The sequence below is a fragment of the Cyprinodon tularosa genome, unplaced genomic scaffold (genome assembly GCF_016077235.1).
Source record: "Cyprinodon tularosa strain WSP-4 unplaced genomic scaffold, ASM1607723v1 ctg467, whole genome shotgun sequence".
Classification (NCBI taxonomy): domain Eukaryota; kingdom Metazoa; phylum Chordata; class Actinopteri; order Cyprinodontiformes; family Cyprinodontidae; genus Cyprinodon; species Cyprinodon tularosa.
Window position 1 is genome coordinate 557243 of NW_024039193.1, and position 72089 is coordinate 629331.

The 72089-nt window shown below is 40.5% G+C and overlaps 4 protein-coding genes and 1 pseudogene across 4 annotated transcripts; all 5 read left to right on the forward strand.

Annotated features, from left to right (window-relative positions):
* The first annotated feature begins 6237 nt into the window (after positions 1–6237).
* LOC119794091 (trace amine-associated receptor 13c-like) lies at positions 6238–7418 on the forward strand. Its single transcript, XM_038301443.1, has 2 exons — positions 6238–6431; positions 6577–7418. The coding sequence occupies exons 1-2, from the start codon at positions 6262–6264 to the stop codon at positions 7385–7387; spliced, it is 981 nt and encodes a 326-aa protein (XP_038157371.1). The 5' UTR covers positions 6238–6261; the 3' UTR covers positions 7388–7418.
* Positions 7419–22822: 15404 nt separating this feature from the next.
* LOC119794032 lies at positions 22823–25464 on the forward strand (annotated as a pseudogene).
* A 19502-nt stretch (positions 25465–44966) lies between these two features.
* Positions 44967–47797, forward strand: LOC119794090 (trace amine-associated receptor 13c-like). Its single transcript, XM_038301442.1, has 3 exons — positions 44967–45058; positions 46673–46751; positions 46873–47797. The coding sequence occupies exons 1-3, from the start codon at positions 44971–44973 to the stop codon at positions 47684–47686; spliced, it is 981 nt and encodes a 326-aa protein (XP_038157370.1). The 5' UTR covers positions 44967–44970; the 3' UTR covers positions 47687–47797.
* Positions 47798–55050: 7253 nt separating this feature from the next.
* LOC119794034 (trace amine-associated receptor 13c-like) lies at positions 55051–56292 on the forward strand. The gene is made up of 2 exons (XM_038301363.1): positions 55051–55223; positions 55473–56292. The coding sequence occupies exons 1-2, from the start codon at positions 55051–55053 to the stop codon at positions 56290–56292; spliced, it is 993 nt and encodes a 330-aa protein (XP_038157291.1).
* A 13815-nt stretch (positions 56293–70107) lies between these two features.
* Positions 70108–71238, forward strand: LOC119794029 (trace amine-associated receptor 13c-like). The gene is made up of 2 exons (XM_038301360.1): positions 70108–70280; positions 70428–71238. Exons 1-2 carry the CDS (start codon positions 70108–70110, stop codon positions 71236–71238), a joined length of 984 nt encoding a protein of 327 aa, XP_038157288.1.
* The last annotated feature ends 851 nt before the right edge of the window (positions 71239–72089 follow it).

Genomic DNA, 72089 nt, shown 5'->3' on the forward strand with positions numbered 1-72089 from the left:
AATAAATTGTTTAACTAATAAATATTTGAATAAATAAAAATCTTGAAATATAATTAAATGAGAAATATTTTTGAATATTTTCATTTCATGGGGATACCTTTTTACTTTAAGGTAAAGTCGAAGGTGGATCATCTAAATAAGTGGTCCTGGTAATTTTAAGTTCAATGCCCATCTAGGTAGGATGTCATATTAAAGTTGTGAATTTCTGATTTATATTTCTGATACTTTAAGATGTTTATTGGCCTCCCCAGTAGGGTGTGGTAAAATATCTAATTTAATCAGATATTATTTCGGCTGTTATATACTGTTTATGAACACACACCCTACTAGTTATGTGTTAGAACAATAAACGAAAGAATGATTTGAGCACTAATCGTGGTCAAACAGTTATTTCTGCACATACATGGAATAAATTCACTACAACTTCTGTTCAATATATAAAAGTTTATTAACAAAAATCTTTCAACTCCAAGTCAAACATATTGCAGTTTAAAACTCTTGACTAAGACTAGTGAAACTCAACTAAACTAAACTACTACGTACTAAGAGGAAGGGGAAAATGGTTCAAAACCATACTATAGTTTAAAGGAATAGTACACCCAAAACATGATTAGCCTTCATTTTCTACTCACCCCCATGCTGAACAACACTCTGGAGTACTTTTTTGATATCTCAAATGCATCTGGAGATCTGGGAGGCTTCTTGCTGTCTGCTGACATTCAAATAATGGAAGTCTATGGCGCCCGAGGCAGAAAGGTCCATAAAAGTCCACAAAAAACGTGTCAATATTCCTCCATACTGCTCGTCCAATGTATTCCCACCTATATTGTCACCTACTTTTGCCAAAGAAAAAAATTTCATTAATCCATTACTCTCTGCTTTGCATAGTGCTCTGGTCATCTCCATCATAGATAATAGTGCCTTGTGACAACCACCAGATGCAGCAATGGGACTTCATCAACAGCCGATACCGCACCCTCACTAGTGGTGGTAGTGTTCTCTGACAAACATGGATGTCTCCAGTAAAGCCCATTGAAATGAATTTACTATTAATTAAAAACATTTATGTATTAAAAATGAATAATTTTATACTTAAAGTACTTTCAGAAGTTTGTATTCTTTTCCTTCAAAGCCCACAATCTTATCCATCCCTAACCTCACAGTTGTGATTTTGTTTTCACAGCACCATGCTTTTCAGCTTCTTCATGTATGCCTTTTTGATTTCTCTCGTGTTAGGTTTCTTTTGTAATAATTCTTAACCTCCCTTACTGAAGCCTCTTTTTGCTTGCATAATGCTCCCTTCAGATCAGTGGTGATCCAGGGTTTGGATCACCACTGGGGTAGCATCTCACAACTAATTGTGTAGCCACAAAATAACCTTGCAGGGCTTCTTTTGCTTTCCGTCAGACCCTGGTTGTGATTCTATTTAATGAAGGCTGCCTTTTATGAAATGGGTTTTACACTGAACTGACTTGTGTTGGGTTTAAAAATATTGAGTTCATTCATATTGGACAAAAATGAATCTAAAACACAAAGGGATTTTCATTCAGCTTCCTGCAGGATGAGAAAGGCTGCTGCTCACATTCCAGTACCTTTCTGGCCCCCAACAGAACAGCAGAGTCTTTTATTAACAGAACACAAACAAATGGGTGTGTCTTAGGGCAGAAGACCCTGCCATGATTATCTAGCTGGATGCAGGTCATAAAACAGCATGACCCTGCTTTATGTCCTACTGGCTGGAGGCAGGTCATAAAGTGAAATGATCCTGAAATTGCCCTGTAATGTCTAACTGGCTGGAAGCAGGACTTCAATGTTTCATATGCACACACATCAACTTTATAATCATTGAATAATCCTAACAACTTGCATTAAAGAGAAAATACTGCCTTAAGAAAAAAAAACCTGAATGCCAAAATTTTATAGGTGGTAAGAAAAACTGTTAGCTCCTAACTAATTTTTTTTTGTAGATTTGTCACCCTTAAGTGTTCCTGTACATCAAACAAATTCAATTAATATTCAAAGACCACATGTGTTATCACAAAATACAAATTTGAATGAAGGTTTTTATTAACGGACAAACCAATTCCCACTCAGACTCTGTGCCTCCAACCTCCAAAGGTATTTGGGAGAAGCTCTCCTGGAGGTGGGAGTTGAGCAGGACTCTGACCCGAGGGCTCCACCAGACATTCCCAACAGACCCTCACTATTTGGACCTGCCAAGTCTGTATGACTTTTCCAGGGTATCCACCTTATCACAAGGTGGTGATCGGTGGACAGTTCTGCCCCTCTTTTCACCTGAGTGTCCAATTCATGCAGCTAAAGGTCAGAAGATATGACTATGCAGTTAATCTTTGACCTCCGGTGTAGAGTGGCTTGGTAACTAGCGCACCAACGGACATCCTTGCGCTTAAAAATTGTGTTTTTTTATGGATAATTAGTTTCACAAAAGTTATCAAGTTACATGACAGCTGAGGTTCAGAGTTAGTGATACAGGCTACTGATCACACCCCTCCAGATGTTACTGTAATTTCCCTGATGGGCTGCCTTATTGATGCTAAGGAAAGCTCTGTGTTTACACCTTGAAGTTTTTTCTCTCTACAGTTATTTTCCTGAGAAGAGAAACCTGTTGGGATCGTACTTGGGTTCCTGGATCTTTTATTCTCGACCCTGACCTGATTAGAGAATACCATGAGTCTCTGCCATCTACTTCATTTGGACCGCCAGGAGGCGGTCGTTGAGGGGGGGTACTGTTGGGATCTGGAGGTCTGTCCACTTTCTCCACCAGAGGGCGTACTAGATCTCCTGGAGCCGGAGCTGATTGCTACCACCTGTCGCTCATCTGCTCATCAGGAGGTCTGTATTTAAGGAGGCAGAGGACTTCTCTCCAGTGCCAGAGTGTTTGCCAATAACGGTTAGCAAGCCTGAGCCAACCAGCCTGTCTGAACCTCTGACTCACTGAAAGTCTGAACCTGACCTGATCTGTTTTCTCTTCTTTGCTTCCTTGATCGAGCCTGCCTGAAACCTGAAACCCTGAAGAGTTTCTCTGTGAGTAATCTGCCTGTCCGTTCTCTGAAGAACCCTGGAGAATTATTTCTGTCTAAAGATCTGCCTGCCCGCTCTCAGAAGAAACTGGAAGGGAAACTCAAATCTGTTATCTGCCAACACTCAAACCAAGCTCTGCCTCCGTCTAGCCCTCAGCCTGCCGACAGCCTCTGGACCCTCAAGGTTCCCCCCCCTCTGCCGCTCTGCTCAACTCCAGAACAGGTACAGCCCTGCACACTCTCAACCTGCAAATTACCTGGACCTCCACTAACTCCTCCGTCAACCCAGTCTCATGGGAAAATGTACCCCCACTACGTTGGTCCACACTGCAAAACGTAGTGGAGGTACATTAATGGCCATTTTTTTTGTGATACTGTTACATTTCTTCTGCCTATACGCTTTCTATTGTTTTACGTCCTAGTCACGTGACTTTCAAGATTCCAGCTGGGAGAAGAAAAAAATATATATAGATGGCCGATGTTCGCTCATTTTTTGTGGAAAGATTAATAACTTGAGTTTATTTTTGCATTAAAATGAGTTTTGATTACATTTCTAGTGAGAAATGTATAGTTTGTTGCCAGAATATTTACTCAGGGAATGTACATATTCACTTGCTTGTTAGTTTCTTGCAAAGATTTTTCAAGATAATGTGAAACTGTAAAGTTTTGGTATAATAGTGGGAAAATCTATAATTTCAATCAGTTTCTGCATTTAAATGGGTTTTGATTACATTTATAGCGAGAAGTGTAGGGTTTATTTACATAATATTTACTTAGTGAACATACATAATCACCTGCTTGCTAGTTTTTGCTACGGTTTTTCGGATCTCGTCAGGATTATGTGAAATTGCAACATTTTGGCTGCTACCCATTGCCTAGCATTTAGCTGCCGCCCCGATTCAACATAGAATTCTTTGTGATTTAACTCCATCTGACGGATCAAACCCTCGCCACTGCGTGCGTTGCGTCTGAGGTTGATTTTCAGATCAATGCATTACGTCGTGGCATACGGGAGAAACTAATGTTAAAAAAAGGATCATGGGTTAAGATCGGATGTGTTTTATTTAGAAATCTACCGGATCCTTTGTGCATTTAACTTCCTGTTTGGTGCGATCTCATTGATGGATTTTGACCAGATTTTGACCAAAGAGGAACTCAAAAAAAAATAAAAAATTTAAATACACAACCAGCATATCTGGAATCAATGACAGAGAGCGACTGGGACCAGAAGTTTATTAATTTCTCCCCATTGATTTCCATTCAAAATGTTTTCGCTCCCACCGGGCTCTAGGGAAGGGGCGTGCATACCAGCCACCTACTGTTCATGAGTGTGTAGAAACATTGTTTTACATCTATTAAATTCTATTTTTTTATTTTGTATTCTGAAGATAAATAAATAATAATAAACCTCAGACGCAACGCAAGCAGTGGCGAGGGTTTGATCTGTCAGATGGAGTTAAATCACAAAGAATTCAATGTTGAATCGGGGCGGCAGCTAAATGCTAGGCGATGGGTAGCAGCCAAAACGTTGCAATTTCACATAATCCTGACGAGATCCGAAAAACCGTAGCAAAAACTAGCAAGCGGGTGATTATGTATGTTCACTAAGTAAATATTATGTAAATAAACCCTACACTTCTCGCTATAAATGTAATCAAAACCCATTTAAATGCAGAAACTGATTGAAATTATAGATTTTCCCACTATTATACCAAAACGTTACAGTTTCACGTTATCTTGAAAAATCTTTGCAAGAAACGAACAAGCAAGTGAATATGTACATTCCCTGAGTAAATATTCTGGCAACAAACTATACATTTCTCACTAGAAATGTAATCAAAACTCATTTTAATGCAAAAACAAACTCAAGTTATTAATCTTTCCACAAAAAAATGAGCGAATGTCGGCCATCTATATTTTTTTTTTTCTTCTCCCAGCTGGAATCTTGAAAGTCACGTGACTAGGACGTAAAACAATAGAAAGCGTATAGGCAGAAGAAATGTAACAGTACCACAAAAAAATGGCCATTAATGTACCTCCACTACGTTTTGCAGTGTGGACCAACGTAGTGGGGGTACATTTTCCGATGAGACTGGGTTGCCTCTGTCCCCCTCTGCAGAGAACCCACTCGTGACCAGTCCTGGACCTGATAACTCTGTGTGCTTTTCAGAACCCATTCGTGACCAGACAAACTCCCCTCTGGATCTGTTCATTCATTGTGCTTAAACATTACAATAAATCTTTGAACTTTTCTCCTGCCTCTGAGTGTTCTGCATGTGGGTTAGCCACCTGAAGCCAAACATGACAAGATCACTCGGGACAAACTCTTTAAACACTTCAAAATGTACGTATATGTATTAAATAATCATCAGACATGACAACAGATTTTGACAGAAATTATCTTACTCAGTCCAGAGAAGTTGCTGCGAGTTACAGAAGACAGCGCTTACCAACCGAGCTCACATCTTGTTGAAGTGGCCCCGATTCACTGTTAAACAAGCATTTTATAAAACTCCAGTATGCCATATAATAACATCTTTATGTCATACAAGTTTGTAAATGAGGAGACATCCACATCTCCAGCCTTATCAAAATACTCCACTATGTTTTCAGATCAACGACTCTCTTCTCATTTCATTCCCAAATCTTTGCCACATACATAAGGAAGATGACTTTTTTATCCTGACAGAAGAATTGTCCTAATTAGATAAACTATTTGGGAAAACATTAGTTGTGACACACAAAAGGCTGGTATTATTAAAGTTTGACTCACACATCAGTAAGAAGAATCGTAACGCTGGCAACGACTTTTGAATCACTCTGTCTGACCATCATCTCATGGCCAGTTTGCCTTGGGATACCCAACCAGAGACATTTAACCTCCCGATAACATAGCCTCAGATCACTTACAGGTTAAAAGAAAAAAAAGAATGTGCAAAAGTTTTAAAATGACTTAGCACTTTAATAAATTGCCCTATATGGTGTTATATCGACTGGAGAAATTTTAAACATTATCAAAGATATTCAGGTAAATCTTCATTTCTTTGTTGTTGTTATTTTGTACAACCAAAAGAAGCATTAAGAAGTTAAAATCCCAAAAAACAAAATAACCCTATATAAGGTTACCATGGGGAGAGAAATAGTAGGTGGAGAGAAGGGAGAAGAGTCAACTGAAACAGCCAATAGAGCCTCATTAGTGTCTAGAAGCTGCTTCTGCTTCATGATAATGGAGGAAACCGAGCTCTGCTTTCCACAGTTATTTAACAACTCCTGCAGCAGACCCAAACGTACTTACTATGAAACTATGATAATCTACATTCTGCTATCTTCCATCTCTCTGCTCACATCATCTCTAAATCTGCTGGTCATCATCTCTATCTCACACTTCAGGTTTCAAAGAGTTTGCATATTTGAGAATAGTGATTACAACTGCTTTGTTTTGGGGTTTTGTTGTACAGCGAATCTGGTTTTTATATGAATGATATTGGATAACACACTCTTGAAATGATAAATGTTGTTTTGTTTTTCTCCACAGGCAGCTCCACTCTCCCACTAACCTGCTCCTTCTTTCTCTGGCTGTCTCAGATTTCCTTATTGGTCTCCTCATGTTCTTTCAAATTGTTCTTATAAATGGCTGCTGGTTCCTGGGTGACATTGCTTGTGTCATATATCAGTACTTAGCTTATATTATTACAACAGCTTCAGTGGCAACCATGGTGATGATATCTATTGACCGCTTTGTAGCCATATGTCACCCCCTTCATTACAACACTAAAATAACACAAAAAAAGGTGAAGATCTGTGTTTCCCTGTGTTGGACCTGGCCTACACTCTTTCAGAGCTTAAATCTGATGGAGAACTTCAAACAACCAGGCATGTATAACTCCTGCTTAGGTGAATGTGTCATTGTCATTAATTACATTGCTGGTATGGCTGATCTTATTTTGTCCTTTGTAGTCCCCATCACTATAATAGTAGTTTTGTATCTCAGAATATTTGTGGTGGCAGTTTCTCATATTCGAACTAAACACTCTCACACTGCAGGATTAACCCTCCATGGTTCTGTAAATGTTAAGAAATCTGAGATTAAAGTAGCCGGGTCCCTCGGGGTTGTAGTTGTTGTGTTCCTGATATGTGTGTTACCATATTTCTGTGTCACACTTACAGGTCAAGATACTTTACTTAATGCCTCATCCTCTGCATTTGTGATATGTTTGTTCTACTTTAACTCCTGTCTAAACCCTATTGTTTATGCATTCTTCTACTCCTGGTTTAGAAAATCTGTGAAGGTCATTCTAACACTTCGGATTTTGCAGCGCAACTCCTGTGATATTAACATGCTGTAAAAACCATGCACTAAACCATTGTCATAAAGAGAATTTGAAACATCTTTCTTATTGGTTATCATGTTAAAATAGCATATAATGGAAAGTAATATTTTGTAATCAGTTGGTATACATTAAAATAAACAATAGTTTGATTTATTTAACACCTATAAATGATTGATATCCGAGAACAGTCACAGAAGAACAAGTGCAGTCCCTTGCCAAGAAGGCTAGGACAGAGTATGATGTCTAAAAGGAAACACAGCATTTTTCCAAAGGTTTCTGTAATTTGTAGTGTTTCACACATTAATGATTATTTTTTTAATTTATGAAGCATAGTAACAAGAAATGTGCATTGTACAATTGTTAGATAGGCTATATAAAATAAGTTCAGGGACAAGTGTCAGGGTTAAGGCCTTTTAAAATAATGAGCTGAAAATTATATTTTTGACCATAGAAAAAGCTTTATTATGTAGGTAAAAGTGTTTCACCACATTAAATCTGTTATGTAACTGCAGCTGCTGTTAGTGAAGAATTTTTGTCTGCTAAGAACATAAAACATTTCCAACATTCTAAGACTAACGGCTTGAGATCTTTTTTCCCAGCTAACTGATAATAATACAGTTAAAAGTTTTAGCTTTTTAAAGTTCAGTACTTCCATTATTCCTTAAATATGTAATGTATGTCATAGCTTTATCTAATCTCAAGAGATCATGACGATGGATCCATGAGCAGGAAAAATTATAAAAAATCTTATTTTTTTTAATTTACATGTCATTTACTGATTTGCATCTATGTAGTCAGCAGCATGAACGTACTCAAAATGACTACTAAACACTTATTATTAAACTTATCTTAACCTTTATTATTATACTCACCAGGTAAAATCAAACTCAACAGAGACAAAGTATTTTGAGTAAAAATGATTTATTACAATGAGAAAAAAAAAGGTTTGTCAAAACTAGACCTGTTCCTAAGCAATTTCCAAATACTCTTTAAACTTTAAAAAAGTTGAGGAGACAGAGTTAGACAATGGATGAGCACAAAGTGGAAAAAAGATCACTGTTAGCTTTGGAAAACTGCTAATAAACCTAAAATGTTTGGCTCTTCTCCTGAACTCTTTCCAGTGAACATGAAACAAACATGAAATAAAAGAAGCTTAAAATTAAAAACTGAGTTAAAAAGTTAGTTTCTCAATGCAAAAAGTTGCTTTACAAAATAACTGTGTCACAAAATAACCAACTATAAATTGTTTACCATTTTAACCAATTGTTACCATGGCGGCGATACAAACCAGACATCAAACCCACATCTATGATCACAAATGCCTGCTGGAGCTGCGGTCACAAAATGTTTTAAATAGAGACATTAATGACCGTTTGCAGAGTGCTATGGACAAATGTAAATAAAACAACAACGGAACATAACGGCCGGAGGAAGAGATGCGCGAGACGGAAAAAGCGAGGCTACAGAGGGGGTCTAATTGCGAAGCTTAGGAAAAATCCCCACGACTGCCGCCTCCATCAATCCTGCTCTCCAATGTCCGCATGTTAGAAAAGAAAATGGATAATCTCCGACTCTTCAAAGAAGGAGATTTGTAACTGCTGCACCATCACTTTGACGGAGTCTTGGCTGCATCCAGCAATACTATTAGCCTGGAGGGACTAATGCTATACCGCACCTATAAAAACAAAGAACTAAGCAATAAGACTTGGGGTGGTGGGCTCTGTATTTGCATCAACAACAGCTGGTGCAAGAGCGCTAGATCCATCGCCAGCTTCTGCTCTCCATACATCGAGTTTCTGACTGTTTACTGCAGACCGTTCTATCTGCCCAGAGTGTTCAGTGTGGTTAGCATCTGTGATGGGGTTCTTTGTTCTCCAAGAATTCCAGGCTTAGTCGGGTTACCGGTGTTGGTGGTTTATTCTGCTCATAAACTCAAAACAGGGTGCAAAAGAAACTATATACATTTACAAGGTCCTCTGGGCCTCAGCCTCCCTCCAGTTATCGGCAATGTAACAAAGAAACAGAAAAACAAAATGGCCGCTTTTCTTTCCACAGCCCTCAATAAATATTATTTCTAATTTCCTCACATAAATCAGTGTTGTCCATATATTATTACCTCCGCACACAATCAGAATTAATATACAAAAACACAGCTACTGGTTTCTGTGAACTATAAGGGAATTTTTTTCAAACCAGTTATAGTGGTGAACTACAGGGGCACCCCTTTCCACTTGCTTTACAGACCAACTGAATGTGTCAAAAACATCTTTAATGAGCCACTCAACACAGATTCCACTTAAAATTGTGTTTACACACTACACAACCCTAGATATAATGACCTGATTTTATGCAATATTATTAGGACATAGATAATTAGATAGATAAGCCACACCCCTGACATAAAAATATATTATAAGTACCAATAAGAACTGCAGGGACACTTAATATAAGACTTCAAAGAATGTCCCGAAAACACATTAGAGTGCCCTAATGAGCAGAAAATAGCTTAATTCAAACCCTGCAATCATGGTAATGTTCATTTGTCATGAACGCAGACAGGAACTACAAAAATCTCTTTCTAAATATGAAACAACAAATAACAGTCAAATAAGATGTCATCAGCAGTATAGTGCAGTTCTAAAACTAATTGGGGTCATGTTTAGACCTATACAAATTATAATGTGTTATGGAATAAACAAACAACACAACATTATCTTTTGCAATTTTTATTTTGGACCAATTAAAATTGGTACCTCTTTTCAAAAGGTGAAGTGAATTAAAAAAAAGGTGAAGTGAATAAAAAAAAAGAAAAAAAAAAACAATGTTCTACCTTGAAGCAAACATTATCAAACAGTTAGCTTCTAATAAAAGTTTTGTATTTATCAACAACCTGAAAACCAAACTGAATTTCTTTGCAAATGATTAGGTTCTGTTAAGACTCTTATCTCAATATTAATCTTGGACTTATTTAGAAACTCAGGGCATATCAAAAACTACTGCAAAAAACAATGCTGAAGCCTAAAAACAGAACACTTTTTCCACAGCACATAATAAAATTAGCCATTTATACCACCCTAAGAGCTGAACTTCTGGGTTTTTTTAAATAAAAGAAAAACACACTTTAAAGTAAAATTTTGTGCATCTTAGCTTATGATTTATCTTACATTTTTAGCTTGTTCTTTTTTCTTTATTTTTGAGACCCCACGATTTCTAAGAAAGTCTCTTATGTTTTGCAGGGAACGATTTTTTAAAACAGGATGTTCTGCCTTTTGACACTGCTGAATTTCAATAAAACTTGCCAGCTTCCCAGTGTCAATTTGCTTCTGAAAGTGTTTCATCACTGCTGCAATTTCTCTAGCGGACCAGGGCCGCTTTTGGTTTCTCTGAGGATGGTCCTTTTCCTTTTATGAAAAAGGACACAAATTTACTTTAATATTAGAAAACATATGTTGAAGTCTGCTGTAAGTATGTGATAAATTTTTCAATTTGATTTCTCAACTTGCATTTAGTTACCACGTGAATCAAAATAAATATGTATCCACCTAAAATCCTTTCTCCAATATTTTTAAATCATTCAATTGATTACAGAGTTGTGATACACTTCATTTATTACACTTTGTGTGCATTTGACATACCAGAGTTCCAGCTTCAATAATTCTATCACACAAGCTTCACTGTGTGTATTATATTTCACGCTTTATAATCTTTTTGTTACAGATCAGTTTGAATCAGGTAATGTCAACTAATGCTCTGAGTGGGTAATTTTCTGTTCGGCATGAGTGAAATGTTTGAAAACGCTAGAGTGGCACACTCTAGCAGCTCAACATTCCGTCCATAGACTTCCATTATAAATTTGGAAATCTGTAAAAATTGTTTAAAAGTTTGAAGCTTCACTGAAGCAAAACTGTAAATGTTAGCTGAAAGCCGAGTTAAACAATAATAGCAGAAAGATATGGAAACATTTTAAAAGTTGAATGGTGTTTCTAGCTCAAAGTTTGCTGAAGTAGTTAAAGGGCAAAGTAGCTGAAGATTTAGTGGAATTTTTGAAGTTTTACATGTATTTCAATGGGCCAAAAAAAGTCATAAAAAGCTAAATATAAAAAAAAGTATAATAGTTGAAGTTACCAAAAGTCATAGCATGCTAGCCCAGAAGAAGCTGAACGTTTTGATACCAAATTTGTTGAAATCGGATGAAGTATGAAGGAGTTGAAAGAGTCCGAAAAACGTAGGAAAGTGGAATAATAATAATAATAATAATAAAGAGAAACAGAAAAACAATAAGTGGGAATGCATAAGCATTCCCACTTATTGTTCTTATTGGGGAAAGGGAATCTTCAAGAAATTAACAAAAAGTAAAATAATTGTTTTTTTAAACAGAAAAAATAAATGATTGAAGGTACCTTGTGATGTCACTTCTCCTGAACCATCTGTAGCTGGATAAATAAGCAGAACATACATGTGTCTAATTTTAAAAACAATTTTGCTTTAGCTATGATTAAATTCATACCATCAGAAGAATCATTAGGTTCTTGATTTTTAGAGCACTGAGGAACATTCGCAAGTGGGGATGGGTCCCAATCAACCTCACTTTGTTCGCTTTCAGAGTCAGTCAGTTCTAACTTATCTAAAAAGAAAATTAAAACTAGTTCAGTAACAAATAGAGACACTAATCTAAACAAGTATATGGAACTTTGAAAAAAAACCTTCAATTTCAATTTCCTCCAATGTTTTGCCTTTCAGGTTTGCCAAGGTCCCCGTTTCCATTGCTAGAAGCAATTTAGACATTTTTGCCAGCTGAGTTGTAGCCTTTGGTACCCCTTTAATAATCTCTATGAACACGTATATCATGTCCAAGAAAGTCCGCAACTTGGTCCAGTTCGTGATTTTTTAAGTTTAATACATGCTTGCAACATGCTTGCGAAGCTGTGTTGATCTTAAAAGTTCAGGGTTTTGGGCACCACTGTCATTTGCATAAACCCTAAGACAGTCTTGCCCTCTGTAAGGGGTTAGACAGTTGGGTCTAGCGAAAAGAAAGGGGTTGTTATCTGGCATTCCACACTCTGATCTTCTGCTAATGAGCTGTGTGATGGCTTCAACAATGTCTGGTGATTAAAGCACAGCAACTTTTCGTCCCCTTTTTCCTTTAATTTCAACCCGGCTGAAATGGGCACAAAGTCGTTGTTTAAACTCTGTAAGACCAACTGCAACATCTTTATGCAAGGTAGTGGTGTCCCTCTCTAGAAAAGCAGACAGTAACATTTAAGAAACCACTCCACCTCTTGAACAAAATTTTTTCGGCCAATGTAGTTCTGCACAGTTCCTTATGCGGCTGCGGTGATGGTTCACTTCTCCAAGTCCCAGATGCTGAATTTGCTATCTTTTCCAAATGGCGGTGAAGACGCTGAACATCCTCAGTGAAAGGGAGTGTAGAAGGATTGTTAAACCGCTTGTCACTTAAGGTGGTTAAAGCTGTGTGAGACACGAGTTCAGACCACTTAGACGTGATGAGCAATTTGAAGGCCTCACATGACTTTCTAAGCTCATTGTCCCCCGATACTAAAGCTGTGCAGCATATAAGGTCGCTGATCTTGTGCAACGAGTGTCCTAATTTCAAAGCAAGGCTAGGAGGTTCATATGAATGACTGTCTTCATCAAAGCCAGATACTCTCTTGACTGCTTGGATAAGTACATGGAAGTTTGACGGCCTGACAGCATCTTCAATATTGTAGATAGAAAACTCTTTGCGCAGGATTGGCAGAAGTCTTCCAACTTCACAAATTTTTTGCCAGATATACTCATGCTTGGAGGGATCTTGACCATGTTTATTAAAAAATGATTGTGCACACACACACAGTTAACCCCACTGAAATATTAAGTGTGCACCCTCAATACACCAGTAGGTAACCAGGAAGAGCTTGTGTGTGTTTAGTTAATGAACCGGGACTGTAGGGCTTAGTGCGAGTGTATCGGTCCTCACGCAAAGTTAGCGAGGTGGTATCAGTGACAAGCCAGATTCATCACATCATCCGCTACCTCCCCTAGGTTGACAATGTTGGCAACCGAGAGAGATAGTCAGCCACAATGTTTGTTTTTCCTGGACGATGGCGAACCTGAAATTTAAATGGTTGTAGTGACAGATACCAGCGTGTGAGTCTGCTATTGTGATCTTTCATTGAACTGATCCAGGTGAGGGCACAATGATCTGTCTCTAGATCAAATTCCCTCCCCAGCAGATAGTAACAGAGACTTTCTGGGGCCCATTTTACTGCCAATCGTTGGACAGCTGGAGCTCTTTTCAGGATCTCTAGGTGTCATTGCAACCTGGAGCTCCTGAGGAGCATTGTGACCAAGTCAGCCGACACCCCTGAAGGCCCAGGGGCAGACTCCATGTGCAGCTTCATCTCGCCAGATGACATTTCTGTATCATATTCAGTTTTCTAGGCCCCTGTTGCTGCTGCCACCGACACTGGGAAAGTGTTGGTTTGAGACCACCGTCTAGGCCGCCCTGGGCCCCGAACCGCTTTCTTTTCACGGCTTGTCATCCCACTTCTGACACCACTGCTGTTTATGTGCCTCCCAGTGCTAATACAAAAGAGGCAGTGAAGACTCTATGCAAGGCTATCTCTGAGCTCCAATCTGCACACAGAGGGTGTTTTCATAATTGCTGAGGATCTTAACCAGGCTAACTTGAAGACTGTTCTCCCTTACTTTCAACAACAACATGTGGACTTTGCAACTCGGGCTGAAAACACTTTAGACCTGGTTTTACTCTAATATCAACAATGCATTCAGAGCAGCCCCCCGCCCCCACCTCGGTTCATCAGATCAGCTATCTGTCAAACTTATCCCTGCATATAAGCCCCAGCTGATCAGGGCTAAACCACCAGTTTAAGAGTTCCAAGTGTGGTCTGAGGGCGCCATGGAGAAACTCCAAGACTGTTTTGAATGCTCTGACTGGTCTGGACTGATCTTCAAGGCTGCAGCAACATCTGACAACTTATTAAATATTGCTGAGTATGCCATGACTGTGTCAGCCTACATTAACAAATGCATTGAGGAAGTGAGCATTGAAAAGAACATCACCACCCGGGCCAACCAATGACCCTGGATGAATAGAGAGGTTTGGGAAATGCTAAAAGCATGGAAAAGGGCTTTCAAGTCTGGTGATAAAGAGGCACTGAGAACAGCATGTGCCAACTTAAACCATGCCATCAGATGAGCAAAGCAGAACCACAGCCAGAAGATCCAGGATCTTTTCCATGATGATAGTAAAGCCAGGAGGATGTGGAAAAGCATTCGGATGATCACGGACTACAACCCCCCCCTGGTAGATGCAGCAAACAATGACTTCCTAAATAAACTGAACAACTTCTTTGGAAGGTTTGAATCACTAAACAGCACTCCAACAGTGAAAGGTTTCCCACCAGGGGGAGGAGGCACTAAACCTGGATGTAGCTGAAGTGAGGGCCTGATAACATACCTGTTAACATACCTGATAGGAAAACTGGAACAGCTGGGTTTCAATACACCCCTCTGCAATTGGCTGCTAGACTTCCTCACCAAAAGGCCTCAGTCAGTCTGGGTCTGAGAGAACACCTGTGATGTCATCATCCTAAACACAGGCTCCCCTCAGGGCTTCGTCCTGAGCCCCCTGCTGTTCATCCTCATGACACCTGACTGCGTCCCCAGGTTAATCACCAATCAAATCGTGAAGTTTGCAGACGACACCATGGTAGTGGGCCTTATCACAGACGACAACGACCGGAACTACAGAGAGGAGGTGGAGCAGCTGGTGGACTGGTGCAAAGATAACAGCCTGATTGTGGAAAAGACGAAGGAGATCATGGTGGATTTCAGGAATAACCGGCCTAACCACGCTCCACTTGTCATCAACAGCTCAGCTGTAGAGGTGGTCAGCAGCACCAAATTCCTGGAGGTGCACATCCCAGACACTCTCAACTGGAATGTAAACACCACCATACTGATCAAAAGAGCACAAAAGCACATGTACTTCTTGTGGAGGATGAGGAGAGTCCACCTGCCCCCACCCATCCTCCCCACATTCTACAGAAGCACCATAGTGAGCGTTCTGATCAGCTGTCTCATTGTGTGGTGTGGAGGCTGCAGCGCCTCAGACTGGAAGGAGGTGAGAAGAGTGGTAAGAATAGCAGAGAAGATAGTCGGGACTCCTCTTCCCTCCATTAAAGACATGTCACCCCAGTGCTGCGTGTCCCGAGCCTGTAACAGCATCAATAACCCCTCACACCCCCAACATGGACTGTTCTCCCTGCTGCTCTCTTGAAAGAGACTTTGAAGCATTAGATGCAGCTCCAGCAGATTCCGGAACAGTTTCTTCCCCACTGTCATTAGACCACCTGTTATATAAAATGGGTTATAAAAAAAAACAAACCCTGAATGTTTGAACTGTAACTATACACTCATATGTTTACGTCACTTTTTATTCCATCAAACTGATTTTATCACTGCTGCTTAACTTATGAAGGCTGCACTTTTAAAAAATGAAATAGTCCAGAGAACTGTACTTAACAAAAATCTTTTTGTTCTTTAAGTCTCTATAATTGTTAAATATTTTAATAAATAAAAATCTTGAAATTTAATTAAAAAAAAAATATTTTTTAATATTTTAATTTCATGGAGATACAGTTTTACTTAAAGTTATAGTTGAGGATGTCCTTTTTTCTGGGTGGATCATCTAAATAAGTGGTTGTCATGGTCTTGGTTCTGTTATGTTTTACTTTGCTCCATGTTTTCTAGTTTTTTGGTTTAATTCATGTTTTGTTGTATTTTCTGGATATATGTGTTCTTAGGTTTTTATTTTTTGCCCTCTTGTGTTGTTGTTGTCTTGTGTTCCTTCGCTTCTTAGACTGCTCTCTTCCCACCGGCTCCCATTCTGATTGTTAGCCCTCTCTTTGTTCAGTCCTCCATAAATACTTTCCTTGTGCAGTTCTTCAGAGCTGGTTCCTCGTCATACCTCGTCTTACTCTGTCCTACCTCGTCCTACCCTGGCTCCTCGTGATTATTTTACCCTGATGTCTCCATGGTTCTGGTTTGTGTTACATTTTAAGTTGGATTTTGGAATGCTGCCTCTGTTAAACTGTTTTCTCTAATAAATGTCATGTAGGGAGGACAGATGGACCCAGTATTCAAGGAGAGACAGTCAGTAGGAAAGTTCAAACGTTTATTAAATAAAACAGACAAAGCAAAAGCGGAGCTGTGGCTCACGGACACTGCAGGTGAGGAGGCGGGGGTACCGCCCAATCTCAGACACTCTGGTTTAGCAGTCCAGACCAAGAATGTCCCAGTGCTGCAGTTCTAGAGGTCATGCTGGAAGCCGGTCCTGGTCAGGGATCCAGAACAGACAGAAACAGACAGGAACAGGCAGGATTCAGATCAGGCAGGAGCAGAAACAGGTGGCAGGATCCAGACTTCCAGGCTTCCAGGCATCCACAGGCTCCCAGGAGGGTTCAGAGTCTGACTAGGACCAGAAGCATGACCAGGTGGTCATGCACAGGAGAAGACAGGATCAGGTGCAGACAGGCAGGATCAGTTGAAGAGGGTAGCCGAGACAGGACGTAGAACCGGAACTTGAAGCAGGACTTTAAACTGGTCTCCTCCCTGGAGCCAGGCTTACTTTGATAAAAACTGAACCTCCCCACATATTGAGCCAAAAACCCAGAGGACTCCACGGGGGAGGAACAGTGGACGATCAGGAGACGAGACAAACACTAAAACCCTCTTTCCACTGGCAGCTAGGATCCAGGACATGAACCATCAAACTGAAATGACAGACTAACAAAAACACAAGCAATGATCTGGCACTGAATGCTCAGGCTGAACTGAATATAAACCAGAGGAAACAGGTGAGAGGAATAAATTATAATTGAGGCAGGGAGGAAAAATGGCAGGTGAGAGGAATTACTAATTAGGGAGGAGCAAACAGGCCAGATCATGACAATAAAACTGCAAAAAGTCACCTCAGCCTCTCTGACTCTGCATTTGGGTCCTCAAACCTCAACCTAACCCTGAAAGTGGTCCTCCTACTGTAATTATCAATCATTCTGTTGATATGTTTAAATAATGTCATCCTACGTGCTTGTCCCATAGCGGAAGAAATGCTAATCTTTTTTGGAAGGACTTGTATGAGTGATAAAAACAGCCACTTTTAAACAGAACGTGCACAAGAACAAATGGGCTTGTGCATGCTCTCGCACACATATAATATGCGTTCTCCCTCTCAGGAACAGGTACATAATTTCAAAGTTTGAACTCTCTTGATAAAATGACGGCAGAAATTTCATTGTAAGGTCTACTTTTTCACATTGTTAGCCAAATTTTTAGGTCAAACAGAACAATGGTTTCACCCGACCCTATAATTTAGATGTAGAAATGTAATCTAACAAAGGACTAAGACTAAGACTGAGTATTATTTCAGTCTAGCCCAGAGGTTGGGGATTAGCGGACGGCGGTCCTGATCTGGACCCACCCGCTGGCTAATCCGGACCCAACCTTTAAAACATTTATAAACCACATGTTGTCTGAGGGCAGTGTCCAACTTCACTTGTGCCACTTCTCCTGTTACCCTGAAATCCCACATCCTCCGTCTCCGCTCCAGACCGCCTGCGCAAAGCCTACAGCATCCGCTGGTCTTCCTGCATTGCTGCGTTCCAACTTCTCCTCGGAGCTCAAGGAGAGTATGCATGATATTATTTTTAAATTTGTCGGAGCAAAACATGCAGAAATTAACGGTTAATTTAATATGACATAAAAAAATCCCCATCAGCATCCAGCATATTTGCGGTTTCTGATGGAGATAAGAAATCTGCTTGCTGGTCTGTTGAAGTGCCAATTGTCATGATTTATCTAAGATCTGACCCACATGCAGAAGACCAAACAGAGAGACCAGGTAAAAGTTTAACAGGTTTTATTTTGAATAGGTTGAGAAGAGTTCAGTGCTGCTCTTAACACTGCCGAATCGGGACTGATAAGTAAAGGGAAAGATTCTGCGGTTAGTTCAGGCTCACTGGGAAATTTGTGTCTTTGACTTGAAGAAGGGAATTAAGGCAACAGGACTCACGTTTTCAGAAAAAGGTGTCTCTTGTTGAATCCAGTCAGTGTGGGCTGTTCCAGTAAAGACTTTCTCGTTGGAGGGTGGACAGGGTTTAACCAGGTTGAGGTGTTTCCTTGAGGAACGGAGGAGCTGACTGCCACTTAGATTTCCTGCTGTACTTGAACGGTTTCTTGTGGAGATAAATCCCCTGCTCAGAGAGAAGCCCAAACAATCCTTGGGGAAAAGTTGATCCAAATCACCAGTTTGAATCTTCAGCTCAGTTTGACGCTCAGAGAATCCTTCCAGGGGGGGGGGAGGTCCAAAACATCTAGTTTGCAGGATGACTTCCTGCCGAGAGGCAAAGACAAAAATAAGGCTAACAAGGTTAAGACTCAAGTGGCAAAAATTCAGTTTGACTCAGCGAAACTCAGCTTGGCTAGAGTACCCAAAACTGACAAACACTCTGGCCTCGAGGTAGTGGCAGTCAGCAGCTTAAGAGTCCTCAGGTAATGAGGCAACAAGCTGCAGGTGTGCAGGGAGGCCCAATGAGGACGGGCACCACCTGGTGGAAGAGAAAAGGAAACACAAAAACAACCCACAAAAACTGGATTCCTGACACCAATAGTTTGCATCCAATCTTTTAAATAATTGGTGTTAGTTTTTCAAATATATAAGAATTATGCTCTAATTTGTAGTTACTATATTTTAATTTGACAAACCGGATCTTCTCGCTTTTATGTTTCCAGTTCGGTGCGATTGCAATAGCGGATCTTGACCGGAGCGGAGCCTGCACATTTTGAGTATGTGTGGCTCAACCTGCTGCTCTGAATCCGGATTCTCCACCATGAACATAATCAAAAATAAATATCAATCCAGACTCATAAATAAGCACTGTGATATGTGCTTAAGAATGGCTTTGTCTCCATTCAAACCCCGGTTTAAAGCCTTGCAGGGCAGCCTAAAGCCAACTGCTCTCATTAAGCCATAAAAAAAAGAAAAAAAAGAAAAAAAACTTTCATTTCAGGTGTTTTATAAAATATGTGAATCAGGAAATTATCTTTAAACCAAACTGAAAGGTTGTTGTTCTCTACTTCAAAAAACACTTTAGATTTTAAAATGCAAAAATTTTCTATTTTTTTTTTTTAAGAATTCACTGTATAATATGAATGCATAAATACCTGATTTTATTTCAGTGTTAAATTCTTTTTAAAGTCACAGTTTAAAATTAAAAATGGCTCCAGACCTTTACTGGTTGATGATTTTATTTATTCGGACCCCGCAGATTTTTTATTAATTATCCCTGGTGTAGCCTTTTTTGACAATGCACTCACCTGAAAACTCAAAAATGCAGTTAAATGACTGGAGAGAGGACCTACAAATTAAAGTCTTGGAAGACCACTGGGAAGCTGTGCCAGGCAAAAACTGTGAGTACACTTGTAAAAAGGATACCTTTTAAATGGATAATGCAGATGTAGGTTACACCGGCAAAATGAAACAGATACAGTAGTAGTGATTCAAAATTTCCTCACTTTCCTTGATGGACCCTTGGCTGGTCTGCTACAATTCCTTTATAAACATCTAAAATATTCTTTCTGTCATGATATGTTGACTTTAATATCTAAAAATAAGCATTATCTCCTGGTCAAACCCATTAAGTCAGAGTAAAAAAATATGTACGCCCATAAGAAGGCTGGAAGTTGGAGGGGATTTTGCTGCCATTCGGCTGCATCAGCTGGCTTTAGACTAGGAAGGGCCATTTTGATTGGCTGCTGCTGTACAACGACAACATACCAGACATTTGCAAAAAATATATGTGGAGGATAAAGGAATGCTACTTCATTGTTTGTGACAATGTTAGAAGATTATATTTTTCTGGGAAGAGTTAGTAGCAACATAAAAAATTGCAAAACCAATTGCATCGAACCCCCTTTTTTTGTCTGTGTGTGCGAACCATCTCAGAGAGGCTTGCTTTCACATCAATGATACAAAAAAAGAAAGCTTGTCCACACACTTTAAAGTGAAGAGTAGATCAATACTAACTATGTGTTACAAAACTTTAAAGGCAAGAGCTGTGAATAACTTTGCTGTGTCGAACAGCTTAGCCTGATTGACTGTAAACACCTTAACACTGCAGCTAATGTAAGTGAATTATTTTTATAAGACAGCTGATCTTATCTGTGCTTCAGTCTTTTCTTCATGGGACATATGCAGTAATTCTGATAGTGTGCTCATGTTTAATTGATTTTGTTAGTGGCAGCCTGGTTCATCACAGCAGAGTGAAGCAGCTCATGCTAAATGTGAGGTGTTGGTGTACTTTTTGGATTGTTTATTGAACGGTTGTTTACAGTTCAGGGTTTCCAGCCATCCCTTGAAAAACTGGATTGTTCCATATTTAGGAACAGTGTTCTGTGCTCTGTATTGAGATAATAAGAGAGGGATTTCTGATGGGATAAATAAATGTATATTATTGTTTTTTAAGACATAAATAAATGGCTGTGAGTTATCTGGTCAACCTGCTCCTGTTGTGTGCTCTTCTCACTTAGGCTACAAACTGCTAGGAGCAGTCTGTAGCAGCCCATCAGTCAAAGCTACGGTCTTTATATTATGTATTATTCTGCACTCCTAAACAACAACTTTACAAACACTAACTGGTTGCCATAGTTGCGGGTTGTGGGGGTACAGCCTTCGGCCGGATGAGGGCATGAAAAGCCAAAACAGCAAAGATGTAGCTTAGAGAAATGAAGGGTTTTTGCTTGATCTAAGAGGAACTTTCCTGCTAAAACTGATAAAAACATTCTCTGGGAGCCTCATTGTTAATATTTTTTTTTATTTTCCAATGTAGCATAATATAGGTCCTTTGGGATTTAGATTAAGATACACTCACCGGCCACTATATTAGGTACCCCATGCTACTAACGGGTTGGACCCCCTTTTGCCTTCAGAACTGCCTCAATTCTTCGTGGCATGGATTCAACAAGGTGCTGGAAGCATTCCTCAGGGAGTTTGGTCCATATTGACATGATGGCGTCACACAGTTGCCGCAGATTTGTCGGCTGCAAATCCATGATGCGAATCTCCCGTTCCACCACATCCCAAAGATGCTCTATTGGATTGAGATCTGGTGACTGTGGAGGCCATTTGAGTACAGTGAACTCATTGTCATGTTCAAGACACCAGTCTGAGATGATTCCAGCTTTATGACATGGCGCATTATCGTGCTGAAAGTAGCCATCAGACGTTGGGTACATTGTGGTCATAAAGGGATGGACATGGTCAGCAACAATACTCAGGTAGGCTGTGGCGTTGCAACGATGCTCAATTGGTACCAAGGGGCCCAAAGAGTGCCAAGAAAATATTCCCCACACCATGACACCACCACCACCAGCCTGAACCGTTGATACAAGGCAGGATGGATCCATGCTTTCATGTTGTAGACGCCAAATTCTGACCCTACCATCCGAATGTCGCAGCAGAAATCGAGACTCATCAGACCAGGCAACGTTTTTCCAATCTTCTATTGTCCAATTTCGATGAGCTTGTGCAAATTGTAGCCTCAGTTTCCTGTTCTTAGCTGAAAGGAGTGGCACCTGGTGTGGTCTTCTGCTGCTGTAGCCCATCTGCCTCAAAGTTCGACGTACTGTGCGTTCAGAGATTCTCTTCTGCCCACCTTGGTTGTAACGGGTGGTTATTTGAGTCACTGTTGCCCTTCTATCAGCTCGAACCAGTCTGGCCATTCTCCTCTGACCTCTGGCATCAACAAGGCATTTCCGCCGACAGAACTGCCGCTCACTGGATGTTTTTTCTTTTTCGGACCATTCTCTGTAAACCCTAGAGATGGTTGTGCGTGAAAATCCCAGTAGATCAGCAGTTTCTGAAATACTCAGACCAGCCCTTCTGGCACAAACAATCATGCCACGTTCAAAGTCACTCAAATCACCTTTCTTCCCCATACTGATGCTCGGTTTGAACTGCAGGAGATTGTCTTGACCATGTCTACATGCCTAAATGCACTGAGTTGCCGCCATGTGATTGGCTGCTTAGAAATTAAGTGTTAACGAGCAGTTGGACAGGTGTACCTAATAAAGTGGCCGGTGAGTGTATATGTTAACGTTCAGATTTATGATTGTATACTTATTTAGATTTATGATTTATATTTCATTTCAACATTTATATTTATATTTTAGCCCCTAAATATTATAAAAAAAGCATTTGCAGTATAGTGAAGAAACAAAATTTTCATACTAAACATTATCACCTTACATAGAGTAAGTCCATGGGGACAGAAATATGAGGTGGAGAGAAAGGACAAGAGTCAGTAAAAAGGCTTCTGGAGCCTCATTGGAGTGCAGGAGTCACGACATCTCCATAAAAAAATGGAGGAAACTGAGCTCTGTTTTCCACAACTCTTCAACATCTCTTGCAGCAGTACAAAACGCCCTCACTATGAAACAACGATAATCTACTTTGTGCTATCCTCCATCTCTCTGCTCACCTTATCTCTAAATCTGCTGGTCATCATCTCCATCTCACACTTCAGGTTTCAAATGAGTTAGCAAATATTTACATAATACTTGTAACTGCTTTTAATTATTTTGAGGTTTTGTAGTATAGCACAACTGCTTTTATACGAATAATAAGAGATAGCAAACTCTAGAGATGATGCATCTGCTTTTGTTTTTTTTCACTGGCAGCTCCAGTCTCCCACCAACCTGCTCCTTCTTTCTCTGGCTGTGTCTGATTTCTTTATTGGCCTCCTCATGTTCTTTCAAATTCTTCTCACAAATGGATGCTGGTTCCTGGTAGGGGTGTAAATCACATCCATCATGGCGATTCGATTCAGTATCGATTTCCTGACCCAACGATTCGATTATTTTCGATACTGAAGAATACACCACGATTCGATTCGATTCGATTAATCGATTAATTGGTTAATTTTTAATTTTTTTTTTTTTTAACACCTTACAGGCTAAACAAAATTTCAAGTTTGAAATAAATCAATGAAAGCTGTAATATCATTATGCATTTTCTTTAGAAACAACAGCAAATAACAGAAGTAGAAAAGTTGCATCAAAAAATACTGCAAAAATACTGCACAATATCAGTGTAATAAGTTCAATGCAATACCTTGGCTCCAGAGAAACTGTCCAACATATTTTTTTTGAATGTAATAAATATACTCAGGAAAGAGAGATGTTGCGTAGAGAGTTAGACAGGAATAAAAATAAACTAGATATAAGGGAATTGTTTCAAAGGTCATCTGGGGATGTAGTTTTTGGTAGTAATTTTAATTTTCTAAGAAGAACGGGTATTTTAGGGAGAATATAATAGTTTGTCTGGTCCATACTCCATTCTGGAAGGTGGCGGTAATGCACCTATAAGTTGTTTGCCAACCGCCATTAAAAAAAAAGAAGAAGAAGTGACGACGTCACCGCCCCTTGAGAAACGCTCCGCTGCACCTCTCCCAGATTGTAGCTGACCGCAAACAGTGCAGCAGACAGGAGGCCGGCTTGTTTTGTTTTTATGACCGAAATTGCGGAAAACAACTCGTGAAGTTTGACCCGCTAGAAGAGCGAGGTGCGCGAGACAGCTGGGACCCTTTTTCCAGCTGGATCTCCGCTCTCTTTGGCCCTCATGTCCCTGCGTCGTCGGACTAAACTCGTCCCCACTTCCTCGCCGCCTCGGCCGTATCTAGACCCACAGTGTGTAGCTCAGACCACGCTTCAATACTGAGCATAATTTAAAAATGTCTGTGTGAAGCTTGCTGCAACACACTGCTGTAAGAGTATAACCAGGAAGCGCGGTAGGAGGGCAAAATAGGTTTAGCGGCACCGCAGCACGGGAGGGAGAATTATGCCCAGGAGCAAATGGATAGAAATAGACTGGAGAAAAAAAAAACATGAATTGATTATCTTGCGGACGTGTCGATGCATCGGATCGTCGGCTTTTGGATCGATGCATCGATACAAAACGATTATTATTTACACCCCTAGTTCCTGGGCGATATTGCCTGTGTCATCTATTCACATTTTTCTTACATTATTACTGCAGCCTCAATCGGTACCATGGTGATGATATCTGTTGACCGTTATGTAGCTATATGTTACCCCCTTCATTACAAAATGAAAGTAACACAGAAAAAAGTGAAGATATGCGTTTGCCTGTGTTGGACCTGGTCTGTAGTGTTTCAGAGCCTTAATCTGATGGAGAACTTCAAACAACCAGGCATGTATAACTCCTGCTTAGGTGAATGTGTCATTGTGATAAATTACATTGCAGGTATGGCTGATCTTATTTTGTCCTTTATAGTCCCCATCACTATAATAGTAATTTTGTACCTCAGAATATTTGTGGTGGCAGTTTCTCAGATTCAAGCTATACACTCTCACACTGCAGGATTAACCCTCCATGGTACATGGTACATTTTGTAAATGTTAAGAAATCTGAGATTAAAGTAGCCGGGTCCCTTGGGGTTATAGTCATTGTGTTCCTGATATGTGTACTACCATATTTCTGTGACACACTTGTAGGCCAAGATACTTTACTCAACGCCTCATTCTCTGCTTTTGTGTTATGTTTGTTCTACTTTAACTCTTGTCTAAACCCTATTGTTTATGCATTCTTCTACACCTGGTTTAGAAAATCAATTAAGTTTATTTTAACCCTTCGGATTTTACAGCGTGATTCCTGTGATATAAACATGCTATAAAAACCATTTACTAAACCATCGTCAAAAAGACAATTTAAACCATATTTCTTAATGGTTATCAAAACAGAAAAGCATGACATAAACAAATGCAAGTATGCAAATTTTTCTAAAACTAGATTTTCTTCATAAAGTTCCTCCTGTTTTTAGGATCTAATTTTAAAAGAAAGTGTAGATTGTCCCTGGCATTAGCACTTCTGTTCTCAATTATAGTATACAATATATCTCATATTATCTTTTGGGATTCACTCTGACATAAGAAAAGGGAAACAACTAAACTCTGAGCTGGCAGCAAGCCTTTTTTCAGCAGGGACACATAGATTTGGGTGAAATTAATCAGATTGATTATAGATTAATTTGATCTTCACACATCAAACAAAATATGTTGTACATGTGGCATAGATATGATCTTTGGATAAATTAAATAAATCTAAAATCATTGTTTGTATTTCTTGTTTTTATTTCAAGTCACACAAAGCATAGGCTAAGCATTTCATTTTACTTAACTGTAAAATGTATGTAATGGAAAGTAACATTTTGTAATCAGTTGGTATTACATTATGTTAGGTTTAAACACGAAACACCTTATTCAACCTGCACAAAAGAAAGACACAGAGAATTTAGTATAATTTACTTGCAAGGAGAGGGGGTCAGAAACTGCATTCAGTTACAAACTCCAACCCACTCTGAAGCAGTTTCCGCTCTCTCCAAGCTTTTATTAAGGAACTCCCTGACTACAAATGTGGTTCCGACTGCTAAAAGGGAGGAGGGGGTGAAACCAGTCGGAACCAGAAGTTCTGCATAACATCATACAATATCATAAGATAAGGAGAGCCTCCACTCCTTATCCGGTGCTAGTGTGTGCAGTTCCCAGTGTTCTCCTTGACCCCGACTAGTCTTCCTGCACACACTAATAACAAGCATTAGTAACACAGCAAATAAAACATTTCAACACTCTGTGTAATACAAGTAAACAGGAATATGCAAATGTGTAAATATGAATGTATAAGTATAATATGATTAAAGTAGAATAACTTGTACAATTAATCCAACACATTAAAATAAACAACAGTTAGATTTATTTAACACCTATAATTCATTGATATTCGAGAACAGTCACAGAAGAACAAGTGTAGTTCCTTTGCCAAGAAGGCCAGGACACAGTATGATGTCTAAAACTGAAAAACAGCATTTTTCCAAAGATTTATTGTCATGATGGGTTTACTGAGAGGCCCAAGATGCAGAACACAACGGACTCCGGGGAAAAGTTAACAAGTTTATTGTTACACAAGCACGTAGTAAATGTACAGTTTGCTGGTTCTGGCCTGGGGACTGGTTCACTGGAGTCTGTGAGGGAGACAGTTCAGTTAGCGTTGGCTTGGTTGGAATTGATCTTGAGAGATTCAGGTTTGTACCTTGAGATGCGGAGAAGAGACTTTGGGAGAGGAACTGTTGGGTCCGGAGATGGTTTGAATCAGCAGAGTCCGATAACTGTTTCAGCGTCTTACTTCTAGTGAGGGTGTTGACCTTGGTTTGAGTTCCCAGCTCTAAATCCAGAGCTGCTTGGAAATCCAGAAGAGAGTCTTCAGGTTTGGCTCAGAGGGCAGGCTCGGCAGGTTAAGCTCTTCCAGAGCTTCACAGGAGAAAAACAGGTAACCTGGAAGCAGAGACAAAAAGGTTAGAATCCAAACTGGACTCAGAGATAGCAAAGTTCTCAGGAGGTTCTAGGCTTAGGTGCCAACCAAACTGATTAAACACTGCGGCGTTGAAGCAAGGTCTGAAGACCGCTTAAGTACTGTGGTCCTCCTGATGAGATGATCAGTCACAGGTGTGCAGGCAGCTCAGCTCAGGAGGATCCACGGCGGACTCTGCTGGAGGAAGGTGGAACTTCTCCAGCTCCCAACATTTATGTAATTTGTTGTGTTTTACACATTAATTATTATTTTTTTCTTTGATGAATGATAATAAAGAAAAATCTGCATCGTACAATTGTTAGCTATATATAATAAGTTCAGGGAGAAGTGTTAGGATTAAGTCCTTTTAAAATAATGAGCTAAAGATTATATTGTTGACCATAGAAAAAGCTTCATTAGGTAGGTAAAAGTGTTTCACCACATTAAATCGGTTTTATAACTGCAGCTGCTGTTAGTGAAGAACTATTGTCTGCTAAGAACATAAAACATTTCCATCATTCTAAGACTAACAGCTTGATATGTTTTGTCCCAGCTGACTGATAATAATAGAATTACAAGTTTTAGTTTTTTAAAGTTTATTCCTTCCATTATTCCTTAAATATGTAATGGATGTCATACTGTAGTTTCATCTAATCTGAAGAGATCCTGACGATGGATCCATGATCAGGAAATTTGATTTAATTTACATTTTATTTACTGACTTGCATCTACGTAGTCAGAAATATTGCTTTACAGCAGCACGATTTACTCATAATTACACTTATTATTAAACTTATCTTACTCTTTATTATTATAATCACCAGGTAAAATCAAACTTAAAGGAGACAAAGTATTTTGGGTAAAAATTATTTATTAGAATAAGAAATAACAAAAAAATAGGACTTACAAAACAAATTAATACCTAGACCTGTTCCTAAGCAATTTCCAAATACTTTTTAAACAAAACAAATTTGAGGAGACAGAGTTAGACAATGGATGGGCACAAAGTGGAAAAATTATCACTGTTAGCTTTGGAAAACTGCTAATAGACCTAAAATGTTTGGCTCTCCTCCTGAACGCTGAACTCTTCCAGTGAACATGAAATAAATATGAAATAAATTTAGCTTAAAATGAAAAACTGAGTTAAAAAGTTAGTCACTGAATACAAAAAGTAGCTGTACAAAATAAATGTGTCACAAAATAATAGACAATAAATTGTTTAATTAATAAATATTTCAATAAATAAAAATCTTGAAGTATAATTAAATGAGAAATATTTTTGAATATTTTAATTTCATGGGGATATCTTTTTACTTCAAGGTATAGTCGAGGATGTCTTTTTTCCGGGTGGATCATCTAAATAAGTGGTCCTCCTACAGTAATTTGCTTAATTTTAAGTTCAATGCCCATCCAGGTTAGCCTCGTGAGACCATCCTGATCTTGTAAGCTTTCGAGGTTTCAATCGCAGATCAGTCTGGAGACTCTCCGTTAAAGAAAATTTGGAGCCGTTCACCAAACGAACGTCCAATCAGCGTTGGCTTTGAGGCGGGTTGAGGTGTGACACAAAGAGAAGCGGGACAGTGCAGTCTAAAGAACATGGCGGCTTCAGCCGAAGAAACTAGCGTTAGCGTGGCTATCGAGCAAGTTTTAACGGAATTACACAGTATTTTTTCACTGAAAGAAGAGCAAAACACTGCTCTAGAGGCTTTTCTTAGAGGAAAAGATGATTTTGCTCTTCTCCCGACTGGTTTCGGCAAGAGTAGCCTGGCTTGTGGTTGTGTTTTTGTCGTCGCTCTGTTAGTACGTCATATGCTTTGTTGTTCTGATTGGTTTATTTGGCCTGTCTATCACCAACATTGGCCAATCAGCTAACCAGTATTTTCGCCCCTTCCCAAAATTACTTCAACGGAAGGTTTCCAGATGGATATGCGGAGCAAATCCATCTGGCGGAGTCAGGTTACATCCAGTAAGGATGTCATATTAAAGTTGTGAATTTATGATTTATATTTCTGATACTTTAACATGTTTATTGGCCTCCCCAGTAGGGTAAAATATCTAATTTAATCAGATATTATTTTGGCTGTTATATATTGTTTATGAACACACCCCCTACTAGTTGTGTGTTAGAACAATAAATTAAAGAATGATTTGAGCACTAATCGTGGTCAAACAGTTATTTCTGCACATACATGGAATAAATTCACCACAGCTTCTGCTCAAAATATAAGAGTTTATTAACAAAAATCTTTCAGCTCCAAGTCAAACATATTGCAGTTTAACACTCTTAACTAAGACTAGTGAAACTCAAATAAACTAAATATTATGTACAAAGAGGGAGGGGAACATGGTTGAAAACCATATTATAGTTTAAGGTGGATTTTTGTGTTTGAAAACCAAAGTTTATCTGGAAGAATTTGGGATATTATCAAATTAGCTTTTCACTAATTTAGAGCAATTGGTATGTTTTCAAACCAAGTCACAATGCAAATATATAAGGTGAATAAAAAAATTATTTGGCCAAATAATGTTTTATTAAATGATTTGATTAATCAAGAACCATTAACCTTTAGTCAAATGATTCTTTACCCTCTTTGAAATAGCTAGCAGCGAATAGACATGAGGATTCCATTAAATTACTCTTGGTCATACTTGGTAATGGAAATGTAATGAGCATCTGAGGAACACATGAATACTAATGTTATATCAGTGTTTAACCCTTTAGTGAACTAAAGCTTTTCCAAGCTTCAGCAACAGCTCAACACATATTACTATAGCATAGCGTAGCATGGAGTCCATTCTGTTAGCGTTGTCTCTACTCATGAGTAAACACTTGTTGTTTGTTCTGTCCCTAATCATGCCAGACCTGCAAACCTTTTTGTCCATGTCCATTTGGAAAGGTTGAATTTCAACCCAGCTGGAGTTTAGCAGGTAGGCCACAGCAAGGCCGGCTCTCTCTCTGTCTCAGTGGCTCACAGCCGGGGATCCTCTTTGTCTCAAGCTCACACCCAGGACATGGTTCTCATCCAGTCTGTCTCTAGCAGCTCTGAAACTCAAGAGAAATGTGTTGCAAAAGGTCACTTTAGCAGCAGTTTGGTTCTGATAGGTTCTGACTTATCCTTGAGGATCCTGGAAGTCTGGGTCTTTTCCGCTCATAGATGGACCCCAGCTCCATGGGCAAGGAAGAGGAGATAAAGAGAAAGGATGATGTATGCTCTGTGATTTTGTCTGTCCTTACACAGGGGGGGGTGGGGTGGTTGGTCACACCTATGTGTGAAAGCCATGTGACTTGCCTGTGGAGGCCCTGGCTGAAAAGGGGGGGAGCACAGAGGTCCCCTAGCTGTTATTCACCAAAGCTGCGTATTCTCTTCTGGTCATCATGTCAAGATTAATTATGGACACTGTTTCCCAATGTCCAAAAACCATGATCATGGCATATGGCACAACATTGTCAATTATCCTGGTGATATGTTTACATAAGGCCATTCTTCGTGCTTGTCCCCATTTTCTCTTCACTTGGTGAGTCTAACATAGTGGATAAAATGCAAATCTTGTTCTGCAAAGAAAAATTATATGAGTGATAAAAACAGCAATTTTCAAACAGAGCTTGTACAAGAAATGGGCCCATCCATGCTCTCCCACACTTAGAATAAGCGTTCCCTCTCGGGAGCAGGTACAACATTTCAAAGATTGAACTCTCTTGATAAAATGACAGTATAAATTCCGTTGTGAGGTCTACTTTTTCAGCTGAATACTACTTTTTGAGACACTTTAATATTGGCATAAATACCAACTGGCATAACACTTTCTCCATTTATCATTGTTGGTGACTTATAATGGGATACCAATGCTGGTAATAGTTCACAGGAATCACTGAATCCTTGATGAAATTGGTGAAGCATAAGCATACGTGACTTAATGTGGGTTTATAATTTGAGTGAATACCATGTATATATATATTGTAAGAATTTAAATGAATTTGCTATTTTGAGACCAATTTCTTATTTTTTCCTCTTGGTTGCATTACTCTCAATGCTTAACTTATAACTAAACCTTGTCAGCATGACATCCATTTGAGAGTAACACAGAAGTAGGATACATATCATACCAATAAATAAAAATTGGGGTACAGGGGTACTCCATTAGACAGCAGACAGCATTGAGAAGGGTGTGTTTTATTGTCTGATATTATAATTGTTGATACAAATGTTGATTTCCCATTTGAGGAGTTTACTATCTATATCACTGAAGGCAAAGACTAGTTAACAGCTTAGTCGGCTAACTAAATATAGGTCATATGGAAAGTATTCACATAGCTGCACTTTTAGCAAATGGAATTTTTACTTTGTACAAATGTTATCAACTTAATCTCTCTCCTCAAAATTCCACACATAATACTCCCATGTGACAATGTGAAACAAAAAAATTCTTCAGTTGTTGCAAATTTACTGAAAATAGAGCAAAGAAATGACATCAAGGTTTAAGTTTAGGTGTTATTGAAAGGATCCCCATTAGCTACAGCTATGCTGCAGCTATTCTTCCTGGGGTCCTGAAAAAATATATACATTAAAAACAAAACTAAGAATACAACCAATATTTGAAAGAAAAAGAAAATACACAAACACATATAAAAATACATATACAATATATACACATATTAACGTACATATGTACCCTCATGCGGGTGTGATATATGACAAATATAAAACACATTCTACACTTACACCTGTAAACATACATACACATACATATTCACACACATATAAATATAAAAATTCAGTTATATTATTTTGATAAATGCTGTTTTACATATAATTTGAATTTATTGACATTATTAGCAAGCAGGATATGTTTTGGCAGATTATTCCATTCTTTCATACCTCTGAACACAACAGTATTTTTCATGGCATTAGTTCTTACTATGGGTAAAGTGAAATTACCTTTAGTTGCATGTCTAGTACTGTACTGATGATTTACTACACTGAAAGAAAGATGCTTGAACAAAACAGAAGGAAATTTGGAATTAGAAATATTTCTTATGAAAATTAACAATGAATACAACAATCTATCTTTGACCAACAACCAATTAAGATCTTTGTGCATTAATGTTATATTTCTCCTGTAGCTGCATCTGAGTGCTACACGAGCAGCTCTATTCTGTATAAGTTGTAATTTATTTATATATTCTCCAGTGGCATTTGACCAAACTGCTGGGCAATAGTCGAGGTATGTCAATATTAGTGCTTTCATTGCATAATTCCTAATGTTTGAAGTTAAGAAATTTGCATGTCTTCTCATAATGGATATACCTCTTCCCATTTTTGCAATAATATTACTAATATGTTTTTTCCATGATAACCTAGAGTCAACTATTACACCCAGCAGTCTGGTCTCATGCACCTGTTCAATAACTGCGTTGTTAATCTTAATATTAATTACAGGATTCTGTTTAATATTGTAATTTGAACCTAAAATCATGCAATTAGTTTTTACAGTATTTAATGCCAGTTTATTTGATTTGACCCAATCTACTACATATTGTAATTCTGTATTTAAAACAGTTTCTAATTCAATTTGTGTACTTGCTGATGTATATATAGTTGAATCGTCAGCGTACATGACAATATTAGCCTTATGTAAAATATATGGTAAATCATTAGTAAAAATATTAAATAATAGTGGACCCAGACAGCTACCTTGGGGTACTCCACATGTAATTTTTCTGATACCTGAGAAACTGCCATTGAAAAACACTGTCTGTGTTCTATTTGACAAGTAACTGTACATCCATGTGATTGCAGATTGCTCAAACCCGTAACAGGATAATTTTGTTAATAGCAGGTTATGATCTATGATGTCGAAAGCAGCAGAAAGCAGTGTCATGTTTATTAGGTGTTTGGCCCAAATTTGGAACACAAACTCAGGAAGCAGTAGTGTGTAACCAGGAGCTCAGCAACCTGGAGGGCAGAAGGGATGACATGCCTTAGAAAAACGGTCTATGATTGTAGGGATAGTTGTCATGCCCTGGGAAGGCCGGTGACAAAGACCAGAGCTTTATGGGACCAGGGGAGCTTGGGAACAGGGAGAAGCTGTAGGAGGCCCATAGGAGACTTGTTAGAGGGTTCGTTTTGAGCACAGGTTGGGCACGCTAAAACATATTCCCAGATGTCTTTGTGGATGGACGACCACCAAAAACACTGGAAGATGTGGGCATGGGTCCTTGCCTTGAGCTTGGTCCTTGAGCTTGACTGAATTGAACCAGTGGATGATTTGGGGACATTTAAGCCAGGGAATGTGGTCTGGTCAGGGGTCTAGTTCTGAGGTCGGTCTGGTTCTTTGTGCTGAACCCAGGGGATGAGGTCCTCTATCTCCCAATGCAGGGTGCTGAAGGTGCAGGTTGGAGGCAGGATGGGAGCCGGGTCTTTATCAGAGTCCTTGGGGGCATTAAAGGCACAACATGGCATCAGGCTTCAGATTCTTAGATCCGGGGTGGTAAGTGATCGACAAGTTAAAACAGGAGAAAAACAGGGACCACCAGGTTCTTATGGGGTTGAGGCGTTTTGCAATCTGCAGGTAAGATAAATTCTTATGATTAGTCCAGATGATGATGGTCTGCTCGGATCCCTCCAGCCAGTGGCTCCATTCTTCCAGCACAAGCTTGATGGCCAGCAATTGGCTGTCTCCCACATCATACTTTTTTTCGGGTAGTGTCACAGTAATGGAGCTTTTGGTCACTGTCAGAGTGCTGGGACAGAAGTGGGGGATGGGAGGTGGGTTTTTATTTCTAACCGAGATCTGGTTGAGACTGCAGTAGTTGATACATGCACAAAGGGACCTGTCCATCTTCCCCACAATGAAAAACTTGTTCCCAGTGGAGAGAAGGAAGGACGGATCAGACCAGAAGCAAGGGACTCACTAATGCATTTTTCCAGGGTCTGATGTTTGGCGCGGGAGATGTTGTAAAGGAGACTAGATAGCAGCTGAGCTTCGGGTAGCAGATTGATTGTGTAATCGTATGGGCAGTAGCCACTCTGCTTTCCTCTTACAAAAACCTCCCATAAGTCATGATATTGTTCAGGGACAGAACTTAGATCCACAGGATCCTTATTCGTTATCGGTCTCCCCCACAGTGGGCTGGGAGGGACAGCCAATTGTAGGCAGCGCGAGTGATAGGCTGGCAAACAGGACTCAAGCCATCACTCTGCCTAGTTCATGTGAGGTTGGTGCTGCTGCAGCCATGAAAAGCCCTGCATTAGGTGAGGGTGTTTAACCGGGAAGATGAAAAAAGGGATAAGGTCCATGAGAATGCACAAAATTACAACCTTCAGCGGCTTGGTCTTGTGTGTGACCCACAGAAGGCTTCCTCCATCCAGGGCGGAAACCTGGAGGGGCATGTGCAATAGCACCAAAGCAATCTTAGCCTGTTGTACAAAGGATAGAGTAATTATATAGTCACAACCAGAGAAAAAACTAAAGTGGAGAGAAATAAAGTGTTGCAGCAGATCAGGGTGGTTACCAGAATGCAGAGACGCAGGGTAGAGGAAAATTAAACTTTAGCTTGGTCAGCTGGCCTTACCGCTACTGCTTATGGACCCACTACGCTTGTAGTGCGATCGGTTGCACGTTGGACACCCGACCTAGCTGGATGCAGGTACTGCAGCTGGTCCTTCAGGGCTCGTATCACCAGCTCTTAAGCCTGGAGTTGCTGCTGCTGGTCGGAGAGTGCCCTCCTGTGTGGGTCAGCTGGGTCACTTTGGCCACAGTGTTCTCTTCTGTTTTTTATGTGTTTAAGATCAACCTGGGAATCATCTGCATAACAGTGGAAGGACACCACATGTTTCCTGAAGATGGAACCAAGTAGAAGCAGGTACAAGGAAAAAAGCAAAAAGCCTAATACTGCCCCCTGTGGGACACCGTACTAGAGAAGAGTGGCAAAGGATAAAAAAAAATTACCCAATTTTAATAAGAAAGTTTGCTTTGCAAGATATGAGCTTAACCCCTGTAAGGCAGTGGCCCTCACACACACAGTTTCAGTTAAAACAAAAAAAAAGCAAGTACAACACAGTCCCCAGTGTGAAATGCTAAAAGCAAATAGATAAAAACCCTTAAAAGGGCAGTTTTAGTGCTGCTAGAGTTGCTTTAAAAACTAATTTTCAAGAATTTAACTATAAATAAGCCCAACATTTTCAAAAATATCAGAAACTAGACAAGGTTTTTTAAAGAAGAGGATGAATTACTGCCTGTTTAAAATCACAAGGAACACATTAAATGATAGACTACTATTTCTTATTAAATATAGAATTGGCACAATTATAAGGAAACCACCACACAGAGAACCTGATGGCTGTAGTTTAGCAACAATCTCTTGTAAAGAAATCAGAGAAACTGATTCAGCTTGTCAAAGCCTGCAGGGCAAAGTAAGAGGAGCCATGGACAGAACTGGGGATTAGAGCTTTAGGAGATGTTACATATCCTCAAAGATATCTAGAAATTTCTCACACATTTCCAAGGAGGGCTCAACACAGACCATCTATGGGGCATGAATAAGGATCTCAATAGCTTTAAATAACACAAGTGGTTTGTGACAATTTAACTGAATAATAGCAGAAAAGTGCTTTCTGTTATAAACTCGATTTGCATTTTAATATTTCATATGAGACCTGAAGTCTATCATTCTTCCGCTTACACTCAGCTCTCCTACATTTTCTTGTGACAGCACAGGTTGATTCATCAACCAGGTTCAAATTTAACTTTCACTTTCCTGATCGCATAGGGAGCATAGAATCCAAACATTTCAACAAGCTGAGGAAAACCAAGATTTTAGCTTTTCACAACTAGCATGTTAGGATTTATGAGGGCTGCAGTCCTACTTAAAAACATCAGACAACTGACCAGCAGTGGCGGAGGTAAAAACACAACAACACCGATAAGGAGCAGAGGGGGTAGATTTGGTAAAAGAAAGAGAAATGTCAAATAAAACCGGCTTATTTTCCGTTCAAGCTACACCACAAAGTTCTAAATTAAAAACTGTTGGACAGTAAGATTACACGTCCAGAGTGTGTCCACATCTCTGTGTGGGTGTCAGACATAGATTGTTTCATATTGAGAGAGCCAATAAGATTTAAAAATTCTTGAGCTATTGGCTTTTTCGAGAAAACATACAAGAATATTAAAATATTTCGCCAATAGGTCAGAAAAGTTATTTAAGAAGTCCTGTTTTCCATTGTGTCTGGGCACTGTGTGAGAGTGACCCAACTCAAACACAGTTAGTTCAAAGCCACTAGTTAACACTGGTAAAGACAGTGGTTTTTATTTATAGCTGTTTGTAAAAACGATGCTTTTTCTCCTCCTCTACCCTACATTCGCCAAGAGCTTAAAAAGTAGCAATCGTCTGGTAAGAGTTATTTAAAAGTATTTTATTCACCAGCCCTCAATCATGCCTCAGTTACACAGAGAAAGGCTAGTCTTTGAGTATAACCATTTTAATGATTACCGATCTGGTGTTTACTAGTCCAAACCTCACGGGGCATGGTGCATCCAACTGAGCTCATGTCTGCAGTGAGATCCGATCCAGCGGCCAAGGTGCTGAAGACATACTCCATGCCGGCAGAGATTAGGAATGAGGGCCCTGTGGGGTTGAAGCATTTGATCCCATCCACCAATTGTCAACAACCAGGCACCAATAGGATCCAGGGACCGATGTGAAAAGGCAAAACAAACAATGCATAAATGCACATTCCTTCTTAGAGACCCTCCAAGCAGTGTTGTTTTTGACAGCAATCTAAGATTTAGTCTTAGTTTTAGTATTCAGCACTAAAACTATTATTAGTTGCATTTCAGTCATTTTGATATATGATAGTTTTCGTCCATCTTAGTCAACTAAAACTCAAAAACGGTTTTAGTGTATTTTAGTCAGTTTTATGTTGTAATTCAGAAAACAGTTGACCTTTACATTTTTGAATAACAACCAGATTCTTTACCAGACTGACAGCTCTTGCCTAGATACTACAATTGCTGGATATAGAATGCTGCTGTGCATGTTAAATGGATAGAAATGGGAACTATGATAGATCTATGTAACTTGGAGCATTGGAGGCATGGAGCATCCACTGAGGGGCCTTGGAGGCGTAGAGCACCTGTTAAGGGGCCTTGGAGGCTTAAGACGCATGCAGAGGGGCCTGGAGGCGTGGAGCATCCGCTGAGGGGCCTTGGAGGCGTAGGGCGCCTGTTAAGGGGCCTTGGAGGCTTAAGGCGCATGCAGAGGGGCCTGGAGGCATGGAGCATCCGCTGAGAGGCCTTGAAGGCTTCACAATCTTTGAGTTCTCATAGTTCTCTGTTTTACCGTTTGATCCCTCCTGGGGTCTCTGGACGGCACAGAGCATGTTCAGGTGTCTCTGTATGGCACAGGTCATGCTCTAAAAGACGATGCAAAGAAATGCTAAAGGGTTGGGGCTGGCTGAGTGGCTACGACACTGGGAGGAGCTAACTGAGGATAAGGGGAACTGGAGCGAAAGGGCTCTGACTCGGAATCTGGTCCGCTAAAGGGGGCCGGTTCCTTCTGTCACGGTGGGGTGGAGGTTTTTGAGGGCCCAAATGCAGAGATCAGGAGGCTAAGTTGAATCTTGTAGATTTAATGAGTTATGCTACCTGCAGCAAGAGCAGCAAAAACGTGTGTGCTGCTTCATTTTTGATGCTTGTAAAAGTTTAGTTCTTTGCTTTAGTTCCAGCTGCGCGGTGGAAAAATGGGTCTGGTGTTCGTTGGGTGGAGCTACCCTATCAAGCTATATATGCTGTGATTAGTGGGAATAAACTAGTTTTAATATTTTTTTTAAGTTAGAAAGTCCACCTGAAAACTTTATCTATGCAGTCAGTTCATCCAGATTACGATCCTGCATTCAAATATTATTTCTCTGTCAGAGCCGCTCAGACCCCCACATACCGGCGGTGCGCTGTAGGAATCCCATTTAACAGCAGACTATGGCCCGGTTGCCTCCTTGCGAATTGCCACAGCGGCTGGAAGGAGTTTTTCATGTACGTAATCAAAACTGCAGGCACCAGGATGTTTTGCCGGCAGATTTCTGCATTTTAAGTTAATTTAGACGTTAATACACTGTTTCAGAGGAGTGAATGTGTCTGTCTCTCTGTCAGCTTCCAGATCAGCTTCTCTGATTGGCTGATGTGGCGCGCCGAGCAGTAAAAGTTAAATTTTTCCAACTCCAGCAGAAGTTGTTTTGCTGCACCTAGACGCATGTCAACCATTGACTTTGCATGTAAACTTGCTGCTTCTGCTGCCTTTGCTGCTTTTGGTATGAACGTAGCATAAGTGAGGCAAAATCAAAACATCCAAAGAAACAAATGACCAGAAAACTTCAAGGGAAACTCAAGTGGGGAGCCAGAGATGAGGAAGCAACAAACAACAACAAACCAGCACCTCCCTGCGGCTCACGGGGGCTCCGGGCTTTGCAGTGGCTGGGGGACTTCCTCTGGGCTGTCTCTCTTCCTCACTTGGTGGGGGTCAGGTTTCCCTGGGTTGGCCCCTCCTTGGTGCCTTCACTCTTGGGGTGCCTTTGGGCGTCTGGGGCTTTGGGTCTCCCAGCGCTGGACTGAGTGCTCTGGGGGGATGCATCTTTGGCTCTCCACAACCACTATTGAGCATTTTATCTTTGGATAAACTTTACATGCACAAGTGCACTCTCAGAAACAACTACAGGTTCTTGGTTCCAGGTACTCAGAGATTCACTTCCATACAGAAAGCCCATATTCTTATCTTCAGGTAACACAGAGTACATGTAAGATTAAATAATACTACTTATACTTCAGCGATAGTATCTAGGTGTTGCTTTATTTTATGTCTCGTACAATGTCTGTTGGTTGTGCTGTTCTTTTTACACCCCATTTGCAGGTGATGGAGCAGACAGAAAATATTTTATCATTATCTCCCTTTTATCTCCTCTTTCTTTCATCTTTTCTCATTTTTTTCTGTATTTCCTTTCCTGTCCTACTTATATGGAAGCAATTTATATGCATAAAACAAGCGGAACACTATGGCAATAGCCCTACTGCTCCATTTGTGAAAGTAAAATCTGCTGGGCTCTTTTTGGCATCAAGACAATTATTCTTATTGCCACATCGCCAGACCGGACACTGCCCCCTGCAGAGGGCAGAACCCTGACATCTCATCTATGGTTCACTAAGCGGTCATTTCAAAAGGCCACTAAAAAACTTGTTTGAAAAAGCCTCTACATAGTGGATTCTATATTTTTATACATTTATTGTGTGTAATTCATTCATATGTGTTTTATTTTATTTATGTTGTTCACAGCACTGAGTTTTTGTTCTTTGAAAAGTAATTTTTTAAATAAATTTTACTTACTTATTTACAAGCATATCACAGTTCAATCTGAAAAACTCACACAGAGAGAAAAGATAATTAGAAGAATTTATTGATAAGAAAGTATAGTCTTTGGCGCTCAGACCTCGGCAGGAACATTCATGCTGAATTATGCTTTAACATGCATGAGTAGATGAATGTGAATAGGGATGTTCCCCCCCGGCCTGAAACTGGTGGTGGTTTAATCCGAGCTGGTTGATAAGAAGATCTGCTGGGCAGAATTGTGTGACTAGAAGACTGAGGGAGCTGACGCCGGGGCTTCACTCAGACTCGGGATATAGAGGTCCTGCTTGGTGATGCAGGTACCGTGAACTGTCCATGATGAGCAAGCATGAAGCGACAGTGGAGAGGAAAAACTCCCCTTTGGGAAGAAACCTCTGGCAGAACCAGGCTCAACATGGTGGTCTTCTGCCGGACCAATGCGATGAGACGAGGGACGGTGACAACTGGGATTAATACTCTCTGATGAGGTTGAGGTGGAGTCGTGTCATGAAGGACGATTCAGCTGCGATGGCGGAGAAGGGGATGGAGGTGGGTGAATTGTCGTCTGAATCGAAATCCGACATTGCGATTGCAGGATAGCGGCTGGGGTGAGATTTGAGGGAGTTTATAAAGTGGAAACAGGACGCAGATTGGACTTCGTGGTGGAGTAGTTCGAAGCTGATTGGCTCGCTTCAGAGACGGATCAGCTTCTGATTGATGGAGGTAAGTCAGAGTTTCTTCAATTGAACTTCCGCTAGAGCTTCATTTCAATCTGAAAAACTCACACAGAGAGAAAAGATAATTAGAAGAATTTATTGATAAGAAAGTATAGTCTTTGGCACTCAGACCTCGGCAGGAACATTCATGCTGAATTATGCTTTAACATGCATGAGTAGATAAATGTGAATAGGGATGTTCCCCCAAAAAGCCGAGGTCGAGGCCGGAGAGTCCGTATGCTCGTAGGGCATACACTAGGGACAGAATAAAGAATGCGTAATGAAATGCTGAGAAGGTTTGCGAACAACTTACCGAGCCAGGTTGTTGATGAGGATGGCGACCACGGTTGATGCCGAAAACTTACCGATGATGATGAACCCATGATGATGATGATGATGATGAACCCATGATGATGATGATGATGATGATCCCATGATGATGATGATGAACCCATGATGATGATGATGATGGTGATGATCCCATGATGATGATGATTATGATAATGAACCCATGATGATGATGATGAACCCATGATGATGATGATGATGATGATGATGATGAACCCATGATGATGATGATGATGATCCCATCATGATGATGATGATGACGATGATGAACCCATGATTATGATGATGATGAACCCATGATGATGATGATGATGGTGATGATCCCATGATGATGATGATGATGAACCCATGATGATGAACCCATGATGATGAACCCATGATGATGATGATGATGAACCCATGATGATGATGATGATGATGATGAACCCATGATGATGAACCCATGATGATGATGATGATTTACCCATGATGATGATGATGATGATGAACCCATGATGATGAACCCATGATGATGAACCCATGATGATGATGATGATGAACCCATGATGATGATGATGATGAACCCATGATGAAGAACCCATGATGATGATGATGATTTACCCATGATGATGATGATGATGATGAACCCATGATGATGATGATGATGATTTACCCATGATGATGATGATTTACCCATGATGATGATGATGATTTACCCATGATGATGATGATGATGATTTACCCATGATGATGATCATGATGATGATTTACCCATGATGATGATGATGATGATGATTTACCCATGGTGACGATGATGATGATGATGGTAATGATGATCATGATGATTTAACCATGATGATGATGATGATTTACCCATGATGATGATGATGACTTAGCCATGATGATGAGGATGATTTACCCATGATGATGATGATGATGATGAAACCATGATGATGATGATGATGATTTACCGATGATGATGATGATTTACCCATGATGATGATGATGATTTACCCATGATGATGATGATGATTTACCCATGATGATGATCATGATGATGATTTACCCATGATGATGATGATGATGATGATTTACCCATGGTGACGATGATGATGATGATGATGGTGATGATGATGATGATGATTTAACCATGATGATGATGATGATTTACCCATGATGATGATGATGACTTACCCATGATGATGATGATGACTTACCCATGACGATTACGATGATAACGATGAATCCTGCGGATGACGATGATGATGATGATGTATCGCATTATGATGGCGATGATGATGAATCTTGCGGATGAGTCTGAAAATGAATCTTGCGGATGAGTCTGAAAATGATCTTGCGGATGAGTCTGATAATGATCTTGCGGATGAGTTCATTTAGAACATATAACATGACGGGACACAGACACATGACGAGACGCAGACATGGTGCATATTGATGCATTGGAAATGCATGCAAAATGGCGTAAAGGATGCATGACGAGACACGACGAGACACAGATAGGGAGCATGTGATGCATTAGGGAATGAATCTTGCGGATGAGTCTGATAATGAATCTTGCGGATGAGCCTGATAATGAATCTTGCGGATGAGTCTGATAATGAATCTTGCGGATGAGTCTGATAATGAATCTTGCGGATGATTCTTGCGGATGATAACATATATGAACAATTGATGCATTAGGGATAGCATGCTAAATGGTGACAAGGATGCATGACGAGACACAGACCAGACGTGACGTGACACACAGGAGAATGCATGTAAATGCCTGACATAAAGGTGAGATTTCATGAATGCGAGCCAAAATGAAGACAGCATGAATATAGCAAGGAGACAGCATGGAAGACTGCATGAAGCAGGGAATAATGAAGAAAACTGATAAGGAATGGGAGTAGAAAAATGAGTTAGAGGATGGTCGTGATTAGGTCAGAAAATTATGAGAATGAGTTGAACCACCACCAGTATTTGTAATAGAGTTACCTAGAGGCAGAGAGAGCGCTGAGCTGCGAGAATTGGTGAGAGTTCTGGGCGGATGAATGAGGTATAGGCTGATGACCATCGGCCCAGAGCTGAGGGAAGCCTCAGAACCCCGCGAGTAGCTGCGATGCAGCTGCTCGGTCCAGAACGAATGCCCAGATTACCTACTAGAGGGAAGCCACATGATACTAAGCGTATCCTGAGGTGGTGAAGGAACCATGAGTGGACGTAGGGTAACCCTTGGGCGAAATGAAAGTGCTTAGAATGCCTGAAACATGACGCGCCGAGATGATGAAACGTTAGTGACTGCTGCCAGTGATGCTTCTGATGAAGGGCATGAGAGACTGGGAGGAGGAGTGACTTATTAGTGGCTTCAACTACTACGAAGTTATCGCAGTGGGTGGACGCGATTCCTTCCCAAAGCCCCACGATGGCAAGCTAGCTAAGGGAAGACCTCACACGAGCAGATAATTGGGTGTGACTAAAATAGGCCATGACCGCGAACCACCTGTCCTGAAGAACCCCCAAAACCTACAGATGCAGCATCCGTAAAATTTTGGAGCATGGCAAGAGATAGATGATGTTGACATAGAAAAGAAAAATTTGTTCCAATTTAGGAGCAGTCTGACCAGGAGATCCGAACGGCAGCCTACGTTCAGTAATCTGACCAAGGAGAGGGACGGAAATTCTTGGATCAAACAACTGGGAAATGAAAGAGCGGCCTTGAGAAATAAGCGCATAGCAAATTAGCTGACCTTGCAAGGATCGCAATTGGCATTTAGAAATGACTGATGGAGAACATCAGTTTTGTATTTTTTTTTTTTTTTTTTTTTTGATGAAGAAGACAGAACGATAATCAGAAGTAATAATAAGGGGTGGTAAGATGACGGCTGCTAAGACTGAGGTACGATATATATGAAGCGTGGACGGCGGGGACAGACTGATTCAGATGGGCCTCCTGCAGAAGCTCTAAGTAATCACGATAGATGCTGAATGCGGCCAAAATTGGCCAATAGAAAGATCTCTGGTAGACGGAGATCGGATGATTTAAGGAAAACTGTGACGTCACCTGCTGATGCGACCTGCTGATCGACTTCAGGGGAGGGAAGAATAGAAAGACTAAATTAAAATATTTCCCCTGAATAATTAGAACGAGGCTAGTGGAATTATCCGCATGCATGTTAATATAAGGTATGCCTGAATAAGAGGCAGGCAAAGCATAAAGAGCGAACTCAAGTAGATAGAAAATTATGAATGAAAACATGGTTGAATACGTCTTACCTAAGGCGGGCGTTCCCTAATGTGAATGAGGGGAGGGGGAGGACCGTCTGAGCAGACAGCAGCAGGGATGACGTGGCAGTGCAGGGATTTCCGCGTTTGGAGCGTGCGGACAGCGTCGAAGGATTGAGTGAGAGAGTCCGGTGGAGCGGAGGGAGGCTGAGAGCTGTTAAACGCCAGAAGGACTAGACGGGAGGCTGCTATGAATCAGGAAGCTGAAGAAGGTCCAAGGCTGCATCGAAACGATGAGAAGGAGCGGGCGTAGCGGTGACTGCTGCTGGGACAGATCCGGGAGGCCTTCTGCGCCTGGCGAGGGGAGCGGAGGACTTGCATGTTTTTTGCGGCCAGGAATCTGAGCAGATTGAAGAGCGGAAGGCGAGGGAGATGAATCACGAGGAGGTAAGAGGGAGGCTCGTTAAGGCAATCTGAGCAGAGTCTAGGTCGGAGCCTGGCAATATACCCTTGGAGTGTAACGCGGAAGAAGGAGATGAGAGCGGCTAGACGGGAGCTTCTCCGAGCAGGGAAAATTGAATTGTCGTCTGAATCGAAATCCGACATTGCGATTGCAGGATAGCGGCTGGGGTGAGATTTGAGGGAGTTTATAAAGTGGAAGCAGGACGCGGATTGGACTTCGTGGTGGAGTAGTTCGAAGCTGATTGGCTCGCTTCAGAGACGGATCGGCTTCTGATTGGATGGAGGTAAGTCAGAGTTTCTTCAATTGAACTTCCGCTAGAGCTTCATTTTTACTGAATTATCCTAACCCTTCAATTGCATGCAGCCAGATCATGCTCAGGATAGTGGCTGATCTCTCAGTACTTGACTTTGGCAACATCTGTTGCTGGATTTTATGATAATCTAGGAACAAGAGTTAATAACACTTTTTCCAAGACACAAACATGCTCAACTTGTTCTCCAAAGGTTTGCGTGTTGTCCCTCCTGCTATTCAGGTTTTACACTAATGAGTGTCAGAGCCAAACGGAGGGAAGTTACAATCAAATTTGCAAACAACTCAATTGTTAGCCTTTTGCAGGATAAGGAGGCTTGCCACAGCCTGGTTTAGATCAGTTTATTTAATTGTGGGATAATGGGTACTTATATCTTAAAATCTCCAAAATCAAAGACACATGATCAGATTTCCATAGGAATAAGCCTTCAACAATGTAATTACTTAGATTGTCTATGAGCAGCAGTACTTAGGTACTTCTCTTCATCTTCGATTTCATTAGTAACTGGGTCGCAGGGGCAGGAATCTCAGTAGATACCCCAAGACACACCTCCTCCAGCTCTGTGGGAGAACCCAGTGGTGCTCTCAGGCAAGTCGAGAGATATAGTCCCTCCAACATGTCCTGGGACATCCCTTGGGCATCTTCCCACTGGGACAAAAATCAAGCTAAAGAAGCCAGATGGACTGATAGGTAGGGGACATAAAAGATAGACTAGCCTTAGTTCAGCTCTGCCACTTTCTGTAATGATGGAGGAAACTGAACTCTGTTTTCCTCAACTCTTCAATTCGTCCTGCAGGAAGATAAGGCATCCTTACTATGAGCTCTTGCTGATGTACAGGTGCTGGTCATAAAATTAGAATATCATGAAAAAGTAGATTGATTTCAGTAATTCCATTTAAAAAGTGAAACTTGTATATTATATTCATACATTACATACAAACTCATATATTTCAGATGTTTATTTTGTTTAATTTTGATGATTACAAATGACAACAAATGAAAATCTCAAATTCATCATATCAGAAAATTAGAATATTACTGAAGACCAATAAAAACAAAGGATTTATAGAAATGTTGGCCAACTGAAAAGTATGAACATGAAAAGTATGAGCATGTACAGCACTCAGTATTTAGTTGGGCCTCCTTTGGCCTGTATTACTGCAGCAATGCGGCGTGGCATGGAGTTGATCAGTCTGTGGCACTGCTCAGGTGTTATGATAGCCCAGGTTGCTCTAATAGTGGCTTTTAGCTCTTCTGAATTGTTGGGTCTGGTGTATTGCATCTTCTTCTTCACAATACCCCATAGATTTTCTATGGGGTTAAGGTCAGGAGAGTTTGCTGGCCAATTAAGAACAGGGATACCATGGTCCTTCAACCAGGTACTGGTAGCTTTGGCACTGTGTGCAGGTGCCAAGTCCTGTTGGAAAAGGAAATCTGCATCTCCAAAAAGTTGGTCAGCTGCAGGAAGCATGAAGTGCTCTAAAACTTCCTGGTATGTGGCTGCGTTGACCCTGGACCTCAGAAAACACAATGGACCAACACCAGCAGATGACATGGCACCCCAAACCATCACTGACTGTGGAAACTTTACACTGGACTTCAAGCAACGTGGATGAAGTGCCTCTCTTCTTTTCCTCCAGACTCTGGGACCTTGATTTCCAAAGGAAATGCAAAATTTACTTTCATCAGAGAACATGACTTTGGACCACTCACCAGCAGTCCAGTCCTGTTTCTCTTTAGCCCAGGCAAGACGCTTCTGACGCTGTCTGTGGTTCAAGAGTGGCTTGACACAAGGAATGCGACAGCAGAAACCCATGTCTTTCATACGTCTGTGTGTGGTGGTTCTTGAAGCACTCACTCCAGCTGCAGTCCACTCTTTGTGAATCTCCCCCACATTTTTGAATGGGTTTTGTTTCACAATCCTCTCCAGGGTGCGGTTATCTCTCTTGCTTGTACACTTTTTTCGACCACATCTTTTCCTTCCCTTCGCCTCTCTATTAATGTGCTTGGACACTGAGCTCTGTGAACAGCCAGCCTCTTTAGCGATGACCTTTTCTGTCTTGCCCTCCTTGTGCAAGGTGTCGATGGTCGTCTTTTGGACAACTGTCAAGTCAGCAGTCTTCCCCATGATTGTGTAGCCTATAGAACTAGACTGAAAGACCATTTAAAGGCTTTTGCAGGTGGTTTGAGTTAATTAGCTGATTAGAGTGTGGCACCAGGGGCCATCAATTTTGAACCTTTTCACAATATTCTAATTTTCTGATATGATGAATTTGAGATTTTCATTTGTTGTCATTTGTAATCATCAAAATTAAACAAAATAAACATCTGAAATATATGAGTTTGTATGTAATGTATGAATATAATATACAAGTTTCACTTTTTAAATGGAATTACTGAAATCAATCTACTTTTTCATGATATTCTAATTTTATGACCAGCACCTGTATATTATATTGTTCTCCATTGCTTTGCTCACTGTATTTCTAAACCTCCTCGTCATTATCTCCATTTCACACTTCAGGTCATCACAACTAGAATTAACAAAAAACTGTTAAGTTTTATGAAACATTACTGACTTTTGTAATTTCTGGAAACTGTCATAGAAAATGTTCTAAACAATATTTGCTGTTCTTTCTTCACAGGCAGCTCCACACTCCAACCAACATCCTCCTCCTCTCTCTCGCTGTCTCTGATTTTTTAGTCGGGTTTATCATGATTTTTCAGATAACTCTTATTGAAGGGTGCTGGTTCTTTGGTGACATGATGTGTCTCCTGTATAACTGTCTGGCATATTTTATAACAGGTGCTTCAATAGGAACCATGGTGCTTATTTGTGTTGACCGCTATGTGGCCATTTGTTTTCCCCTGCATTACTCTAGTAAGATGACACAAAAAAGAGTGACAATTTGTGTGTGGCTTTGTTGGACCTGTGCTTTTATATTTCAGAGCCTGATTCAGCAAGATAATCTAAAACAACCTGGCATGTATAACTCCTGTGTTGGAGAGTGTGTGGTAATTATCAGCTACATTGTTGGAATAGCAGATCTTACGGTATCATTTATCGTACCCATTACTGTGATTTTGGTCCTGTATATCAGGGTGTTTGTGGTGGCAGTGGCTCAGGCCCGGGCCATGCGTTCTCAGGTTGCAACCGTTGTGTTACGGTTTTCGATCACAGCTAAAAAATCTGAAATTAAGGCAGCCAGGACACTTGGTGTTGTTGTGCTTGTTTTTGTGCTTTGTTTATGCCCATTTTATTTTGTTGCTCTAACAGGTCAGGACACCCTAATTCAAGCATCATCTGCAACATTTGTGGTTTTTCTGTTTTACTTTAACTCTTCATTAAACCCCATCATCTATGTGTTTTTTTACCCCTGGTTTAGAAAATCGATTAGGCTCATTGTTACACTTAGGATACTGCAGCCTGACTCCTCTGGCATCAGCATAATGTACTGATTGTGTTAAAACATTTCCTCAAATACACCTAACAGTAAAGGAGATATTAATCACAGTGTATCAACATTGCAATATTGTGTTAATCTCTCTAAGATGCAACATATAAAAATGTCAACATCTTTCTGATGTTCTAAAGCAGAATACCTCCTGACTGCAGGTATATAGAAAAGGATTAGATTACATCTACATTACAAATTCGGAGAGAAAATCTAAGCAGTAAGCCATATACTGCAACAGCTTAATATCTCCCACATTAAAAGCTTGCAAATGTCATTTGCCTTGTCAATTAATTTTTGCTTTTGCTTCTTTTTAGTTGTACATGTATGGCATATACTATGAAAAAAAATATTTGGTAAAATAAAGCAGAAAATGTCCTATGATTACATTTTTGGAGGTAGATAAAATGGGAACTTCACTTCCTCCAGATGCAACCATTAGTTTTAGCATAAATTTGCATCCAAATATTTCTTGCTAGGAAATCTTAAATGCAACCAAGCTGAAGTGTCCCTGAGTTTTAAGGATGAGAGGCTTAGTCCTCAGGTTATACTAAGGATGTAAATTACGGAAAAAAACTGTAAAGATTTCTCTTGCTGGTAACAAAATTAGCACATTTGCTTTTTCGATGACTGAACAGATTTAGAAGAAAAGCTTACTGTGTGAATGTTTTAAGCAGCCATTAGATTGTCAATAAATCCCAACATCTGGTTTTGCCTCCACTCTGTCTGACCCTTCACAATTTCTTAAAAGACATTAAGTTTAATACATAACTGATCAACATAATGTCATGACTTGTTTCTTTAACTGTTCGCTCCCAAATCTGTTAAAGTTGTTCTTTAAATTTTTTCTCCAGTTCTAATTGCCCTTGCCTTACACTTAGGTTTCTGCAGCCTGACTCCTCTGGCATCAGCATAATGTACTGACTGTGTTAAAACATTTCCTGAAGAAATGAGGAAACCTAACAGAAAAGCAGATATTAATCATAAAGTGTATCAACATTGCAATATTGTTTGAATCTCTAAAAGATGCAAAGAATAAAAATGTCAACATCTGTCTGATGTTCTAAAGCAGAATATGCAGAATATGTCCTAACGGACGTGCAGGTATATAGCAATAAGCCCTTGAAATAAACCATTTTCGAGCTACTTTATAAAATATTTGGTTTAGGTAAATTTGGCCTATGCAGTGTTTTTGCTCTCTTCTTATTAAAAATATTTAAAAACTATATTTGTAATTATTGGTGTTGTCTGACTTATATTTATTTCATGTAAGTGTTCTGGAAAGCTTAAATCTGTTACTTATTATTACTTGCTCAAACTATTACTAGTAGTTGATAAATCTATTACAAGGCAAGTATAACTTAGTAGGTCTGTTTCTGAGATTTTAGAGATTATGTGATTTCAGTAGTGTTAAATTTCGACAGACTAAAACAGACATAAAACTGATTTTTATACCTCTTTAAAAATGCAAACCTGGATCAAAATAAAGAAGAAAATTTTAAGTATCTGGAAATCTTTGCATTCTCATATTTCTCTTTATTATTTGCTGTTTTACCTCTGCTTTTACTTTAAAAATCATTATTCTTGAATCCCAATTCTAGTTTGTTTTTAAGGTTTATACTTATAAACATGTATTAAATAAGAAGATGGAAAAAGTTTATACTGCACCTCCTTGGTCAATTCTATTCATTTCGTTACCTTAAATACAAAAAATATGATATCTCAAACAGTGTTGTTTTTGACAGCCATCTTAGATTTAGTCTTAGTCTTATTCATCAGGACAAAAACTATTACTAGTCTCAGTCACATTTCAGTCATTACAATATGTGATAGTTTTGGTCAGTTTAAGTCTACTAAAACTTAAAAAGTCTGCCATGCATTTCATCATTGCTGTTGGGCAGAAAACTTTGATTTATAGAATTCAAATAAACTTTTTAATGAATTAATGAGAGAGAGAGAACAGAGAGAATCTACTTAATTACCTTGCAATGCAATGGCAATCAAGACCTAAATTGAATCAAAATGCTTGCTAAAGTGTTGACATATTCAAAGGAAACATGTTTTAATGACAATAAAAGCAGACATTTACATCATATTTAAATAGATAGAAATGAGGACTGTGAGAAATTAATATTGAAAGAACTATGTACCTTTTTCACCTGGCTCTTTATCTAAAAATAAACATGCCATGAAATATTTTCTTTGGATACAATTTAGGTATTCGTTTTGGTAGAAATTAAAGAATGTTTACCATCACCTCTTATGAATTTGAAGAAATAAAATCTTCATAGTTAAACAAATGGATTTTTTACACTTGGCAGAAGGATGTTTAAGCGCATAGTTTATTAAGTAGCGACAGCAGGAAGAGCCATACTGCCGAGAGCAAACCATCAGTGTGGGATGTAATGCGCAGAATCTGAGCTAAGCTGTGCAAAGACAAATTTCTGCTCAAGCACAGCTGAAAGAAGACAGTTTGTGAGTTGAGCACTCAGTACCAGTCCTTTCTGGCTTATTTTCTCCTCTGCCACTGCTGGCATGATCTATCTGTGGTCATGCAAAATGTGAACCACTCCACGCCAGGTGCGGGCGTGACCAAACAAGACACAGCAGCGGGGCTGATACTGCTTAGCAGATTACAGCAAGAAATGAACCAATGGGTCAATATTTATAGCTACAACTAATACGTTCGCAGTGATTTAATAAATTTAGTGTTAATCTGTATTTAAAAAAACGACAATATTTTATATCGCGATCACTGAGTCTGATCTCCGGCCATTTTTGTCCAAATATAGTAATACCCCAGTCCTTACATCTTTTCGACAGTGACGTCACAGTGTGGTAAGCCTAGCGCACTTAGACATAGACATCATTTTGAGTGCCCTTTTTTAACCTGTTTCAGGGAGGCTAGTGTTTCTGTTTGTTAGTTATGACATTGAGGATCTTTTTAGAAGGATTTCTGTCCAGTTTTGTTTACAGGTTCACTTTTCCTTTCTAGTCCAGTTGGGGTTGTTTTTCCGAAGTTCTGGCTCTAAAGGGACTCTGGGTCATGCACTTAGCTATGTTAGGGTTAGGGTTAGGTTAAGAGAGAGGCGTTGCTTGTCACAGATCTTTGCTCTAGAGAAAATGCTCAACTACCAACTTATAGTAAAAATTTAACACACACGCCCTACTAGCTGTGTGTTAGCACAACAAATGAAACTGTGATTTGAGCTCAAATCATGGTCAATCATATAATTCTGCAAGTACATGGAAAAAATTCACCACAACTTACTTTCATAATATAAGAGTTTATTAAAATATCATCGTGCAGTTCCAAGTCAACCATATTTCAGTTAAAAACTCTTGACTAAAAACTAGTGAAACTCAACTAAACTAAGCTACTATGTACAAAGAGTTAGGGGAACATGGTTGAAAACCATATCACAGTTTAGGATGGATTTTGTGTTCTAAAACCAAAGTTTATGTGTAAGAATTTGGGATGTGATCAAATTAGCTTTTCACTGATTTAAAGCAATTTGAATGTTTTCAAACCATTATACAATGCAAATCCATGAGGCAAATAAAACATTATTTGGCCAAAATAATTAGCCTAAATACATAAGTTAAATATCCCCTTTTTCATAATACATATTATTTCTTACAGACATTCTGAATTACATGTGATATTCAAATGCTTTATTTTTGAAATACTTTAAATAATTCTTAGCTGTAGTCTCCTGATGAAAATGTAGATGGATTCATTTTTACTCTTCCTGTTTGATCTCCTTGATCAACGATGGACAAGAAGTTGAGTACATGGAGCAGGTGAACCACCTTGTGGCATTGTGTGTAAACATACATCTGATCCTGAATGTCAACAAACCAAATAAGATGGAGGTAGATTTCTGAAGAACCAGCAAGTTGAATTCTATTTACATCATATGAGAAGAAGGAAAGGTGGTGAAGGTGTAGAAATACCTTGTTGTTCACTGAAAACACAACTATGAACTACAAGAAGAGAGAACGCAGACTGCTGTCCTTGCAGCAAAATGCAGCAAAAATCTCTTCTGTCATCATCTGCTGAGGTAACAGCATCAGAGCAAAGGACTAAAAAAGCTCAACAAGCTGATAAAGAAGGCTGGCTCTGTTCGAGGAACTCCTGTAGAATCTCTGGAGATTATTTTAAAAAGAAGAATTCTTCATAAAATTTTTGTAGATATGTTACCCTTTTGCATATTAAGACAAAGTAGTCAATAGAAGTAACATGGTTTTCAGGGTACATATGCTGATTTATTGACAAGTTAGCTTTTCTGTCAAGGTCATCCTAGAATGCCCAGTTGGATGGGAACTAAGGCACAGCTATACAGTTTTCCCAAAGTGTTTCTGTCCAAACCAAAGCATGGTGCTTTAAATAAAGCACATTAATTATATTATTGTGTGACAAGGCCCCACTCATTTAAACTTTTAAAATATTGGCATTTTTATTTCGATATTTACATCTCCATGTAAATGCATATTAGGGATGCTGGACAGTGGGCCAAACAGCTTCACAAAATTTGTTGGCTGAAGCCATATTTTTGAAAGTAATCAAAAGGAGTTAAGGGGGAAATGGGGGAGCACGATTTGATCTGAATGTTGCGTTTCTAAATTTCAGCCAGCTCCTTTTTGTGTTGTCTTTCATTACTGGACAATTTATTGATGCATGCGTGTCTGGCTGGTTCCAGAGGTCAGACACACCTGGATTAATCACTTCCTCCAAGAAATATAAGGCAGTAAACAAAGGAGCTAACTGAAGTTCAGGAAGTACCAGAGCTGTGTGTGGAGCTTATTTTGCATAAGAAAATAGGTTGTGCAGTTGTAAGGTGAAAAGGTGTTCAACATGTTCAAGAAAGCACAAACTTTGAAATCTCCTTGAAATTAATACAATTGTGTGTGTAGCTGTATGTGCGTGAATAGCCTTAGCCTGGAAGCCTATGCTTTAAATCACAACCATTAATCACCAAAACTACTTATAATGACTCTACTTAGAAAAACTAACTAAAAATATAAACTGAAGGCCCCCAATCCATTCTGAAACATCTTTAGACAAACCCTTGTTGATCTCTTCAAGAACCACCGTACAAGATTAGTGCCTTACAACTTGTTTTCAACCATTCTGTTACATCTTATCCGAATCACTTTTACTCGTGCCAGCTGCAACCCAGTGGTTGTGTATTATCTCTTGATGATTGGCCTGGTTTACATTTTGGGTGCTCATCTTTTCTTAAAAGAAAAAAAATATCAAAGCCCTATTTTTTTCTTACCTGGTTTCAAACCAAACGTTTACCACAATGATCAGCACAATCCAGATCAAATGAACCAACTAAGGCCCCGTCCCCACGAAGTCAAAACGAACATGAAACGCTAATATTTTCCAGAACGTTTGTCGTAAAGACGGAGACGTAAAATAAATGTGATCGTTCACACGAATGCATGAAAACGCTGCAAAATGTATGCCAGGCCTGTAAGTGGCGCTGTGGTGCCAAAGCAAAAATAGGCGACGAAATGTTGAGCATGCGCACTAATATTTATACATGGTTGCCCTGCGGGTCCATTTTCGTGGTTCAGTCAAATTCAGGTACTGAACTATGTCGTCTATATTGCTCTGTTCTTCCTGGAGATATTCCAGAAGAAGAAGATTCTGTTGTAAGCCCGACAGCAGGGTGAGTAGTATGAGCAGCAACCATTCAACACAGTACGGCGCCATTGTTGTTGTGATACTGTGTCGTGCATGCGTGTTTAGAGGCGACGCTATGACGCATGCGTGTAAGAAAAAAATGCGGTTAGAGCTTAAAGATGGAAACGCGAAAACGCAGTTTCAAAATCTTCCCTCTCTGAAGGCTTAATTAAAAAAAAGATCGTTTACAGACCCCCGAAACGCCGGCTTCGTATGGATGAGAGGCTGGTTTGGTGAAAAATTTGTGCGTTTAGGCCAGGGTTTGACTTCGTGTGGACAGGGCCTAACACACCAGGACACAGTGCTGCTGATCATCAGTTGCGACTGGTTGAGACAACAGACTTCTGCTTCTTCCGTTTTAAAAGTGGTACGCTGTGTTCCTCATCTTTATGTTAAAAGCAGCTCAACAAGTTACTGTAATCTCTGTTTTTGCACACAACATCCTCTGTCACACAACATGTCATAACAGTCTACAGGCAACATTCATAAAATTGCAAAATAATGGATATTTGCAGGGGTAGCTTTTGCCGGGGACATCCATCCATCCATGTTCTGACACACTTAATCCCAAGTGGGGTCGCGAAGGGTCCTGGTGCCTTTCTCTGGCTCTCTATGAGCGAAAGGCGTGGTACACCCTGGACAGGTCGCCAGTCGATGGCAGGGCAACACAGACAGGAACAAACAACCATTTAGCCACACACTCACACCTAAGGAGAATATAGAGAAGCCAATTAACTAACAGTCATGTTTTTGGACTGTGGGAGGAAGCCAGAGTACCTGGAGGGAACCCATGCATGCTCAGGGAGAAAACGCAAACTCCATGCAGACAGACCCCAGCCAGGAATCCAACCGACGACCTTCTTGCTGCAAGGCAGCAGTGTTACCCACTGCTCCACTGAGCAGCCCTCACCGGGCTATATATTGAACAATATATAAACAAAGAACATAACTTTATTTTAATCAGATTTGACTTCTACATTATGTAGTTTTTAATTATTAACTATTTTTAATCAAGAAAAATGACATTTTCTGTTTTACGGGTATTAAAAAAAAATGTAATGTACCAATATATGCAAATAAAACAAACTGTATGTATTTTAAAATTGACTAGTAGAGAACTTTATTAGCTTTTAATTTGTATTATTGCCAACTTTGCAAGAAGTTTTAGCAAAATTCTCTACCCTAACCCCTGACAATATGACGTTTTTTCTTTATCGAGACGGTTATAACTTAAGGGTCTTTGGTGCATGCATAAGCATTATCTGAGAACAAAATTTTGGTGATTTTTCTGTTTGTCAGGTTTGAAAAAATAGGAAATCTTCCAGTCTGCTATGATAATCAAAAATTGGTATTTTTTGAAGAGGTCTACTGTCCACATATCTTTTTCCCTTGACATTCAACACAGTATGAGACTTTTTTGTTTTTTATTGAAGAGCAGAGTTAATCTTTGGACAGGCCACCGTTCACTAAGAAAAAACAAATTTACATTCATCATTTGCATTGTATTTGTAAAGTTTAAAATGTACTTTTTTGTAAAAATAATTGTAATCAATTATTGCGTAACAGTTACTTAAGCAAGGGGAGGAGAGACATGTTCATCATTATATAAGCCTTTTATTAAGCTGGCAAAACTAAGCAGCCTCACATTTGTTGATTTATTTTTTTCTTTTGCTATGGAGGCACTGAGGGAGGCTGATTTGTGTTTTCCACAACTACTTAACGTCTCCTGTTTAAAGCCACTGCAGCACCATGCCGAAAACCTTTCCATTTACATCGTGCTGTCCTGCATTTCTTTCATTACTGTAACACTAAACCTGATTGTCATTATCTCCATCTCCCACTTCAGGTAATAATGATAAACATTTACATTATAATAAGATGTTTTTGACGAGCGAAATAAACAGGTTTGATCTTTATTTAGTCTTGATGATACCTTTTGTAATCCTTTACCAGTGTAGTCAGTTAAGAAAAGCATGAGTGTTTTCTGAAATCAACACTTTCCAAGACTTTCTGTTGTTAATTTCAATTCATATTCAGTATTTTTCAAGGTATGTTTTAAATATTTTGCAGTATTCAGTATCTGTTCTTTCTTTAGGCAGCTTCAAACCCCCACCAACCTGTTCCTTCTCTCTCTGGCTGTCTCAGACTTTCTTGTTGGACTGCTGCTCATGCCAATTCAAATTTTACTGACTGGAGGCTGCTGGGTTCTGGGAAGCTTTATGTGTGGATTATTTCAGTTTTCGTCTTTTATGATTACATCTGCCTCAGTAGGAACTATGGTGCTGATATCTGCTGATCGATATTTGGCCATCTGTGATCCTTTGCATTACCCCACTAAAGTCACTCTGAAAAGAGTTAAAATCTGTGTTTGTCTATGTTGGGCATGTGCTGTGATTTATAATGGCATCATAATGAAAGACTTTCTTAAAAATCCAGATATATATAATTCCTGCTATGGAGAGTGTGTTTTGTTGATTGATTCTTTAGCAGGTTATTTTGATATCATTTTGACCTTTCTCGGCCCAGTAACAGTCATCATTGTTCTTTACTTGAGAGTTTTTGTGGTTGCGGTGTCTCAGGCTCGGGCAATGAGGTCTCATATTGCTGCTGTTTCTGTACAGGGTTCACTTAGAATAACTGCTAAGAAGTCTGAAAGAAAAGCAGCTACAGCTCTTGGTGTGGTTGTTGTTGTATTTGTAGTTTGTTTTTGTCCTTATTTTTACCCCTATTTTGCAGGAGAGGAGTTGCTTTCTAATGACAAAATATTATTAATTGCCATATGGATATTTCTTTTTAATTCCTGTGTAAATCCAATAATTTATGCATTTTTCTACCCATGGTTTAGGAAATCTGCTCAACTGATTGTTACACTTCACATACTACAGCCTCAATCCTGTGACGCGAACATACTCTGAAAATTTTTAGATGAGGTTAAGGATAGCACAAAAACTCTAAGCCTTGTTAATCAATTTCTCTTCTTAAACCCAAAGATCATTGCCAATATTTTGAAGACAACAGCCTCCATCAGTTATATAACATGACAGTGTTTCTCACTCTTTGTCAGAGTCTTTGATTCCTCTCTAGAATGAACAACACATTGTAATTGGTAAGTTGGAAATAAACCATCATTTGTTGATCATTTAATAGTATAAAAATAGAAGACAGGATTTTTTATAGAACACAGAAAATACCTTCCAAATGGTTTTGATTATTTTTCGGTTGAAATGTTATTCTTTAGCTGATTTTTTCTTCTTATTTATAAAGAAGGGGATTATTTTTTGACACATACGTTTAAAGCTTTAGATGAAGTTTTTTTTGTAAAAGAATACCATAAACTATCTTAGGATTCAAACGATTGTCTTAGCATGGTATTTATTTGCCCAGAAATTATAAATAATTTAAAAGGACAGACTGGCTCATAGCTGGCTGTGTCAGGATCCCAATTTTTGTGTTCGTCTGTTTGTCTTGTCTTTTGTGTTTCTCCTTTCCACCACCAGGAGGCGCCTGGCTCCGGTTCGCCTCCTTACACACCTGCAAGCTGTTGCCTCATCACCGGACTGCTCTTAAGCTGCTGACTGCCACTACTTCGACGCCAGAGTGTTTGCCAGTTTGGGGTACTCTAGCCAAGCCTTGTTTATTCTGAGTCTAATCTGAGTTTTTGCATTTGAGTTTTAGTTCTCTAGCCAAGCTGAGATCACATTGAGTTTTACTGAGAGCTTATTTCTCCCTGAGACTCATCTTTGTTTGTCTTTTGCCTTTCGGCAGGAAGCCTCCTGCAAACTGGACCTTTCCGGACCGCCTTCTCCCACGTGGGATCAACTGAGTCTTGCACTGAGCGGCGAGGGTTTGGATCCAGCCACCTTTGAGAACGCTGAGATCACTCTCTGAGTAAGGAAATCATCTTCACCATGACCCGTTCAAGTACCACAGGAAAACTGAGTTGCAACCAGCGGCTGCATCATTCCACTCCGTCCGAGTTCTGGGTAAACCCTGTTCTGCCCTCCACTGAATCAAACAAACCCTGGAAGACCAACACACAGACTGGAGTCTAAGTGTTCCTTCTTCTCTGGAAAAGTGAGAGACAACAAATCCTCTCCTTCAAGATTAACAACTCCAATTTCCCACTGAGCCTGAATCTAACAGTCTGTCTTCCCCTCGTCTTCCACTTTCCGGCTGAGCAGAGTACGGAGGAACTCTGCACCAAACTCAATATACCCTTCAATAAAACACGTTGAACTTTTATATTGTGTCTCTCTGTTTGGATTCATTGCATTTGGGTCCGAGCCTTAGATAAATCATGACAGGCTGTACAGATCTCTCAGTTTAAATTTTGCTCTTTAAATGCAACGTTTTGGAATCCCCTGTTATGTTTGGTTTATTCTTCAGCTATTAAGTAAAAAGGACTTGATTTTTAAATTAATTTACTATCTCCTGGTCAAGTTTGACAGGAATTTACAGTTTACTTTTACCACCAATCTTATTCTGCACCTTTTTTTCTTAGGGTTTGTAATGCCTGCAAATGTAATAGGTCTCCAAAAATATAATAAACCATGGACGTGATAAAAATATCTAGCTTTTAGTATAATAATCTTGCAAACATAATACATATCCCACAAATGTAAAAGATGCTCCCTGAGATGGATTAAGTCCATGTGTTGCTTGTTTATTCTTTTTTGTATTAAAAAAAAACAATGAAAATAAGAAAACTTTGCAAACCAGATAAACAAGATCAGCTGTTCTAGTACAAGCTACGCTCCAAACACCCTTTAAAAAAAATCTCTGTAAAGTCAGTGTAATTAAATTCAGTAATTATAAAATTTAAAATGTAAGACTTGTATTTGGCTGAATCAGTGTTGTTTTTGACAGCCATCTTAGATTAAGTTCAGGATGAAAGCTATTATTAGTTTTAATCGCATTTAAGTCATTAAGATATGTTATGATATGTCAGTTTTAGTCAACTAAAACTTAAAAAGGATTTAGTCTAATTCTGTTTTATGTTGCAAAAAAAGTAAACTTTTACAATTTTGAATAACAACAAGATTCTTTGCCAGACTGACAACTCCTGGCTCGATACTACAATTGCTGGGTATAGAATGCCACCATGCGGTTCATCATTGCTGTTGGGCAGAAAACTTTGATTTATAGAGTTGAAATAATCTTTTTTATTAATTAATACCCTACTTAGTAAAAACGTGTGTCACAAAAGTTGTGAAAATAGCAGATCCAGTTCAACACATCATATAGGTTAATATAGCAGACAGACAAGCTAACAAAATGTACAATAAAGGAATGGTTTTAGACATACAATGTTTCCATCCCAAAGCAAACACTTTAATTACTCGAAAGAAAAAAAACTGAACAAAAACATTCTTCTTTCTACTTTTGCATTTACCCCTCGGTTACTGCTGCTCAGGGGTCAAATTAGATTTATATTCACAGGGGTTTGAAATAAAAAAAATATTACAGAGAGATCCTACATAATTGCATTGTAATGTCATGGCAATCCAGAACTAAATGTTGGGATCCTCAGGCTTGCCCACCAGAGGGCGCCGAGGATCCTCTTCTGCTCCTTGTCTTTTCTTAGGTTCTGGAGATTACCCTCTGCCTCCAGCAGAGTGCGCCGTGGGTCCTCCTGAGCTGAGCCTCCCACACACCTGTGGCTGATCTACTCATCAGGAGGACTACAGTATTTAAGCTGCCTTCAAACCTTGATTCCACGCCGCAGTGTTGATCTTAGTTGGTTAGCTTTCTGAACCTTCTGCTATTGACTGAGTCTTGGTTGTTCCTAGGTCGAGACCAGATTCTAATATCTCTTTATCTGTGCCTCACAGGAATCCTGTCTCCTCGTGAAGCTCTGGATGAGCTTAACCTCCTGTCTCCTCGTGAAGCTCTGGATGAGCTTAACCTTCTGTCTCCTCGTGAAGCTCAGGAAGAGCACCCTCACTGGAACCCAGTCTCTGGTCTGCAGCTCTAGGAGGAGCTGCATCTCAGGAAACCAGTCTCAAGCCTGAAGCTCTTGAAAAGCCTAACCAGCTAATCTGCCCTGGTGAGCCAACCCGAAGATTTCTACGTGCATGAAACCTGACGACTTCTCTGTGGAGTTTCCCTAGAGGTTCCCATGTGAATTTCCCCTGTTGTTCCCTACGGTGAGCTGGAAGCTCAGCCTGAAAGATCCCTCGTGTTTTCCCCTGTTGTTTTCTGTAGTAAGCTGGAAGCTAAAAACCAGGACTGCCAGGCTAAGCCAAAGCTAGATGCTTAGCCTAACCTGAACTCAGCTACCAGCCATCTCCCGTTCCCTGCACAGACCCCAGTTAACCAGCCCCCTGCCAGAACTGTTCCGGTTTCATACTCATGTGTTTTGTGCTACAATAAACTCTTTTGGACTTTTTACCCTGTGTCTCCGTGTGTGTTCTGCATCTTGGGCTTACTCTCTTAGAAACCCATCATGACACTAAATTGAAGGACTATGCTTACTAAAATGTTCAAATATTTAAAGGAAACAGAGAAAAATCACAATACAAGGAAACATTTACATCATATTTAAATAGATAGAAACAAGAACCGTGAGACAAAAGTATTCAAAGATCTATGTACCTTTTTACCTAGCTCTTTATCCAAAAATAAACTGTATACAATGTAATTTTCTTTGGATATAATTTAGGGATTCCCTTTGGTAGAAATTAAATGTTTAGCATCACCTCTTGTGAGATGGAAGAAATAAATCTTGATAGTTGGACATAAGGATTTTTTATATTGGCAGAGGATGATCAGCCACATATGCTGCTCTGGCTTCTTTATTAAGTAGCCAGAGCACAAAGGCTGTGTAGTGCATAAAGCACAGAATCTGAGCTTACACATATTTCTGCACAAGCACAACTGGAGGAGCAGAGTTTGTCAGAGTTCAGCACGCAGTACCAGACAATTCTGGGTTATTTTCTCCCTGCCACTGCTGCCATGGTCCATCTGTGCTCATGCAGAATGTACACCGCTGCACTGCAGGTTGGCGGCATGACCAAACTACACGGAGCAGCACGGCGATTCTGCATAGCTTGTCTAACAATTAAAGAACAATGAAGCATTTTAAACATCTGACAGACCCCAGCAAAGATTTTTATTTAGTCTAGTCTCGACTTGTCAATGAAAACACATTCATGAGTCGTCAAGTTTTCTTCAACAAAGATCCATGTTTAGCACCTCAGTTTTCGTTGTAGTCATGAAAAAAAAGGAGTGTTAACGAAATAATTTCGTTATCGTCAGTGAAATCAACACTGGGCTGAATATGCTGATGAACATTCTCAGTGATCCAGGTCATAGTCTGTTTAAGGTTGGTTAAGAAAAACAATTGAGTAAATCCCTTCCCTCTATCCATCGCAGCCCCAGCTGGAGTGCAGCAGAGCAAAGGACCTCGCCTATTCAGCAAGGCCAATTACTCCCCTTAACGACCGACCTTTCAGACACTAAGACGGGTATGGGGCATTGCAGGCTAACAAAAGAAGCCAAACGACCCCCATCCCAAGTGGGTGGAGCCCTTCTTCCGTTCCAGTTTGCATGTTTTCAAAACAAAAACAAAGGGTTGTTGGGCTACTGTATAAAGCCTCAAATTGAACGCTATTCCTGACATTTTAAATTGAGAAAGCTTCCTGGATGAGAAGCAAAATCTCTTCAAACTGGGAAATGCTGTCCAGTAGATTGTTTTTAATTTTCTTTTTTTGGATTGGTCTGAATAGCCAATTTAAAAAATGTAACTATACATGCATTAATCTATAATCCAACAGGAAGAAAAAAAATGTAGTGGCTCAGATAATTTATCAGTCTTGGCTTCCAGAACTATAAACCTCTCTGTTTTGCAACAGCCCTGCCATCCATCATGCATAGAGCTTAAATGTATAGTGCAGGAATCTTGCAATTGTTTGAAAAGACCTGTCTTCACTTAAAAAAAAAAGAAAAAAAGCACATGAATAACCCTGTATCAGCTCCCGAGATGGAACGCCTATTTAACGTGTACGAGAGCAAGCACAAGCACATTTCTCCTTGTGCACATTCTGTTAAAAAGTTGTGGTCTGCATCGGTCATACATACTTCCCAAAAGAAGATTTGCAATTTTTCGTTAGGCTTTATGTAAATATTTCACTAGAATGACAGACAATTAGAAGCACTATCTATTTTGATGATCCACCCAGAAAAAGAACATCCTCCACTATACCTTTAAGAGAAACCTGTTCAACGCACAGAGCAATTTATTTATTTTTTTCTTGCTCCTCTCCAGACCGCTCTGATCAGTGCAGACCAGTAACGTCAGGTGAGGTTCATGATGAGGCACTAAGACCTTTAGAGTCCATCCATTTTCTTCTGCTTTATCCAGGGCTGGGTCGCGGAGGCAGCAGTCTAAGTAGAGATGCACAGGCCAGCTCAGAGACATAGTTCCTCCAGCATGTCCTGGGCCTTCCACAAGGCCTCCTCCCAATGGACCAAATGCCAGGAACACCGCCCGAGGGAGGCGACCTGTAGGCATCCGAAACAGATGCCTGAGCCACCTCTGCAGGCTCCTTTTGACGTGCAGGAGGACTCTACTCCGAGCTCCCTCCCCCGAACTCAAAGGGTGTCAGCAGATATCTTGCAAAGAAAGCTAATTTTGGTTGCTTGTACTGGTGATCTTGTCCTTTCAGTCATTATCCAGAATTCATGACGATAGGTGGGAATCGATCTGTAAATCGATCAGTACATCAAGAGCTTTGCCCCCAACTCAGCTTCCTCTTCCTCCCAATAGTCTGATACAGCGACTGCTGTAACACTGCCGCACCAATCCGTCTATCGATCTCATGCCCCACTCCCTCACTCGTGAACACCGTGAGGTGGTTCTCTATCGTGCTGCCTTTATCTCTGCAGAAAGACAGGAGCCACATTGGGGAGGGAGTGGTGGAAAAATATTTCACACTTTATCCTTTACAGGATACAGTTTGATATATCAAAAAAACTCAGCACAAGAAAAGCACATATAAACACAAGTCTAACATTTCAGCAGAGGGTCACATCGGAGGCTGGAGCCACATGAAATTCAAACTGACATTTGAGCATTAGTTGTGGGTGTTCAATTTGTCCATGAGTGCTGTCCACAGGCCATTGTCCTTGATAAGATGGAAGTTAATCAACACGTACAGTTCTGGATGCATCCATAGATGTTCACTTCCAAAATAACACTTATTGTTTTGAGAGTAGCCTGCACAGGAATTTGCCATCAGCCTTGAGTCTTTTCTTGCTGGCTCTACATGGCGAATCCAATATTCCAAATTGAGATAGGCTGTTCTGCCTTGAAGCGAGCATGCACATCCAAGATATTATCCCATCGTACCTTTGAGTTCAACCACCACAGCCAGCCTGCGTTAAATCACACATATGGCTCAGCTCCCAGTCCTGCTTGTTCACAGCTTTTCTGAGTGCATCAACCACTGCCAGCTACCTGGTCAATGCCCAAACTGCCGCCAACATCCTTTGTAATTTTAGATACATCAGGTATCCTCCAAATCCAAACAGGAGAAATCAGAGTATCATAGACTAAAAAATCCATACATCTTCGATATCCTCCAATGACAACATTCTAAAACACACCATTCTCCAAACCCTCCAGGAGTCCATGGTGTATCCCACAAAGTATGTCCTGGCAGGACAGGAAGGGTCGCCTTTTCCCTGTCTTCCAGTTGAGAAAATGTGATCAATTCCATTGAGAGACCAGTCAATCAGATCGATTGTTTGAATTAGGTTGATATGAAGGGAGAGCTCAGAAAAGACAAGACACAGCAAAGCAGGGACAGATCAGGGATTTGCAGAGCACCAGGAAAATGCGACCGCCTCCTTCAAGAGTCAGAACAGAAGGGACTCTTGAAGTTTCAGCTCAAGACCCCTGCACTAGTTCAGCCACAAAATTATAAAAGTTTTATATACGCTGCTTGTGGCAATATGGGCTCTAAGTTTATTAGCCCAGTATAAAAAAAGATGTTTATCTTGGAGCAAATGTCGCATAAGGTCACTTCGCTGCTGTATTATTTGGTATTTGGTGCTTTAAGTTTAAATTCCATTACAATAATAATGTATTGGTTTTGCAGCTTCGATAAAATTGAAACTAAATAAAGAAATCAGATTTCTGGTGTTATTTTAATCTTGAGGATTTGGAAATAAAGTTCACATACCTCTATCAGAACTACCTGTTCTATCTGAATGGTTTTCCATGCTTGCAAGAAAACTAGCAGCAGTAGTGAAGTTTGGAAATGCAATCCACTGTTGGGAGCTGGAGAAAATCCCATCTTTCTCCAGCAGAGTCCGCCGTGGATCCTCTGAGGGAGCCTCCTGCACAGCTGCAGCTCATCAAGATCATCAGAGGATCCACTATATAAGCTGTCTTCAGACCTTGCCTCAACGCCGCAGTGTTGTTCCAGTTGGTCAGCGCTAAAGCCTTGATCTCAGTGATTTTCCTATGACTCTAATTCCTGGTTGGATTCTAACCTTTGTCTCTGTGCCTCTAGGAAACCCGTGCTTCCTTCGTGAAAGCTCTGGAAGAGCTAACCTGCCGAGCTGACCCTCAGAGCCAAACCCTGAAGACTCTCAGAGAACCTCCAAGCAGCTCTGGGCTAGAGCTGGGAAACCAAGACCAAGGTCTGTTCAAGCTAGACGTGAGACGCTGAAGCAGCTAACGGACTCTGCTACTAAATCCATCTCCAGAACCAACAGTGACTCTCCCAAAGAGAACCTCAAGAACCCTCAAGACTCCGGTGAAACCAGAATCCAGGCCCGAACCAGCCTTCTGCATAAACTGTGTGAATGTGCAAATAAACGTGTTAAACTTTTCATCCTGTGTCCGTCAGTGGTGTTCTGCATCTTTGGGTCTCCATTAGAGAACCGATCATGACAGAACACTGCGGCCAAACTCAAGGCCCAGCAGATCACCTCACCCGTCGTTTGGACGAGCAGGAAGCTCTTCTCCAAGGACAAACCCAGACGCTCCGTGAGTTATACCATTTAGTAGGATCTCATAACCAAATGCTACAGAGTTGCGCTAATTTCCTGAATGGCGCTAATGCTACACCCGCACAGCAACCATTTCCGGGTCCAGTTCCTCCCCCGAGGTCACAACCTGTGACGTCATCAGAGTTCCGTCCTAGTCTCCCAGAAAAATTCTCTGGTAACATGAAAGATTGCAAGGGATTCCTATTCCAGTGCCGGCTGATCTTTCAGAACTCCCCTGGTTGTTTTTCCACAGATCACAAGAAGATAACGTTCATTCTCTCTCAGTTAACAGGAAGAGCCTTGGAATGGGCTCAGGCAAGATTTGCCATCGACGACAGTTTAAATTGCCGTTTTTCTGACTTCATTGCTGAATTTTCCCAGGTCTTTAACCAGGAGACAGACCAAACAATTGATTCCAGAGCCCTTTTCAACCTTAAACAAGGTAATTCTTCGGTGGCAGAATTTTCTATTAACTTCCGGGTTAAAGCAGCAGCTTCCGGATGGAACCAGAGCGCTTTAAAAGGAGCCTTTTTTATGGCTTTAAATGAACAGATCAAAGATGAACTTGCTACTCTCGATGAACCAGCCTCCCTCGAAGATTTAATACGCCTCTCCATCAGATTAGATAACATAATTCGAGCCAGAAACAGTTCAAAAAAGCAGAGTAATTCTTCTTCTACCTCTCATATCGTGACTGTTTTCTCTCCCTCTACAGAGCAGATGCCCACTCAGAGGACTAAGCCCCAGTCTCTACCATAGCCTGTTCAGGCCTCTCATTCAGGCGAAAGGGATTATGAGCCTATGCAGGTGGGACACACTAGGCTCTCTCCTGAGGAGAGACAGAGGCGTTTCTTAGAAAAACTTTGTATCTACTGTGGTGAGAGTGGTCACTTTATTGCCTCCTGCCCGGCAAAATCAAAAGCCGGGGCCCGCCAGAGGATATGAGGAGTCTGGCGGGCCATATAAATTCAATTAAATCTCCTCGACTGTTGCTTCCAGCCACCCTTTTCTGTGATAACCAAAGTCTCTCTTTCTCCGCTTTCATCGACTCAGGTTGTGAGCGTAATCTTATCGACTCAAACCTCGTCCAGCAACTCCAGATTAAAACCGTTCCCCTCTCTCAGCCTCTCAGTGTGTCCGCCATAGACGGAAAGAGACTCCATCGTGTTACCCACCAAACCCAGCCCCTCGAGCTACTTTTGTCAGGAAACTATAACTTTCTTTGTTTTTCCCTCTGCATGTTCCCCCCTGGTCCTCGGATTTGAGTGGTTGGAGAAGCATAACCCTCACATTAATTGGACCAAACGTCTCCTGGAATCATGGTCTACTTCGTGCCACGAAACCTGCCTTCGTTCTGCTGCCCCTATGGTGGGGCCTCCTAGAGGTGGGGGGGAGATGGACTCTCCTGACCTTTCTTCAGTTCCCTCTGAGTACCATGACTTAGCCCCCGTCTTCAGTAAGGTCAGTGCGACGTCCCTACCTCCACATAGACCATACGATTGTGCCATAGAACTTTTACCTTCACAATCTTCAAATACAATCTTCCTAGCAGCAGATTGTATAACATTTCCAAGCCCGAAAGAGAAACGATGGAAAAATACATCAATGAATCATTAGCTGCTGGAATAATCCGTCCTTCTTCCTCTCCCCTGGGCGCCGGTTTCTTCTTCGTGGGCAAGAAGGATGGTTCCCTTAGACCTTGCATTGATTATCGAGGTTTGAACCAGATCACAATTAAAAACAAATACCCTCTGCCTCTTCTCGCTTCAGCTTTTGAACCAGTGCAGGCTGCAACTGTGTTTACCAAGCTGGATTTAAGAAACGCCTATCACCTCCTTAGAATACGAGAGGGTGATGAATGGAAAACTGCCTTTAAGACACCCTTGGGCCAATTCGAATACTTGGTGATGCCTTTTGGTCTGACTAACGCTCCAGCCTGTTTCCAAGCCCTTGTCAATGATGTTCTCAGAGATTTTCTCAACGTGTTTGTATTTGTATACATTGATGACATTCTCATTTATTCCAAGGACCTCCATGAACACAAGAGACATGTCCGTCTTGTCTTACAGAGACTACTGGAGAATAAGCTGTTCGTGAAAGCAGAGAAGTGCGAATTTCATCGGCCTTCAGTCACCTTTTTGGGGTTTGTGCTCGAGGGCGGCCAGGTAAAACCTTCTGAGGACAAGATCAAGGCAGTCCTAGACTGGCCAGTTCCAGAGAATCGAAAACAACTACAGAGGTTTTTAGGGTTCGCTAACTTCTATCGTCGGTTCATAAGGAACTATAGCCAAACCGCCCTTCCATTAACCTCACTAACTTCCTCCAAACAAACTTTTCAGTGGACCCCCGAGGCTCAAGCTGCATTCGAGAAACTAAAATCCTTGTTTTCCAGAGCACCTGTACTTATCCAACCTGATCCGACAAAACAATTCATCCTTGAGGTTGACGCTTCAGATTCCGGTGTTGGAGCTGTTCTCTCCCAGAAACTTGATTCTGATCAAAGAATACACCCTTGTGCCTTCTTCTCCCGTAGGCTCTCTTCAGCTGAACAGAATTATGACGTGGGTTACCGTGAGCTCCTGGCTATCAAACTGGCGTTGGAAGAATGGAGGCATTGGCTGGAGGGAGCTGAGCATCCGGTTCTTGTATGGACTGACCACAAAAACCTGGCGTACATCCAGTCAACCAAACAGGCTAACCCTCGCCAATCCAGGTGGTCAATCTTCTTCTCACTATTCAATCTTATAATTACCTACAGACCCGGATCCAAGAACTTGAAGCCCGATTCTCTCTCTCATCTCTACTCCGTCGATCATCCAGAGACACCTGAACCTGTTCTCCCAGCTTCATGCACCGTAGGAGTGGTCAATTGGGAAATAACGGACCTTATCAACTCAGCCCTAGCCACTGAACCAGATCCAGGTACCGGTCCGTCTAATCGCACATATGTCCCTTCTTCTGTTAGGTCCCGTCTTATCCAGTGGATGCATGCCGCCAAATTCTCCGCTCATCCAGGAGTGAGTAGGACAGTCGCTCTCATCTCCAGGCGCTTCTGGTGGCCCACACTCCACAGAGACGTAAAGGAGTATGTGTTGGCCTGCCCCACATGTGCTGGTAACAAAGCCTCACATCAACCACCTTCTGGTCTCCTTCAACCACTTCCTGTTCCCTCGCGTCCATGGTCCCACATAGCCATTGATTTCGTCACCGGTCTCCCTGTCTCCCGAGGTATGTCCACCATACTAACCATTGTCGACCGTTTCTCAAAATCCTGCCATCTAGTTCCCCTGAGAAAACTTCCCACGGCCTTTCAGACAGCCCAGCTTCTTATTAAACATGTTTTCCGGCTTCATGGCATCCCCCAGGAGATCCTCTCGGACAGAGGTCCCCAATTCATATCACAGGTATGGAAGGCTTTTTGTTCTGCTCTCGGCTGCAAACCTTCTCTCACTTCAGGTTACCATCCTCAATCGAATGGCCAGACCGAGCGTATGAACCAGCAACTAGAATCCACCCTCCGCTGCCTTACTTCCAATAACCCGGTGGATTGGAGTCAATACCTCCCGTGGATAGAATATGCCCACAACTCTCTCCGTTCCGCATCCACTGGACAGTCCCCATTCCAGGTCAGTCTCGGATACCAACCACCTCTTTTCCCCGCAGATGAGAGAGAGATATCGGTGCTGTCCGTGAACCAACACATCCGCCGCTGTCGGAGGATTTGGAGGGAGACCATCGCCACACTCAACCAGTCATCCGAGTCAGTCAAGCGTTTCGCCGACGCCAAGAGACGTCCTGCCCCTGAGTATTCTGTGGGCCAGGAGGTCTGGCTCTCCACTCGAGACATCCCCCTCAAGGGGATGTCTCGAAAACTTTCCCCGAGATTCATAGGACCTTTCAAGATCTCTCGGGTAATCAACCCATCAGCTGTCCGTCTCCAACTCCCCCAGTCCCTCCGAATCCACCCTACCTTCCACGTCTCCCAGATCAAGCCTGTTTCCTCGAGTCCTCTGTGCCCACCGTCCGACTCCCCACCACCCGCCCTGGAGGTCGATGGCCATCCGGCCTTCACAGTGCGCCGCATAGTAGACTCCCGTCGACGAGCTCGCGGATGGCAGTACCTCGTCGACTGGGAGGGCTACGGACCGGAGGATCGTCAGTGGGTCCCAGGCTCGTACATCCTCGACCCTGCTCTCATCGAGGAGTACGAGCGTTCCTGCCCATCCACCTCTTCCGGACCGCCAAGGGGCGGTCGTTGAGGGGGGGGTACTGTTGGGAGCTGGAGAAAATCCCATCTTTCTCCAGCAGAGTCCGCCGTGGATCCTCTGAGGGAGCCTCCTGCACAGCTGCAGCTCATCAAGATCATCAGAGGATCCACTATATAAGCTGTCTTCAGACCTTGCCTCAACGCCGCAGTGTTGTTCCAGTTGGTCAGCGCTAAAGCCTTGATCTCAGTGATTTTCCTATGACTCTAATTCCTGGTTGGATTCTAACCTTTGTCTCTGTGCCTCTAGGAAACCCGTGCTTCCTTCGTGTAAGCTCTGGAAGAGCTAACCTGCCGAGCCGACCCTCAGAGCCAAACCCTGAAGACTCTCAGAGAACCTCCAAGCAGCTCTGGGCTAGAGCTGGGAAACCAAGACCAAGGTCTGTTCAAGCTAGACGTGAGACGCTGAAGCAGCTAACAGACTCTGCTACTAAATCCATCTCCAGAACCAACAGTGACTCTCCCAAAGAGAACCTCAAGAACCCTCAAGGTACTTTCTGTGCACCATTGGAAACCAAACCCCGTCAACAGTCCTTAACAGTGCTGTCTCTCACGCAGACTCCGGTGAAACCAGAATCCAGGCCCAAACCAGCCTTCTGCATAAACTGTGTGAATGTGCAAATAAACTTGTTAAACTTTTCATCCTGTGTCCGTCAGTGGTGTTCTGCATCTTTGGGTCTCCATTAGAGAACCGATCATGACATCCACTTTAAATCTATCTCTGCTCACCTGTAATTTACCCAGAAGTACTGCAGTCAAACTTTTCTCTCACCCCAAAGCTGGTGGATCAACTGCAAATTTAGCATGGCTTCCCTGAAACTGGGTTTCAAAATTACTCTTTTTATTATTTGACAATATCTCATTACAAAGCTATGAAAGATATGCAGGCAATCCTTCCTCATTGGTAATGAAAGCAAATGATTTGGTCCATTTTTCTTTCTGAAACGTGTGTCACGGGCTATGACACAATTATGTGTTGACAGAAAAGTTTAAATTTATCGTTTAAATGTAATTAGAATAGAATAGGAAATCCCTTTATTGTCCCACAATGGCGAAATTGTGGTGTTTCAGCAGCAGCAAAAGGTTATTGCAGAAGTGGTCACACATTTTGGACCTCAGGAAAGTGTATTAAAAAAAAAAATAATAAGTTAAAGAGTTATGAAAATAAAGAAATAAAGTACTGCACTGTATTCTGTTTTTTGACTCCCTGAACACCATATTAAAACATGTTTTTTTCATTTACAAATTTCTGAAAAATCTCCAGGGAGCCGCAGGTTGCAAACCGCTGTACTAGTGTAACTAACTTCCTGAGTTCTGCCACCACTGCATTGCAGAGAGAGAAAAAAATAAGATTGATAAAGAGAGAGAGAGCAAGAGAGAGAGATGAGAGACATATAATATAAAGAGATTCATTTATAGAGCAAGGAGACTTCAGTAATTCACCGCTGTCTTTCTTAGTTTTCTAATGATGGAAACCTTTGAAGAAGATGAATTCTGCTTTCCACAACTGCTCAATTCATCTTGCAGGAAGACCATGCTTTCTCCTTCAGTATTCTTGCTGAGTTACGTTAGTCTATCCTTCATTTCTTTGCTTACCGTGACTCTTAACCTGCTTGTCATCATTGCTGTCTCCCACTTTAAGTAATACAATGTTTTACCTCTTTAAAAATCTATTTCAAACCATTGTTTTTCACTTTAGCACAACAACCCTTTCATGTGCTTGAAATACAAATGCAATTACATGATATAATGAGTGTTTTTTTGTTTTTTTTTTTCTAATTTCTGTAGGAAGCTGCACAGTCCCACCAACACCCTATTGCTCTCGCTGGCTGTTTCAGACTGCATGGTGGGATTCCTCATTTCATTTCAAATCATGCTGCTAGATGGGTGCTGGTATCTTGGGGACAGCATGTGTGCTCTCTATGTTGTTTTGGATTATGCTGTCACCTCTGCTTCAATTGGAACTATGGTGCTTATTTCGGTTGACCGTTACGTGGCCATTTGTTACCCCCTGTATTACCCCAGCAAAGTCACAGACACACGAACAAAAATATGTGTTTTCCTGTGTTGGATGTTTGCTTTTCTTTGTCACTGCCTGCTGCTAAAGGACAGTTTGCAAAAACCAGGCAGGTATAATTCCTGTTTTGGAGAATGCGTTGTTGTCCTCGATTATGGTGGGGGGATTGTTGATCTCTTGTTGTCGTTTATTGGCCCCGTCACTGCCATCCTGGTTCTGTATTTAAGAGTGTTTGTGGTGGTTGTATCTCAGGCTCAAGCCATGAAGTCTCATGTCGCAACTGTCTCACTCCAGGGTTCAGTTACAGTCACTGCTAAGAAATCTGAAATGAAGGCAGCTCTTATCCTTGGGATTGTTGTAGTTGTGTTTCTGATTTGCACCTGTCCATATTTTTGTGTTATTCTTATGGCAGAAGATGCTGAGGTCAGTGCTTCCTCTGTGACCTTTCTTCTGTTTTATTTTAATTCCACATTGAACCCTTTGATCTATGCCCTCTTTTACCCCTGGTTTAGGAAATCAGTCAAACTAATTCTTACGCTGCAGATCTTAAAGTCTAACTCAACTGACACTTTTGTCTTGTAATTACAGTTTTTGTCAATGATACCAAGAAGATAGATAGTACACTAGAAACCTAAAACATAACAGGCATTGATTGTTATTGTCATTGATATTTGGACATAGGCTTTCCTAGATCATCCATCACCTATAAATGGGAAAGATAATGTTTGGTTTTTTTGGAGCAACATAAAGTAACACTTATTTTTAGTTTTCATCCCAGTGATAATTAAAAAGCATGTAGGCAAAGTTTTTACACTTTCAGTCTCAAGTCATAAGTAGATCTAATGTTTAATTCAAAATGCTGATTAATGATGACAAAAAGGATATTTAACCGAAGTTTGTACAGTTTTAATATGAAGCTATATTATTAGCTTTAGCTTCAACATTTTCTCATCTAATATTTCTCAAATATCTGTTTAGTTTTTTATCTTCTGGATTCAACAGTTTGTGCAAACTGCTTGTGCAAAGGCATGAATTCACAACAAATGAAAAAATCCTGCAATCACGAAAACGAAACTTGCAAATGTGGGCTTTGTGTGGGTGGCTTCACTTGGTGTATTAAAAAAAAAAAAAAAGGAATAGCTATGGCAGCAGGTACTTTAATCCTCCATCTGCATTTACATACAAAGAGCACAGAAGTAACACCAGTCTCTCATACAAAGTGCTCTATCTAAAAATAGGTGTTATAACATTACTGAACAGCATTTCTTACTACTTTACATCAGCAAAACACTTAAAGTAGGATAAAAACAAAAGACCTACAAAACTACTATGTTTCAGTTATATTGTTCAGTATTACCCATATGGGCAAACTATAAACATGTTTCCAAGAACAACAATCATCTTTGCTTATCGGACATTGCAGAGAGAAGTCA

Excerpts from the sequence above, each read along its gene's own strand:
- LOC119794029 (XM_038301360.1), top strand. The coding sequence starts at position 70,108 with ATGGAAACCTTTGAAGAAGATGAATTCTGCTTTCCACAACTGCTCAAT. Across the intron at positions 70,281-70,427 it reads ATTGCTGTCTCCCACTTTAA|GAAGCTGCACAGTCCCACCA; the intron begins GTAATACAATGT and ends TAATTTCTGTAG.
- LOC119794034 (XM_038301363.1), top strand. The coding sequence starts at position 55,051 with ATGGAGGCACTGAGGGAGGCTGATTTGTGTTTTCCACAACTACTTAAC. Across the intron at positions 55,224-55,472 it reads ATCTCCATCTCCCACTTCAG|GCAGCTTCAAACCCCCACCA; the intron begins GTAATAATGATA and ends TTCTTTCTTTAG.
- LOC119794091 (XM_038301443.1), top strand. The coding sequence starts at position 6,262 with ATGATAATGGAGGAAACCGAGCTCTGCTTTCCACAGTTATTTAACAAC. Across the intron at positions 6,432-6,576 it reads ATCTCTATCTCACACTTCAG|GCAGCTCCACTCTCCCACTA; the intron begins GTTTCAAAGAGT and ends TTTTCTCCACAG.
- LOC119794090 (XM_038301442.1), top strand. The coding sequence starts at position 44,971 with ATGATGGAGGAAACTGAACTCTGTTTTCCTCAACTCTTCAATTCGTCC. Across the intron at positions 45,059-46,672 it reads TTACTATGAGCTCTTGCTGA|TGTATATTATATTGTTCTCC; the intron begins TGTACAGGTGCT and ends ATGACCAGCACC. Across the intron at positions 46,752-46,872 it reads ATCTCCATTTCACACTTCAG|GCAGCTCCACACTCCAACCA; the intron begins GTCATCACAACT and ends CTTTCTTCACAG.